Source organism: Scomber japonicus, chromosome 18 (genome assembly GCF_027409825.1).
Source record: "Scomber japonicus isolate fScoJap1 chromosome 18, fScoJap1.pri, whole genome shotgun sequence".
Taxonomy (NCBI): Eukaryota; Metazoa; Chordata; class Actinopteri; order Scombriformes; family Scombridae; genus Scomber; species Scomber japonicus.
The window spans coordinates 6,933,830-7,005,918 of NC_070595.1; the positions used below are offsets into that span (position 1 = coordinate 6,933,830).

Consider the following 72,089-nt stretch of genomic DNA (forward strand, 5'->3'; position numbering starts at 1 on the left):
ACAAAGTGAGGACCGTAGATTTCCACTCTCTCTTATATTGTCGTGGCGCTAAGAGGACATCTCTTTACAGTCAGCATGAAGAGGAGGAACGGTTACAGTGTCCAGTAAATCAGTCTGTAATCCAAAAGAGTATCTCAAAAACACAAAACACAAGACTGAACCCTTCACTAAGTTGACTGACGGGCCTTTGCATACAGGGTCTGCATACAAGTGGAGAGCGGCCAAGATTGTATTTTATTACATTAAACTCTATTAAGAAAATAAATATTGTTCTATCAACACAAATAGATACTGTTGATCATGAGTGCATTTGAATGTGAAGTAAAATGTGAAGTAAAATAGTGCTCATATTGTTAATTAAAACAAATAATTAGAGATCTGCGGATTATCTTGATCAGGGTCATGATACTTGAAATACTAGAAATGTGAAGCGGATGTGGCAGAAAGTTTTTGTAGCCACTGCATACACACACACAGACACACACACGGAAACAGTGTGGGATTGGGAGGAAAATTGATAATTTTGTATATTATCAATGGGTGTGACAATCAACCATGTTTATCGCAGCTGTTACTGGCACTTATAGCGTAATCAGGCCAACGGAAACAATCTCAAATTAGCTTTATGCACACCAGATTCACTGTGGTTACCTTGATTCTGTCTCGCGCAATCAGTGCCAGGCTCCTGCAAAATAACATGAGTTATCTCGGCCAACAGCTGCTCCATCATCTCCTTTTTTCTAAATTGTGTGGCCTTCTTATTAACTGGTCTACCTGGTAGACCTCTGGCTACCTAACCAATTGACAAAATCATGAGACAATGGCACATTTACCTTGTTATCTAAAGAACTGTTCACGTTCTTGATGTTCATACATATTGTTTGTTATAAGCAGCAGTGTATCTTGTGAGATCTGGTGAGAGAAGACATCAGAAATACAATGTTTCACTGTAGACTGCTGATAATATTACTGTTTTTGTCAAAAAATCAACACTAAGCAAGTGGAAGACACATAAGAAACTAAATTCCGGAGCTTGCGTGAGGACAAAAATGTAAAAACTATAAAACTGAAGACTTCACAACTTGCTACTGGGCAGATGACAGCATGTAACCCCCCCAGAGAGTAGAAAGCAGCCGGAGAGGGAGATTCGTAGAATGAGACATATTCTGAAAGAAGACAGAGACACGGGGAAAAAAACACATTAATTAAAACAAGTCTTAAACAGCAGGGGTCACTTTATATTTGCTTGTTAAACTTGACCCATGTGGTGCAGAAAGACATACACTCTTGGTTTTAAGTGCAACTGACATACTGCAGACGTTGGCCTGTGTGTGTGTGTGTGTGTGTGTGTGTGTGTGTGTATGTGTGTGTGTGGTGGGGGGGGGGGCATTTGTATGTGTGCATGCACATGTGGGGGTTTGCGTAATGCACTATGCATCAGTTCGACCGATATATTCGGCTGATATCAGTCATGTTGTTAATATTTGTATGCATGAAAAGTGAACCTGTGAGAATGGCTCGGTTGCTGATTTATATGCTGAAAATTCATTCAATATTTGAAATAATAATTAATAAAACAAAGAAAGTTTTGAGTCTGGATCAAAGGACCTGACAGTTGTGTGGCATTGGGTACTACTCCAGTCCAGAAGGTGGTGGTAATGCACCTGAAGTTGTTTGGTAACTGCCAGAAACACAAGAAGAAGAGGAACTTATGCACTATAACTAGATGGCCAACAACCATTCATAAACTAAGCTGCTAAATTGTTATAACTAATACAAACACATTGTCAGATAAACAGGAAAGACACTGGACAACAGAACAGGCCATGGCATTCAGATAAAGTGGCCTATCCAGCCAAGTGGTCCAGCCACTGTATATCTGCTCTGTTCTTGGGTATGGGTAGAATTCAAGGTTGCAGTGGGTCAGAGAATGCTGTGGAAACATATCTGATACAACTCATTGCAACTGGTAAGACTAGTGGAGCTAGATAAGCAGGGCCCATGAGCAGATCATGACATTCAGATTAAGCATGCTATCGAGGCAGTGGGGCCCACCAATAAATACAGATACAATGTTGATTTAAGGCTCGGTCAAGGCTATCTCTGTTTGCCTAGGTGAGACAAGGATTCAGGCGGTTTTATGTTATGTTAGGTCAATGCTAGATAATGGTATTATATGGTATGATACCCACTGTTGGACCTAATGATGATAACATAATTTCTTTGTATTTGTTCCTTCATCGTTGCTGTTCCCTTTCTTTATGCTGTTCTTGGTCTACACTGGTTCTGTCTTATTATCAACTTATCAATCAAGTGTAAAGCATATTGAACTACATTTACCTGTATGGAAGGTTTTATTGAGTTTTGATTGATACTATTATACTGGGCTTCCATAGGCATGTTTCACATGTTTTCAACTTGTGTATTGATAATTATGAATGAAATAAAATATTTATTGTTTACACAGGCTCTCATTGATTTCATCCACTCAGATAAACTCTACTAAGGCTTGGTGTGTCCTCTGTATGGTTTTATGTGTTTTATCTCTGGATCTGCTTCATTGACATTGATAGATTCACTTATTTCAGTGTGTAAATGGAATAGTTACACTTGGGAGGGGTAAACATTACATATGCATATATACCCTTTCCACATCTGGCTAGAATGCATCTCAAATCAATTCCAGAGGTAAATTTACACCATGGAAATCATGCAGTATTAGCTACCAGAAATTCCAGTTTGCAATTTAACAATGAATGTATATTTTTTTATACTGAAAATACAAAAGGTTTTAGCTAATTGTAAAGATAAATCTAAACACAAAGCTTATTGTAAAGATAAATCTAAACAAGTATCAGTTTTAGTATCGGCTTCCAAGAACACGTATCAGTCCAACACTGGTGTTCAGATCATAGCTCGAGGCAGGGAAAGGAAAGTCACGTCAGCTCCATATCTTTCAGGACACTGTTATAAACTTTCCTTCCGCTGCTGAGTTTTCCTCTCCACTCAAGCTCGGCAGCAGCTGATGTCATCACCTCGTCTCACCCTCTCCAACCTTTTCCCGCCCATGAATACCAAACAACAGAGCTATAAGAGTGTCACCGCAGCTCACCTTTCAAACGTTTCATCCAGCTTTTCGTTGTGATGTAAATAATCTGTTTATTTACTCCACATGCATGAGTAGGAAGAGAGGAAATACTTTGGATAGTCCACCAGTCTACTGCAGACCCAACAAAGATTCACTGAATTTGTAACCATGAAAAATGTAGAAGCACAAATCTAAACCTGGCATGTCACGTAGCTGTAATTCTCAGAAATATAAGATAGTGGTTGTTGGTTCAAACCATAATCTGGTAGCCAGAACCCTCAGTGGCTGAGGGTTGGTGAAAACCGTTTTTCTGTGGTGCACCAGTCACAGGTCGCTACAAGCCCCTGTTGGCCCTCTCTGTCTGTCTCCTTGTAGTGTTCAGACACACATTCTTCTCTGACACCTGGAAGCTGAGGGCTCAGCACAGGAAGGTAAGAGCCTAAACAAACACGGAAGCTGTCCTGCAAGATCTGTGGTTCGTGTCCACACCCTGTACGTTTGTGGGTTCAATTAAACATGATATGATAATGTGGATGTCTGTTTTCCCTTTCCTCACTAGACTAGTATGGTGGTCGTAAACTGTCAATGCACTGTAACTTAAGAAAACACATGCAACATATTTTTCTAAACTGAGAAAACAAAAAATGAATATAGAAACACTTGATATCATAATGTGCTTCAGCTTTTATTTAATATGGTTAATACAAGATTATATTGTATTATGCATTGCTTAAAGGTGGGGCCCCAGACAAACCTATATTTCGTAACACAGTTCTATTGTTTTGTGCAATGTCTGTATTTTTTAAAATGTTTTCTCACTATGATTTTTTCCCCTTAAGATTTTGTTTATTCAGATGTTTTCTGTGTTTTTGGATGTGTATACTCAAATAGCTTTGGGAATCCCCTCCCCAAACACCTTTTTGACGATGGATCAGGGGAGCTTTGCACAACCATCTCTGTCATTTTCAGAACCCAACAATACGACATTCACACCTACTTAACACAGTGATTGGCCAGCTGTGTGTAGGTGATAAAGTTATCAGGGTTTTAACCTCTTTCTGAACGGCACCATGAATGCCTATCAGACCAGAGTGTCTAAAAATATACATATTCAAACTGGCTTCCAACATGGTGGACAACACATTGTTTAAACCAGTTCTGTTAAGTTGCAGTATGTTGAGCTTTCAAGGCCACCGTAGGAAAGGGAAACGTGTGCGTTTGTATAAACAAATACAGTATATGTCAAAAACAAAACATAAAAACATAAAGGTTTTACAGGAGTTATGTGCCAGACTATTTCTTGGTTGGGCCCAGTAACTTCCTGGAGTGTGCTGGTTTCCTGGCAACCTCTCTGGAACTGCAAGACTCCAGGAAGTTGCTGAACCAGACCAAAAAACAGTCTGGCACATACTGTAACCACAGCCATTTACTCTTTGGTTTTTGTACAGATTAAAGGGTAACTACCATATATCATACACACCCGGGGCTTTATTCCGTGTATTAGCTGTTGCTTAGCTAAAGTATAAAGACCTGAACACTGGCTAACTGTAGCCTCAGCTTGTGCTATAGCAGAATTTCAGTGTGCAGTTACCCTTTAAACAAACAAGATAAAACATGTTAGTTAGCGATGATTGCTACATTTGGACAGAGTCAGGCTAGCTTTTTCTGAGATGGATGTATGAAGAAGGAAGCAGGGCCCTGTTTATTCCTATAAAAGTTGCTCAGTGGCCCATGAAGCCAACAAAGCCACTTCCTGCTGTAAGGAAATAACCAGAATGAAAACTAGCTGTGACGATGTAGCCCTCCAGCTAACCTGAATGGGGATAAATCCAATTAAATCGTCCAACTTTTTTAGACTTTCAAAATGTGATATGACCAGATGACCAGAGTGCGGAGGTTGTGAGCCAAAACAAAGTGTATTTACAGATGTCTTTTTCTCAAGTCCATGGGAAAAATTGTTTTAGGTCAGTGTGCATGAATTGACATTGTAATTACACGGTTTGGCCACTATGTCAAATTTGCCTCAAAGCCCCAACGCTGTTCCTGTACCCAGCTCTCCTTCCATGGTGTCCCCCCTCTTTCCAGTCTTTGTGCCAAGCTAAGCTAAGCTAACTGGCGTCTGTCTCTAGCTTTATAATTACTGTACAAACATGACGGCGGTATCAATCCTCTCATCTAGCTCATGACAAGACAGCGAATAAGCATATTTCCCGAAATGTCAAAATATTCCTTTGACGTATAGACATGAGATTGATATCAATCTTCTCTCGGAAAGAAAGCAACAGAGGGTATTTCCCAAACTGCTGAACAATTTCATTTTAATGACCAAACATCTGACATGAGATTGCAAAGAAAACATTCTAAGTATATTCATATTTTATAGTCCTAGTTTGGCTCTGGAACATTGTTTGAAAGTTTTCTCTGTGTCTTCTTCCTCGTCACGCCCTCTTTTTGTTGGCTAACCTGTGGGTTTGGTTAGTTGAGAGCCTGGAGAGCAGCTTGTTTGTCATACACATGCACATGCACACACACACACACACACACACACACACACATACATGCACACAACACACACTCCTCCCCTCTGACTGTGTGCCACATGAAAGCAGCGTACAACCGTCTCTCTCTGTGTCAGTGGTGTGTTATTAGTATCCAGAGACTCCAGAGTGTCTGCTGCACTGTCACCTCCCACAACCTCCTTTACACGCACTCTGTCTGTCTGTGTGTGTGTATCTATAATATATAGATGGGTGCAACCTGTATCTGTTCTCTGACTCACTCTCACAGGCGCACCAGGAAAGCACAGTCAGCACTTCCAACACCTTTGTGTGTGTGTGTGTGTGTGTGTGTCTGTTTACTATACTGCATTCACACGTAAATACATAAAATAATACACTCGTAGATGATTAAAATATAGAAACTTTATTTAAAATGCTCCTAATGCACAGATTGATGTGCCTCTTTTGCTCTACAGTTGACACTATAAATAAAAGACCTGAGTGCGGCACGTGTTCATAAAATATATACAAACTTCTTTTTCAAATGTTTCAGCACCAACTTTTTTCACTTTTGCACTTGATCGTTATTTTTTGCATACTGGAACTTTGTAGTGTTTATGTGCAGCATTTAAAGGGCCACGATTTTACAGGGTAAGCTTCGTAAAGTTTGAGAAAATAACCCCTGAAGATGTCATAGTACAGACCCCAAATTCATAAAAGAAAGAAAGATGTAGGCATTAACCAGGCAAGGAGGATCTAATGAAAAACAAGGCTGAGCTGCATTATGGGAATTGTAGGATCCTAAACTTTTGGAGCCCGACTTATTCTGTGGAGACTAAAAGTCAGGATATCTTAGCCTCTGCTGATAAGATTTTGGTCATTCCTTTTTTGTGCGTCTCTCGCATGTCCCTCAATTTTTTGGAAGTGAGACACTAATATCTGGAATAGCCCCAAGCAAAAAAAATCCATTACTATGACTTGAGTTTTTACCAAAATTATCTTCCAAAAATCAGTTGGCTCTTTTGTTTTCTTTCCACTGTGTTGTTGTTCTCCGTGCCAAAACTGGCTTAACCAAACTGCTGCTGATGCCGACGTTATGATGATATTTTGACATGCAGCCATGGCAACACTGACAAATTATGCAGTCTTCAAATACACATCAGCAACACATCGCTTATGTGGCATGTAATGCTCCCTGTGGTCTAGAAAAATTTGGCTTCATGAGTCTCTAGTGACTGGAGAAGATCAGCTCAGGGTCAGGTGGGAGGGGCATTTTTTGCAGGTCAACCAAAAAAGCTGCTCTAACAATTGAAATTGAGTTTGATTCCATTTCACATCTCTAATAATGCCCTTGATTAGCATGTAACAGGAACTGCTGTCATTTTTTAAATAAAAAATGCCAAACATTCTTCTCAAAAGCGAAGATTGGCTGGTATTCTGTCTTTTATCTAGCTAAAAATAGAATATTTTCAGGTTTTAGACTGTTAAACAAGATCTAACATTGTGTGTACTAAGCAGTCAAGAAAATAATTGCTAGTTTAATTAATAATATTAAAAAATCACAAGTCTTAACCATATCTCAACAACGTGAAATTAAAGCCTGACTCAAAATCTGCAGTTAGACTTCAGTGACGTTCTTGTCCACTGTTGTGTGTAAACCTTTAATCCCAGCCTCACCTCCACACCACGAGCACCAGCACCAGCCTGAGCTCCTTACCGGCAGCCCCAGTTAAATAAAAGCCTCTAGACAAAACATAATATATGGATGCAAGCATGCTTTGGACAGCACTTTATGAACGGCAGGTGAGATGCAGTACAGCCACGGAAACAAAGAGTGAATGTCCATGATGTTCTCACAACATATTCCAAGTGAAACATGTTTAAATTCAGTGATTAGAGGGTTGCATTTTTTCATTAGTGCTATTTAAAGAAATAGATGCACCCTCTAATGGTTGATTTCAGTGTCTCTCCAGGGTTAGTCTCCTCTGCTGATATTGATGTATTATAACAGGTCATCAGGCTTTTTGCTGTTGTCCACTTTGAACACGGCGTCTGACCACAGTTATACCAAACCGTCACTTAAAGTTTGCCATGCTGGTGTGGTGGGCTCTGATTTGCCTAAAAGCTAAAGGAGATATTCAGTAGTACTCAGTTTTAGTGTTTTACTGCTGCGTCAGAGACCTTTCCAACCATGACAAGAATCGCGAGGGAAAGATTGAATCCATGGACCTTTTTTTGGCATAAATACGGTCTTGTTTCAAATATTAAATATTACAAAAAAAATATTATCAGTTATCAGTGATTTCAAACAAAAATGTCAGTATTGGCCTTGGCCTTGAAAAACTCACATCAGTGGCTCTATTCTCCGCTACTTCTATGTTAGAAGTTCATAAACTTCATAGTTGTGGAGAACAGGGTAACTGAGGACAGCACTTGTTTTCAATCCACATTTACTGTAGAACAGCCTGCTTTACAGCATGTGTGTCAGGTTTTATAGTCATGACTTGTGTCTGATGATCACCGTCAGGTGTTTCTGGTCACAATAGTGCTCCGAACGATCCCTGCGGTGTTTTTAAGTGCAGGGCTCCAGTCAAACTGTGCTGCAGTGTTTCAGAGTCAGTAAACGGCTCCCATGCTCTGTGTGGCTGGCGGCGCTGCTGATGGTGTGTGGTGCGTCTGGCCCGACTGTGCCAGACCTAAATGCGCACCCTGCTGCTGGTACCAGTTCTGGTGCGTGTACTCCCCCATGTAGACAGGCGAGGAATCAACTGGAGGCGGATATGGACCCTGCCCCCTGTTGGTAGGATCCAGCATTGCATTATTCTTGATGCTGCTGCTGCTGTTTGCATTAGTGCTGTTGCTGCTGTTGTTGGTGGTGGTGGTGTTACTGTTGCTGTTGTTGTTGTTTTCCCACACAGCTGGGGATGAAGGAGAGTTGCAAGCCATAGAGTCGCTGGCATCTGGGCTGTGCTCGAGAGGAATTTCCCCCAGTGGAAACTCTCCGTTTTTGTAGAGCTTCTTAAACTTGGAGCGACGGTTCTGGAACCAAATTTTGACCTGAAAGGAAGGGCATTAAATGTTGAGGCAACTTAAAGAAATAAAATAATCGGAAAATATATAAATTGATCTTTTTTGGTCACTTGGGAGCTGTGTTCAACCTGTAAATACTTAACTGATGTCACACTAAGTTGTTATGATGAACGTGAACATCCAGTAGTTCTCATTTATATGGAATCATGTTTCTGTCTACATAACATATGTTGTACAATACTCGTTTTAGCTCTGGTTTGGTCTTCATCTACTCAGTCAGGGAAATATCTGGCTCTTTAGCAGCTAAACCCTCTACTATGACACTAAAATAGTGATGTTGCAGTCCATGAAACCAAAACAAGGAGCTGAAAGACCATAACAGAGCTAAGGGGAACTGCAGTGTTCTCCTTTTTAGCTTGTATTTAGCCGCTTTTAGATAATTGTTTTAGTTTCTTTTGCATACACTCTACTCGTATCAACCTTGTTTTAGCTAATAAACCCACTTCTCAGCACCAAACAGCAGATACACAAAATTAGCGACTAGCTGGTGAACACAGTGTAGCATTTAGCGGCTACTCTCAGTAGATAATGGAGACCAAAGCAGCGCTAAAAGGGAAGTAAATATTGAACTAACATTAATCATGGCACCAGACACAAGATTCCAAATGTATGGTAACGTTGTTCTGTGTCTGCTTGATATGTAAATAAGCAACTGTTTAATAACACGTCAGCCATATCAGTTTTATGAGGTCTTGTATTTAATGTGTTTTTTATGAGGTGTTGATATTTCGTGTTGTGTTCTGCCAACAAATCTGTTGATGTATTCATAGTCTGTTGGCTTGCTTTGGTGACCTGGTACCTTTGATAACTAGGAGATACAATATTTATCTATTATTCCTCAAATGCAACCACTTGCTACTACTTTATAACATTTGTCACCAAAAAATAATAATTGTGTCAAAATATATATAGTAATAATAAATAAAGCAAGACATTTTACTAATGATATATGAGGCAGCTATATGTAATGTTTAACTACCATGTAGCACAAGACAGACAACTATGTAAGAGCTGTCAGGGGCCAGGTGGAAGTCTTTTACATGTAATATTGTATTATGTGAGCTAACAATACAAAGTTATGTGTAGAAACAACATCTATGAGGGCATCAAACCAAATGACACAACAGTCACCTTTCAAGTGGGGCTGAGCTTGTGCCTTTGTTTTCTTAGAGCTCGTGCGTGAAACACAAGCATAATACTGAACAATGATTTACAGCAGCGCTGACAACACAACCCGCACCACAAGTTTTGCCTTTTATCACTCGAGCGAAGATAATTCATGTGTTAGTAAATCATTAGGGCAGAGAATGACTGCGTAAACCAGACCTGACACCACAGTAACTCTGAGCAACTGCCTCTGATTACTGTCTGAGATTCTGGCAAATGTATTATTATTTAGCACATTTCTATTCTACTGTATGTGTCTACTGTTGTGATCTATTCTTTAGGGGAGCCTAGTATAGTATTGCAATGTACCTTTATCTATGTAAGTATATTCTACTATTCTGTTATCCTCATAGATCTTGGAGATTATATTTTATTGATACTGTATTTCTCATAATGTTCAAACGTTGAACATTTGTAGAACTTTTCAGCTCTTCTTCAACCTCTTCATACGTATTCATATTTTCACCAAGAAACTTCAGTTCTTTGTCAGTGATGCGTGGAATGTTTAAACCTAGAGTGACATTTATTTACGGTCCACTAAGTTTGGCATTACTTTTGGCTTTACGAACTCAAGGGGAATGTCTGCTCTTACCTTCTACACATCAACTGACACATCAACTCATTTCTACTTTTTTAACTGACAGCTCAAAAACTTTAACTGATATTTGAACCACTTTCAATCCCTACGTTTCAAAGTATCAGCTCACATTTCAACTGTTTACGATCCACAAACTTTAACTACTTTTGGCTCTACAAACGCTCCTTATCCTTCTACTTGTTTTTACTTTTTTTAACTGACAGCCAAAATGCTTCTACTGAACCACTTTCAACCCTTAGATATCAGCTCACATTTCCAAAAATTTACACCTAAACTACCTCAGTCGCTTTCAACATTTACGGTTAATCTGCTATCATGCTTTAACTCTTTAAATGACAGTTCAGCTGTTTTCATTCTTCACATTTTAACTACTTTTTATCTACATACAAACTGACATTTCAAGACACTTCAAATCCTTGTAGCGCTTCAACTTTAACTGACACTGCAACTACTTTCAATGTCTACATACAAACTGATATTTCAACCATGTAGGTAACCCCTTTAGTGCTTCAACTTTAACCGACACTTCAACTGCTTTCAGTGTTGGAACTTAAAGTGTAACTCCCATTCAACACCTCATTTACATTTTTTTCAGAAAACTTCTACATTATCTTTCATTTACTGCACTAACTGATGTTTCCTGTAGCCTCACCTGTGTCTGTGTGAGCCCCAGCTGTGCAGCCAGCTCGGCCCGCTCTGGCAGAGCCAGGTACTGGGCCGACTGGAATCTCCTCTGCAGGACTGCCAGCTGGTAGCTGGAGTAAATGGTCCGCGGTTTGCGGATCTTCTTGGGCTTCCCATTGACCATCCGCACCTCCACGTCTGGTTCCTCTTTCACTACAGGAGGAAACAGTACAAATGTAATATTCCTGCAATATCCTATAGAGACTTTTTGTGTGTTTACAGTCAAATCTTGGCATCTGGTCACCTTCTTCTTCTTTGATTTCATAAAATGCAACACACACACACATATATACACACACACGTCTTTTTCACCCTAGCATATCTATTTCCTCCAAACAATGGAACAAACTTGTATTAGGTCTACGCAGGGCAGACTGTGCAGCAGAGGTTGTAGCAAAAATAGCCACGGCCGCTACAACCTCGAAATTTCAAAGAAATTCCGCCAGCACTCCGAGCTTATAATTTTGGTCTGAGTGTCTCCCACAGCCGGGGAGGGAGACAGAGATTTATAGGTGCTTTTCATGTAGCCTGGAGGCCCGCTTGTATACATCGCTCCCTGTTAGTGATGTTATTCTTGTATCCAATTTCTTTTTTTGTCTTTGTTATATATACAACCAACCTCACTAAAATACAGTATACTTGTTTACATTTGATCAACACATACATATATTATTTAGTACCTTAAAGTGGGAAATAACACATTATAAAAAAAACTATTCACCATACTGTTTATGTGTAGTAAATAGAATACAGTGAATTACAATATTAAATATATGTTTACATTTACACATAATTACCAATTGTATGTAATATGTTTTAATTTGAACACGTTTAACTTAAGATATTTTAATGAATCATAATCTATGATAAGGATTTTAAAATGTTTAGATATATTGTCAATAATTACTATAATATCTATTACAGACTAACACGTACTAATTCATATATTGACAGAGACTCAGGTTATGTAATGTTAAGTTATAGTTATTACTTTGTATTACCATTGCGGACACTTAGGATCATATCTTTGCTATTTTTTTCAGAATTTGGGGGTTTTATCAGTGTGGTGGGGGGTTAACATTCTACAATTAAGAACATACACATGGTGAGTATTTTAAAAGACACATTCTACTATTTTTAGACTCAGTATGTTCAAATTGGATGACTTTTTTTACCAAAAGAAAAACAGAAATTAAGGATTTAGTCTCCAGGCTTTTAATGTGGGGGTATGTTTTAAACATAATTTAGTCCTTTAGACATTTAAAAATATATATAGATACATGTTTTCTGTATTTAAAACCATCTACATTTCTACATCTATATACAAATATACAAAAAGTTATTTTAAAAAAAGTATAAATACCTTCTGGTTAGTGTCAGGTTTTATAGAAAGATGAAAGATATTCCTTTATAAGTCCCACAGTGGGGAAATTTACATTAGGGGGGTGGGGATACTTTGGGGGGGCTCAGACTCTCAGTATTTGTACAATCCTGGCTACAGCCCTGTTTCTGTACCACAATATTTATGATTTAATTTGTTTATTCATATTAAATGTCTTCCTCGGCACAAACATTGGTGTTCATGTTTATCACCAATTATTCATCTATATGTATTCATGAAAGAAATGGTTTACGTATTGACACATTTGTTTATTTGTTTATTTGTCGGGGCGTGGCCGCACGGTGCCTTGCGTGATAAGGACGATTCAAAGGCCAAGGTTGACTGACATGTCGTGACACCTGATTGTGCGTGGCTGTGGGCCAAAGTCCCCCGGGGCCATTTCCAAGAGTCAACTCCCAACTGGAATGTCAAAAACAGTACACCAGTCTGTCAGGTTTGTTTTCCCTCTGTAGTTCGCACCTTCCAAGCTCAGAAGACAGAAGCAGGGAGAAAAAAGCTGTGGAACGCAGTGACATTCAAAAGCCTGAAAATGGACACGAAGAGCTATAATTATGTTTATGTTGTTGAAGTTGTTGTGATATTACTGTGAGGTCTGTGTATTGAGTTTATGACCTCATGGCATCAAGTTTCCTATGACAGTCCTGAGGGAAGTCTTTATCCATTATCTATATCATGTATACAAATAAATGATTGTACAACTAGTTTATCTAGATCATCTGAACACAGACTGGTTAGGTTACCCATTCAGTGCACTGAAACGTATTGTGTGTTAATGAAACTGTTCTTTATTCCTGATAGCGGTGAAGTTGTGAAGTTGAAATGTCAATGACTGGAACGGGGCCATGGCTACCCTCCATTTTCCTATCAAAATAGATTCTCAAAGAAGTTCAAAGACACAACGATGACCAGGCGAGCCCACAGGTCACCCCCACCCACCACCCCCCACTGGTGCTCTGCTCTAAAACTGAAGGTCACTAGATTATTATTTCTTCTGGAGACTGTTAACACAGCACTGATGAACAAATTGATGAACATGCAACAGAAGATCCCATTTGAATTTATAGAAATGTAACTGCAGTGCAGAGATGCCAATCTATGATATCCTTCTGATGCTCCACTTACAATAAATGACATACTGCTTTTATTTAAGTTTTCTTCCTTCAAATTCAAATAACTGATATCCTTTATTTCTGACTTGGTAAGGAGGAGAGTGCAAACCTAACCTGGCTGTAAGAGCGTCATCAGCCTAGAATTCCAAATGTCTTTAAGGCTTTACAGTTGGAAAATTAACATGTTATTAACCCTGAATGCTGCTATTCCTGAATAAATATAGTATTTCAACGTAAATATTGAAAATATAGATGTCAGCACTCGAACATGACTAAATTATTATTTGATCATAACTGATGGAGATTTAGAATAAAGGAGCATCAGTTAAATGTTTCAAACATATGTGGCTATAAGATGTAGTTTTTAAAAGTTTACGTGGTAGTTTAGTGGAGTTTAAGACGCAGTGGAAAACTTTGACCACGTCCAACAAAGAAAAAGAACTCGTGCGTGCATAAAACTGCAATTACTGGCTTTATATGGCTAGACGTGAGCACTTGCCATACATCAGCTTCAGGTGGTTACTGTGGCTTTTCCCATTGTTGAAGAAGATGGTGATGATGTGTTGGGTTGAAGTTGTTTTTGATCTCAAAGATCCACTCTAAATTGATATAAAATTAACGTTGAGTAAATAAGATGTTATGCGCAAAGTGTTGGAACTTTTTTGGGTACTTACCACTGTCTTGCAGCGTTGCCTGCATCTCCCTGCTGAATGCACCGTGCTCTCTGTATGTTGCATGTGGGTACGGGTATTCTGCTTTGCCGACCGGGTAGGCACCGCCGGGACCCATCCCGTTCAAGTTGTAGTGGTGGTACGCGTACGGGTTCATGTGCTGAGCTGAGTACTGCTGCTGCGCCGCGTAGAAATCCTGCGAGCCGTGGAGCGCGCTCTGGCCGCTGTAGAAACCCATGTCTGTGGATGAGGACTCGGGAAGGGTCGGGGAATCCTTGGTGGCCGAGATGGAGCTCCCAACCACGGGAAGGGAGGGTTTCTTCTCCTCGAAGACAGGTGATGGTTGCCCGTTCATGTTGAGGCGTCTTTGATGTTTGCTCTGAAGTCTAAACCGGGAGTGTTCAGAGACACTCACAGTCTGGAGCTGGCGTTCCCAAACTCCCTTGACGCAGCAGCCAGGCTGTCCACCGTGGCGGCGCCCAACCCAACTAGAGCTCCTAATTACAGGGCGCGCCGAGCTGAGCCGAGCCGGGCAGGACAGAGGGAGTGGATGTCTCCTTCTCATTGGCTCGCATGCTCGCTCCCTGCCTCTGCCCCGAGGCCAAGAAAGCACTGACTGTCGCCTGTCTGGCTCCCTTCTTCTCCCCACAGAAACCTCCAGTAAGCCTCTCCTCACAGGCTTGCACCAGAACGCATAAACAGTTGGCAAAGCCTGTAAAGTCCTCTGACTTTTAACTCACATTCACCTCGATGTGTGTCGAAAACTAAATGACAAACACGATTGATTGTCAGCAGAGAAGATAAAGATTTACCCATCCAATTGCGCGTAATGGTGTTGTGATAAGGAGTGTTTACATTAGCTTTACGGATCTGCTTTTATTCATATGCAGATCCAGAGCCAAGCACACATGCTGGGAGCTATCTACAGTTAATCAAGGTTTATTTTAGAAAAGGCTTTAACCTCTTCACATGTGTTAACATGGGCCCCGGGCTTCTCCCATGCCTCAGGGGAGAGAAACAACCTGCAATAAACATTTAAGCACATGCGTACCACTAAAACATCACTGTGAAAAGAAAAAGAAAAAAATGAGAGCATACTTGTCACAAACTGAACTACTAATATAAACTGACATTTAATAAACAATTTGGTGCTTGAAAAACTTCCCTGATATGCTGGAGTTGAATTCAGGTCAGTACCACACTCTCGCCACCGGATGTCACTGTTGACCCGCTCGAAGGCCTTAAATGAATATGATGAGCTATTAAGGAAATAGTAGCATCAGGAGCTTTTGACTCATTTATATCAAACCAACAGGTGCATTAAAAACACTCATTTAAACCTAATTGTAAAAACACATCTGAATCAAATAAGAAAGGTTTGTTTTGATCAGGGCAGCCACAAACTAAACTTGAGTAAAAAAAAGTTTATGGGTAAATTACATTTTAAATAAAACGCAGCTGTTTCCCCTACTTCTCCAATTTTAAGTGGACATGGTCAACATTTCAGCCATAGGTGTTCTTAGTTAGCTACAGTGAAGGTTAAGAGGTGAACACACCTGTATTCAATTTGGAATTAAATGTCTCTTGATTAGAACATTTGAATCTCGAGTGTGATCACATTTCAATGTGAGTATTACACCAAATTGCATGCTAAAAGTGTGTCAAATATACTTGAATATAAAAGTAGTGACTTGTTACAGTGTCCCAATATTGCCTTTCCCATTAAACCGCTTGCATGCATTTTCTTGCTTTGGGTGCAAAAAGGATCAATTGCAGGTATCATTTGATGGGAGATGTTTCGATGCTACTTGGTATTCATTGATAGGTATAGAGTACTGATTCCCAGTCCTAGTTAAAACTAATTAAACAAGTAGAATTTACTCCTTAGTAGCTGTAACATAGTAACTATAACTGGTTACTGCTCTCCTCAGGTGTCACTGCTACTAGATTCACTTAAGTAATGAAAACTTAAACGGGGCACACATAAAAGCAGAATGGAAAAATCATCTGAACACATTTTCCATTTCAGGGATCCTAAAATCACACAAACTTGCAGGTTTCATTTTTTTTTATTAGCATTTGTCTTTCTATATGTCACATATGGTAAACCCTCAAAGTCCTTGCAAAATTAAGTTCCCAGAAATATACAGCTTGATTTTCTCCATCGAACCCACCCCCCTCCCAACCCCCACTTTTTTCCCGCACAACCGCCAATCACATCTCAGAATGCAGAGTTCTCTCTCTTCTCTCTCTCTCCGGTCGTGTTCAGACAAGAGCATCAAAAGCACTTTGTGTGTGACTGACCAAGCTCTCTGTTCTTATGTATTATAAAAAAAAGGAGGGATGGGGGGAGGTGGAGGTGGGACAGTGTAATTACATCAGGCCTTGGAATGAACAGAGGGCGCTTGGCAAATGTTATATACAAACAGGAAGTGGGAGTGCGAGTTGGGAGGGGGAGGGTGGGAAGGTGTAGGAGACGTCGGACACGATGTCGTCTCCTCCATCTTTCTTCTTCTTCTTGTGGCGTGGTCCCGCGTGGACAGAAGAGCAAAATTCCCTGTAATGGTCCACAAATCCCAGAATGCCTTGAGTGAATGAATGAATGTGAAAGAGAAGGGAAAAAAAAGACAGGGGGCTTTTTTCCCCTCCTAAACCATTCTTCCGGCGAGCTAACCGAGCCTCCGTTCTTTCTTCACAACCGCAGAAAAACGAGAGAAATTCAAAACTTTTTTTTTAAGTGTCGGGGCGAGTTGGCAAATTTGAACAGAACAGGTAGAATCCGTCTTTCACCCCTTGGTTACCCTCTTTTTCTTTCTTCTTTTTTTATAATACATGTATGTATAAGTACTGTATATGTATTCTTTATTGTTATTTTACAAGATTCCCTGATGGCCAGCGCAGAGAGAAACAGAGGAAGGGGAAGAGAAGAAAAAGAAAAAAAAGAGAGGAAGAGAAGGAAAAGGGAAGGCTTGTCCCAATTTTACATACAGTAGAAACCAGTGGTGGGTAGAAGAGAAGAGAGGAAGAAGGGGGAGGGGGGGCGCAGTGCCTGGATTTGTCCATAGGGAGGAGCACTTTGTGTCAGATCCACCCCAAGTCAGATTGGAAGGAGGAGACAGTGACAGGAGGGGAGGGAGAGCAGAAGGATGGAGGGAGAGGACTGAGGAGGAGGAGAGCGGTGGTTTTGTTGGTTCGTCCCCGTCAGTCGTAGTTGTTCCGTGTTGTTGGGTCGTCTTCTGTAGGTTGGTCGGCTGGTTTATTTCGCTGGGTTGTTAAGGTGTTGTTTTTTTTTGTATGTGTGTGATCTCCTCGTCCTCTCCTCCCCCCTCTTCCCTCCCGAGGTTGAAAGTGAGCGATCGTTGGAGGTCTGACTGGCCCTCCGTCGCTCCAGAACAGGAGGACCGACGCTCTCTCGCTCTTTCTGGAGACGAAAAGCAGAGTGAAGAGAATTAACCCTCGGACCGGGCAACTTTTGTCCTCCTGGGTCAAAACTGACCCGGTTGGGTTATAGAGTTGTAAAAACTCCACATACACATTTCTTTTAACTGGACTTTTCCTAATGTGACCCACAGTATATAAAACCTATAAAATGCTCAAAGAAACAGTGAAGCTTTTATTTTATTTGGGTATTCTGAATTGTTTTTTTTTTTACTATGTAAAGTATTATGCATAAAAAGTGCTATACAAAAAAAGTGACTGATTGATTGAAATACATTAAATCAATAGCACGGATTATCCTAATTGTTACCTATCAATTTCTTTACAATTGACTGATAATCTGTAAATGGTTTCAGCTCTGAGATGAACATCAGTGGTGGTGTTGATGTAAAGGAACACAATAACAGACTAATTGATGTAGCTGTAAACAGAAACAAAGGTCACTGTGTGTAATAATCCTGTCATAAACTCCACCCTGTTATTTATTGATTTACCACACACACACACACACACACACACACACACACACACACACACACACACCTTATGTGAGCTTCTTGGCTTTGTTGTAGAGTGAGTCCACCACTTTACTCATGTTCTGAATGGTCTCCAGGGCCGCCTCGTACGTCTTGTCCACCACCGGCTCTTCAAAGACGATCAGCACGCCTTCACCTTGGTCCAAAATACCTGTCGGGTGAGGGGAGTGGGGGAGGGAGGGAAGGAGGGATGATAAGAGGAGAGGAAGCAGAGAGAGAGAGAAACAATTAATGTAATCTGTTGTCTTCCGAGCGAATTAGAAAACTCTAAACAGTGTTTGATTCGAGTGTAAATCTGATTTTAACTGCAGGAAACAACAAAACACAGTGTGGTTATGAGCTGACACTCATTTTTATATCTTATCTGGTGTGTGCAGACAAACAGCAGATACATACCATGAAACTTCTCGTCCAGAATCATCTGTGATAATTTCCTCTCTACGTCTCCCTGCAAGACAAACCAAGCACATTATGAGGACTTCAGTCTAAACAGCTGAGGACACGTTGTTCTTTTTTTAATTGGCATCTTCTGTGTAATGAAAACAACCCAAATGTACAAAGTCTTACCTTAGAGAGTTTGATGAGGGAGGAAATGTGTGCTATCTGTTAGACAAAAGAGACAAGCATGACGATTAGACACATTCTTTCTATCATATTTATAAGTATATTGTAGAATTTATGTGTAATACAATGCCAGATGATTGATTTTGAGCAGGTACTATCCTAAATGAAATACAGGCTAAATGAACATCACAATATTTTAAAGCAGGGATTCCCAAAATGTAGTGTGCACACCCTTTCTTCAATTTAAAACTTAATATAAAATTTAAAAATGTACATTTTAATAAATAAACAAATAAATGAATAAATGACTGATGCGATCTATTTGCACAAAGGCACAGAGTTATATTTATTTAGCTTAATTAGATTCTAATTAGTCTATTTTAATTTGTATATGTTGTGTGCATCTCTTCCTGTGTTTGTTGAGTGTATGTGTTATTGTTGTGTGTAAGGGAGAGCAGCAAAGTAAAAGGTTCATTCCATTGTCTGAACCTTTTACTCTGCATGTGAAAACTCTTCAGCTCCTGTCTTTATGTAACTAGCTGGTCTAATCTGCATGGTGAGGACTTTCTGCAGCAGCTCGTCTTTTCTGTTGTGAATGAAGTGAGCTGACGTCTGCAGGGAGTCAGAGCCGCTTTGTTCAACACACAAGACAAGATAGAAGCTGTGGCTCTAGACCAGCTGTGTGAGTGAGAACATACTCCTGTGTTTCCCTACGCTTCACATGTTCTTAGAGGCAAACAGTGTGGTTTGGATAACGTGAAGAATCTACGTCCCACCTGTCTTCACATCATGGATTCTCTTCCCTCCCCATCCTACAGCTGAACTGAAGCCACATGTGGATTTTTAGACGGAGGCACTGACAGCATACACAGTTCTGGAGGATTTTGATGCATTTTGCAACAACTTATCAGCGTGAGGCAGGTTTCTCTGCGGTGGCACCAGTGAAGAATAAATATCAACAAAGACTGAATGCTGAATGCTGCTGACAGAGAATTGAGACGTTACCTGTTTTCACCTGCACCAAACATCAGTGCTTTGTGCAAAGATGCACATCTACCTGTTGCATTAAGATATGTGTATGTATATGGTCATTAGCATATCAACTATTGCTACTAGAGTGTAAAGTCTCAATTAGCCACCACACACTGAACTGACTTAATTGTGGCTTTATTAGGAGCAAACGATAAGTTGCTGTTTTTGTTGTTTCCTTTGTAAAACGCTCACTTTAATTGTGACGGTTGGTCATGTGACCTGTGTGTACTGATCACAACTGTTGGACGCTCGTGCAGTTTTCATTTGGACTTTTCACTTAAAATAAATACTGGCTGTGCATGTGGAGTTCTCTTTCCTGACATAAATAGACTGTGTTGAACTTTTAATGAAGGTGGATTGGTCAGGAGTAGTTCTAGTAGTAGTAGTAGTAGTAGTGGAGGGTGCGTCACCTAAAAGGTTTGGGAATCGCTGCCTTAAAGCCAAAGTAAACTAGACTTTGGTTGCTTTCATGCATGAGTTCGATGTATTTGATTTAACACCACACTTCGTCTGAATCCAATCAAGCCAGTTAAGTGTGAACGCCTCCAAAGAGTCTGAATTGTATCGATTTTGATAGAATTTGGTCAGTGTTCAAAGCTTACTGTTCATTATTAACACTGAGGATGAGGATCTATCTGTGATTGACACTGACGGGATTACCTGGACCCTGGAGAAAGGCTCGATGACTCTGATGAGGTTCTGCTCCAGCAGGTTGTCGTACAGCTTGGTCAGATGGGTGCTGATGATGGGGTCATCCCTCAGCTCTGCTTTGTACTCTGTTAGTGCCTTAGGAGGAAGGGGCGGAGAAGACCATATTTTTAATCTCCGATCACGGCAGTTTCATTCAGAATGTTGCAACATGATCAAGTTTGTCTGCAGCGCCAAACTGTACACACACAAACCTTTTCAAAGTCTGCAAGCGACCGGTTCTTGCTGGCCAGTGCCACACACTTCAGAGAGTCTGTCTGTAAAGAAAGGAAGAAGAAAAAGATGATGAGTAAAAGGTTAGAATTGATACAGAGGATGAAAATCTTCTACTGAGAGACTAATGAATGCTGTATAGAAAAACAAGCAAATGGTCACTCAAGTTGAAATCAGACAAATTAAGATTTGTAGGCATAAAGAGTGGTACCTGTCTGCCTGCGTACCGCAGAGCCAGCTTTCCACTGATGAGGGCTTGAACATCCTCTGGCCTGAAACACAAACAATAGAAAACCATCATCAGACACAGCAGCAACATTCAGAGTCCTCCCCAACAGAAAAACAAGAAAAACTCCTAATAATCCTATACATTACTAGTAATCTATATTAGCAGTGAAGATCAAACTCAAGCACATGTAGGATAATTCAGCTTTTACACTGTTTACATTAAACTTCAACAACTGGCAAAACCCATCATTCATAAAATAATTCATTACAATAATAGGTTGTTAAAGAAGTGTGCAGGGGTCTGTGTGTGCAGTGGTTGGGTGCTGAGCGGGCGTTCTTTTGCTGACGTTGGCGTTTCTGAGTAGAATGGCACTCACGCGTTGAGCATGATTTTGCAGAGCAGCATGTATTTGAGTGCCGTGATGGCTCGGGGGCTGTCGATGGAGTCGTAGCCCTCGAAGGCCTCGTAGAAGTAGGAGTACGCCGTCTTCCAGTCTTTCTCCTCTGCTGCGTGAATGATCCCTGGAAACGCACACACATACGTTACGCGCTACGGTTTTCGTCTATGTGACTCATGTATAGTTCGGGATAAAATATTGACGTCTGCCTCTGCAAGAGCTCGTTCTGTCTGCTTTGTGCGTGCATGTTGGTCTTCTGGTTGCTTTGTACCTGACTGCATGTCTAAAGCTGCTTGTAGTTTGGGCGGGCAGTAGATGGCGTTGGCGGTCGTCCTGGCGGAGGTGAGGGCGGCGCGGGCCTTGGGCAGGTTGCTGAGCGCGTGGTAGGTCTTACTCTCCAGCAGCTGAACCTCCACCAGCAGAGCCTTGTCGTCCATCTTCTTCAGCTCCTGCAGCAACTGGGAGCCTGGAGGAAGGAATTTAGTGAACTCGTATCTTAATAATAATAATAATAATAACTTTATTTATATAAAATGCAGCTCCACTTGTTTTACATTTGAAGCGATAAAATAAGAGCAAACATGTAGAGCAAGTTAAATTCAGTATAGGTTCAAACAAAACATTAAATCAAATAAGAGATAAAAGCTGAAAAAAAATTAAAAAATTAAAAAATGAAACTAAATAAAAAGTCTAAAATGGAAAAAAACACAGATCAACTAAAAGCTTTGCGGTAAAAGGATGTTTTCTTTTTTTTATGTAGTGTGAAAATTTTTTTTAAATGTATTGTAAACATTCAATGTAAATAATTTTGCATTAAAAAGTTAGCATGGCAAATTTGGTGTTAAAACTTAAGCGTTACGAAAATTAGCATTAAAACTTTAGCATAAAAAATATAGTTTACAAAAAATACAAAAGCTATTCTATCAAATCTGACCCTTCAGTCAGGTGTAGAACTAAATTTGGACACAACATACATTCCTTCATTGACTGTTGGCTAAACCCGGCCCCTGAACAGAAATGGTCCAATCACAGCTGAGCTACAGTACCCAGTCATAGCAGCCCTGTCAAGCTTTGGATTGAGAAATACTCCATACTACAAACTCCATAGTACAAACATTAGCATGTCCAGCTACATTACTATGTGGTTACATTAGATAAATACCTGTTGAAGTCTTGTACATCCACTGTGTGGGAGCAAAGATGCTACATCACAGTTTAGAGTTACATTAGCGTTACATCTGTCCAAGTATATTTTTCTACACTTAATATCCAAACCATCCAAATAGAAAATCATTTTTATTTATAATCTACAACTAACTTGCTCTAAAAAGCAATACACAAACAATGCTGTCTCTTAACTTCCATACTCTCTACATAGATCATCAGCTGATTAAGATGCTGCATTTTTGCCTGTGACTGTAATCAGCTGGTAACGCACTTTTCAACCAGTTCAAAGAGTTTTACTTATTCTATTCTATTCTAAAATCTTCCAGCAGCTGTCAGTGTCTCAGCTAACAAAATCAATGGCCATCGGCTGGGAATGAAGTGCAACTGCATCTCTGCTGCGGGAGAATGCAAAGCTTGATGGGTGTAGCAAAACTGCTTTGCAAATGTTTAACTGTTAAGTGGCTGAAAAAGAGCGACTGAACACTCACCAAGTTGTAGTGCCTCCTGGTAGCACTTTGTGTCGAAATACAGTGAGATGAGCCGAGCCTGAGGACGGAGGACAAAAACAAGCAGGTCAGGGTCAAAAAGTCTACTAGGTTTTTTTTTTTTAGCAATCTGCCCATAAAGAACAAATGTATGACACAGAAAATATACATCAATTAATTGCCTGGTAACGTCACACTGATCTGCTTATTTAACAACAGCACATTCTGCAGGTTAGATGACATTTTGAAGCAGCAGCAGCAGCAGCATGATATCCATACACAAACTAATGGTGCAGAGTTTGTCATGCATTTAGTTAGAATCAGAAGATTTTGATGCTCACAAGTTGACATATATTTTCTCACCTCTAGTGCCTGTCTGAGGAAGGTCCTCTTCTCCGCCTTGGCCCACTCTATGCACTCCAGGCAGAGCTCCACCTCCTGACCCGTGGCGGCCTCCATGTCCAGGAACAGGTCCAGCAGGGAGCGGACCAGCCGGGCTGCTTTCGCCTTGGAGATGGAGTTGAGGAAGGGCCGCACATATTTCAGCAGACCCCCAAGCTCTGAGAGGAGAGTGGGAGGAAGAGAACAAAGCGTATAAATGGAAAGTGGATGGGAGTTTTTGGTAGAGGCTTAGAAAAATCTGCCAGAGTGGTCGATGGATGCAAAAATGTTCTCTTTTTATTAAACAGAGACTGAAACACACTGACATTGCTACACTTTTTCACTAAATAAAACATCTTTAAATCAATACATCACTTTCATATTTGAGTGTGGAACAGGTGGATATCTGGTGATTCAGTGGCAGGTAGGAAGGTCTGCAGCTCAGCAGGCAGCTTTCATTTATTCACTGACAGAAACTCAACAGTTTACTCTACAGGGAGCTTTAAACTGAGAATTTGAATACTTCTGAATCATCATCATTTAGCCTCATTCATCACTGACAGCTGCACTGCTGTAATATTTACATATATAAAATGCTTGTTAAGCATTTTCATTATACAGAGCATATATTTCACATTCAGAGTTTGGACAATAGTGTACTATAAAGCAAATAGTGATTGATTTTCACACACAGCTCAGGCCTGTATCACACCATTTAATTATACACAAGTCATTCTTACTTCTTTTCTACTGTTTTAAATAACTACAGCATGTTTGATATAATGACGTCAGTGCACCAAAACAGTAAAACTTCACTGTTTTAATTTCAAAAGTTATATTGGCTGCATTTTATGTATATTTTAACCCTTTTCTTAATTCAAGTTTAATATATGTATGTTTTTGTTATCTGTGTTTTTTTAATTCATAGTTAATTATAATTATTAAATTCCCAGCTGTGTTTTTACTGTTTCAGTGGACTGATGTCATTTTATACTGTAAAATACCATTCAAGTGTTTGATAACCACATTTGAGGGAACATGTATATATCTATAATGTAGAATATAAATGTATATAATCTATATATATCAGCTAATATCTCAATTTGGGATTTTTTTCCTACCTAATATCAGTATCAACATTGGCCCCTAAAATCCAGTATCAGTCATGGGCCAACATATATTAAACTTAAACTTGAATGTGGCCTAAATAACTTCTTTTTCAGCACATATTCATGTATCCCAGGAAGAGTAGCTGTTGCCTTGGTAACAGCTAATGGGGATCCAAATAAACTAAACTAAACGTATTGGGTAACATATACACCGATACTGATATATCTGTGATACGTCAATATCAGCTGACCAATATATCGGTCGAGTTCTAGTCTGATGCCTGCAACTCACAAATGTGACTGTTTGCAGAAAAATGGCTTTTAAATACAAAAAGAAACATTCCAGTTTTAACTTGCTGGTTTCAGTAACATTGCTACAAGGTATTTTTATTAATCATTGATTTTAGAGCATTTTGCGCAAATACAGCATGCTTCACTATTTCTACTCTCATGTGCATGTGACAAGATGTTAAAGCCATCACGTAATCAAGTCAAGCAGAACTCCCTCTTAATGAGGCTCAGCAGGGAAAACGAGAGGATTCCTTTATCCACTTGTTTGACTGACACATTGAGCTTAAGTGAAATGTGTTGCGTGCAAACAGCGGCAGTCTGAGCCATCTGAGCAGGGAGGGAGGCTGAGTTTAACAGTAAACATTTAGATGTGTCAAACACTGAGAGATGCTTAAAGTTGCCGAGTATGCACAGCTAAAACAGCCTGACTGGATCAAGCGACCTTAAAAATGAAAGAGATGCTTCGTTGAACTTCAGTTTCATAAATAAAGTGTTACCAGAGAAACCCAACTCCATTCTTAGGTGTGAGTAAGTGGATGATGATTCCCAAAAAAATGGACCCTGAGTCAGAAGGTTCACCCACATGACTTGACTGAAACTTGTGCTCCCTGTTGAATCATTCAATCTTTTTTATGTGAATGCAAACTCAAAAAAAAAAAGTAGTGTTAAGAGAGATCATTGCTCAGTTACCTGCAGCTTGTCCCGTCTTGGCCAGCAGCCCACCCAGCTCCAGGATGCTCTGCTCTTTAACACGCACCGCCTCCTCATCACTCTCCTGGATGTCCCGCTTCACTACGACACACACACACACACACACATATATATATATTTATATATATACAGACACATAACGATGATGTAATCTGACCCGTATTGACATGAATCACAGCGATACACAAAAAAAGTGAAAACGCTGATGTTCCACTCTCTGTTTGTCTCATGAGGTCAAGGTGTATCACGGACAAGCTGATATGATGGCGAGTGACCAAGCGGCTAGCCAAGCTGTGACATGTTGGAGCTGTCAAATTAAACATTAAAAGATGATGACAGCTAGAGAGCTAATGTTTAATAGTCTGCATGCAGCTTCACACGGTGCATAAGCATTAGCAAGGCGCTGTGACAAAGTATGTGGTGTTAAGTGAGTTTCACGTTAATGTCACTGCCGGCCTGTCATTATCTGACAAGGCGAGAAATAGCTGCTAACAACGCTCGCTGTCTTTGCTAACGTTAACCGGCCGCCTGTCACACAAGTTGCTGTCAAAATGAATGAGCCGGGGTAGCCTACTGTTAGCTTCTCTGATAAGCGAGCCGGTATGCTCTGCTAGCCAGGCTAGCCAAGTGCTGCTGACTCACTGTGCAAGCACGGAGAAAAAAGACACGGCCACTGCTGGGTTAGCTAACTTAGCTTAGCTGCTAACTTAGCTTAGCAGCTAACGGGCTAACTCAACCGCTGCACGTTTGACTGGGGTGCTGCAGCGTCTGAGCGCAACGTTAGTGTCTTTCTAGTGTTCGCGCAGTGTCCAGTCTACTTACCTATTGAATGTAAAATATCGATAGAGGCATTCCGGTCTGTCCCAAGAAGAGACTGTGCTCTCTGAAACTCAGCCACTGCCGCGGCTGCCATCATTCCTCTGCCTGCCTCGCTCCACTCCGTTCCGCCGGCTCCGCCTGCTTGTTTTCCGGTCAGGTCGTTGACAGCGTCGGGACTCTGCTGCCCCCAACAGGCGGTGCTGAGTACTGCAAGAGGCTCTGAAACGGAAACATTTTTATAACTTAAAGGGACGTTACTAATCACAACGACTAAATCTTCACTGCCTGGTTCAATAACAATGTTACATGGTATGTTTGTTTATTCTATTAGAAACCAGAAGCAATGTTTCATTGATATAATTAGTGTAAACCTTGCGAGGCAGTATTTTTACAGATGAGCTTTCCTTATCAATATGTTCTTCAGCATTGTGTTTATCCTATTATGCTATACTTTATAATTAAGTTTGTGTATGGTGACATATGAATGCCACAAGTATCAAATGAAGCAAAAGTACCTCTAAATATGTACTGGTGACACAATTTGATCCCACAGACAAACTTGTTGTGTCTTAAGTTGAGGTGCATCCCTTATTTCACCCAAGGTGCATGACACATGTATGGCATTCATTCATATCAAGCAAAATTGATTGAATAATATTGATTTACATATTCATTGAATATGTACATCAAGGCGGTAACTATGATTAGGATATACTTTGGAAAAGGTGGACAGAGGTGAAACTCCAATCTGCAGCTTCAGATCCTCACACATTAGTCCTAAAGCACAGTCACAAGTGGCAAATAATATTTTCAGCCGTTTCTGTTATGGAAGCAAGGCCTGTTCAGAGGGAAGGAGCAACGAAATACACACATTTAATATGTGCAATGAATGGCATTTAGCACCTGTATTTGTGCTTTTATTGTGCATGTTTAACTCTTATTTTCTTGCAGTTCAAAGCTCCTTTACTTATTTCTGACCCCCAATGACCCATTTGGGAAGACTTCACTGTTTTTTGTGGACTCCCAAAAAAAAAAACAACCTATCAAGTTTCATTTAAGTAATTTGATCTTTGATGTGTGTGTCTATATGATGGAATTTAGGGAGCAGGCAACAAACTGTATAAGAAAAACACAAGATTTACACATTAAATATATAAAAATATCTTTATTGATAGATCATATGAACAACACATAAAATTTAAAAAAAATCCAAGCTCGAGTCAGGTCTGTCACAGCAGCCGTGTCACAGGATGACGGACAGGTAGTCACAAGCCTGAAAGCAGAGTAAACAACAACAAACTTGTGATGGCAAACAAGGAGAGATGCGTCAAGACTAATAACACATATTAAACAACAGCTGAACTTTGCAGATGTCACAACTGATGCTATTATTACTGTGAAGCATACAGATTCATTTTACTCTGAAAATAAATCCTCTGTGACAAGAACTTCTGTTTTTCAGGTTTCCAACACCTGCAACACATTTTTTTCTTTAAAATACTTTACAGTGACCGGTCTGTACCTGGCAGCTTATCATCAGGTTGGGAGAGCTATCTGTGCTGGCAGCTACAGAGAAAACGGGGTTGTGGAGACAGTCCTCCATGTGCTCCGACACCCTGGACTCTAGAAGATGCCGCAGGACGTCGGGGGTGATGTTCTGATTCTAAACACAAGTCATATATAACATTACACCATTTCTGCCAAAGCCCTTGTTTTGAAAAGTTGACCTACCTCCTCAGGATGACCTACCAGTAGGTCAGGCTGTCAGACAAGTCTGATAAACTGACCTACCCTAAAGAAATCATGGTAGCTCATCCCGTCAAGTAGGGTAGTGCATCCGGTCATGCTGGAAATATCTATCAGAATGATCTACTACCCATTATATTGCGCTAAAACCATAGGTAGATTGTGCTTAAACCATGGGTAGCACATACTGTCAGGCAGGAAAAATCTATCAGAATGACCTACTACCCATTACATTACGCAGTAGGTCATTCTGATAGATATTTCCTGCCTGATAGTATGTACTACCCATGGTTTTAGCACAATATGATCCACTTCGGCAAAATAGACTCTCCAGGGGAGGTTACAATTATGAGCGGGTCCTCTGTGAACTCTGTCAACACATTGCACATGCGCACATTGTGTACGTAGGTCATTCTATTAAAGTTAAATTTTCAGAACACCCTCACTTAGTTAAACCCTTGACTTTCACGCTTGGTCTTCTCTTCCTTTACGTAAAGGCTTTTGATAGAATAATGACATGTCTTTTTTAGAACATCCATCAATTTTCATATTAGTTGACCAAAACATGTTCCAGACTGTCAGTGTTTCAGATAGATAAGAATATAAAAAGCATGTTTGTCTTACTCCTGTTTGGGTGATAATCATGCTCCAAGTTTTTGAACATTATAACACCAAGTCGAATAAGCTATTCTGGACTCATATTATGCTCAGACAACTATCACTAGATCACTTTGATAATGAAGAAACTGAAGAAGAAAACACAACCTTCTCATAACTTTGGCTGAGGTAATATGATGCCTATGATTTTTAAATGAAAGCTCTCATTTTAACTAACAAACCTTAGTGTTAATGTACAGTCCACAGGGGCAGGAGATGAAATAGCTGTTGATATTCAAATTGTTCCTGCAAGAGACACAAGAAGAATTTCATATATTGCCCTCTACAACTTGAGGAACATAAGAAAATGACTGAATCTGGTTTTAAAAACATGTTACCAGTAAGTAGATATCAATGTTACATGTTCTAACAGTCATTTGTTGACTCACATGTGACATATGGGGCAAATAATATGCATCTCTTCCATCCCTTCCACAACAGACGATATGTACTGCTGCTCAAACAGCAGGTTTTTCTCATACTCTTCAATTATAGACATTTCTGAAGGAAAAATAGGAAAAAATACATACACGTCACATATGAGCAGGTATGTCTTTCCGAAACTACCACTCTATATCATATGCAGATGTGAGGTATAATAGCCATTTGTTTTAAATATGCACTCTGAGATGTGTTACCTTGAGACATTAGCTCCTGTTGGATTTCCTCGAGCACTGCCAGCTCATCATACTCCTTCATGACACTGAACATCTGTTTAAAAGAAAAAAGCAAACCTCCACTTTATCATTCAACACACTCAAATGCTCATTGTGGGTCTTTAAAATAAACAGTCAATTAAGTTCTATAAAGGCAGCTCTATATTACAGTGTAGATCTTTTTGCTGTTTTCATATATGCAAAGAGATTTACTTTGAGTATTTATAAGTGTAATACAATTTGAAGGTAAAGGTAGCTCTCTCAGGGGCCAGACAACTGATTTCCTGGGTGACAGTAAGTAACACGTGAAGAGAGGCAGAGAAAGACAGACAGAGACTGAGAGGAGGAAGTAAGGAGAGCAAGAAAGAGAAGAAACAGATATGGAGAGTTTGGGAGCGAGAGACATGGACAGACGGGAAGAGAGGCCGACCTCTGCCATGCCGTCTGGCCCCCACAGTGAGGGCAGTGACCGGTCCTCTGACTGCAGCGCGGTCCATTCCTCCTCCATCACCTCCTGGACTATAATGGAGGCCCCGGAGCCGCAGCGCTGCGTGCTCTCTCCCATCTGTCGGTACCTCTCCAGCAGCCTGGACCGGCTGTTTTTCAGCCTGTTGACGCATCGCTGTGGAAGACAGGAGAGAAACAAGAACAGTGTCATTAAAAACATAATAAAAACCAAACAGCGGCGTCCTGACATGCTAGGTAGCTAACTGACGAGTTGACGTTTCATTTGTCACCTTTCGGTATGTTTCTTTCCATGGTGGAGTCGTTCCTTTATAAAGTGAACGGTGTCTGTGCAGAGCGTCCATTAGTAGTGCTAATGCTACTAGCAAGTATAAAGCTACATAATATATATACACTCAGAGAGACTTGTTGGAGAAGACCGCAAAAACATAACAATTCAGCTTGCTTTTAACCCTGTTCCCCGGAAGTTCATGTGCACTGGCGCGTATTGCATGATGGGTATTGTAGTTAAACGCTGCGAAAAACTGATAAGGTAGCAGTCCTAAAAGTAAGAGGAATTGAGAAAATGAGTCTAAGTCCCACCAATATCTAAATTCTCTAAAAACGTATTGATTTTTCAACATTTTATTTCATTAGATGAAAATCTGAAAGCAGTTTCAAAGCCAGAAAAAATGCTCTCGATATTCTGAACATTTTATTATTTTGGGGGGTTTTGCATAAAGATAGGCTAATCTAATTTGGAATACTCTTTCAAGTTCATTTTAAAAAGTGTTCATTTTTGTTCTTTTTGGTTTGTCACTGTTTCTAATGGAAAGGGGGAAAACAAGGACATTGATTATTTACTTTATTTATAGGCTACATTTAATGATTAGAAATTTTAGTGAGTCCTGTCCTGTAGGGTCCTTCTACAAGACAGAGCGTCAAGGTTAGTTAAATTACACTTGCTACATCAAGGCTTTTACTGTTTCACTTTACATTTTTCTTAGATGGTGCATCTTCCCAGATAACTGCAATCTATCTATAAAGCAAGAAATCTCTTTTTGTCTGTCTGTATGTTTGTTCGTCACATGGGGACGATTTAGGCGACAGGCACTGTTCTCTCTAGGAATTGATAAATTAGCTCATTCTGACGAGGCAAGTTTTGAGGAAAATACCAGAACCTGCAGGTTGAGATAGTGGTTACAGGTTACTTTCAGAGGCTTTAACATATTACCGTCACAGGTAGTGAGAGAGTTTCAGTCTGCCACTGTCTCTTTACTGGTGAGGTGGCTGCATGATGCTGGCAGAAGGCTGTAGGTGGAGGTAGAGGTTTGGATCACTTCAACCCGCCATAACAGGCATTTTTAGGTGGCAGCTACAAGTTGCTGGCAGAGGCTGTAGCTGGAGGCAGAGGTTCGAGTCAGAGAAGTCTGCCAGAACCTTCAGGTTGAGCTACAGAGGCTGTAGGTAGAGGTTTGGGTTACAACTGTCTACTAGAACATGCAGGTTGCTGACAGAGGCTGATGTGGAGGTGGAGCAGGTGTCAGCCAGAAAATGCAGTTGGAGGTAGCTTGAAGTTGCTGGCTGGAAGTGGCTGGATGTGGAGACCAGAACCTGCAGGTGGGGGCAGCAGCTAAAGGTTATTTTCAGAGGCTTCAGATGAAGGCAGGGTTTGATGCTGCAGCTGTCTGCCATAAACTTCAGGTTTGGAAGCAACCACTGCAGGTTACTGTCAGAGGCTGTAGGTGGAGGCAGAGGTTCGGGTCCCAGCTGCCAGAACCTGCAGTTTTCTGGCAGAAGCTGTAGATGGAGGCAGAGGTTTGGCTCTATAATTAGTGAGTAGCTATGAACAATTATGTCAACACTTTTTTTTTGGTGGTTTCCAGAACCAATGATTTCTTTGTAGCTTCTGTGTAACTGCTCCGAAGTCTTCTGTAATCTGGTAGTAAAGGAGACATGTACTCATTGTAGAATCAATGTCAAATATGGTGCTTTTGGACATGTGGCAGGTTTCATATGAATAAACAAGTGAGTAGTGTTGCTCAGCTCTGTGTCCCAGTGTAGTGGTTGATGTTTGATATAAACACAGTCACAGCGCAGCAGGGCGGGTATTCTGGGTTCTAACTTGCTGAGTAAAACTAAGGCACGCTCCCCACTCAGTTAAGCTACCCACGAAAGAAGCAAAAGCGCACACAGGAGAAAAGAGCAGAGGCGGAGGCAGTAAAAATATCCAATAGTAGCGCAGATACATTTGATTGGCAGCAGAATCAAAAAGCCGTAAACTGCTTCTACATACAACACAGGTTAAGTTTTCTGTCTGGTACAAAACTATTTAATTTATTGATACAGTATCTTAATGTTTGACTTGATGTGTGTGTCAACTGATACATAGGCTTATATATGTGGCTCTTGAGAGATTCTAAGAAGTCAGCCCATTCTGTTTTGAACACGTACTGCACAAGGTAATCAAATGACTACAAACTACTGTAATTCCCATGCATTAAGCCTAGGGCAGTCACTCAGTTGTCCGCTTTGCCAATCCAGTCTGTGTCACGCAACATGGAAGTATATTCCAATAATATAGTGATCAGCCCATAAACAATCTCTGTTCAGTCTCAAACAGACATGATGTCAAACATGATGTTCAACCTCTTACAATTAAGTGTGAAAATGCTGCAGTACAAATGCACCCATGTCTTGGTTCTCTTTGTTAAGGAACAGTTTGAAACAGAGATCAAAAATAAAATGGGTCAAACTTCACATCCTGCAGCTATTGTATAGCTCCTGTATCGCGTTCATGTGACATGTAACCTCAGAACATGTATTGTGTTTTTTTCATCTTTGTTTCTATATATGTTTATGGGTGGATGTCAGAGATGGGAGGTTTTATATGCCTTTTCTGTGCTGTGCAGTTTCATTTTGCTCTTTGTTTTGTTGGATGCATCACTGGAAAAAATTGAAAATCAATAAACATGCAGCATACAGCCAACAAGCAGGTGACTGACTGTGATAAATCATGCAGAGCTCAGAGCTATTATTCCTCTTTTCCACATTTAGATGCGGCATCCTCTTTAAGAGGCTTTACAAATCCCTGCAGTCCTCCAACTCAGTGCCCTCCTTTTACTGTGGGTAGAGCTCTATTTGGGATGAAAATCATTCAGATAAATTCACCTCCTGGCTCTAGCAACATAGTGATTTTATGGAGTCTTGGTTATGGGGTTAGTGCCATTAGATAGAAGGTGGTCCTCTGGAGGCTGAATACACTGGGTAGTACAATGAATTTCATCTGGAGAGACAATGTAGAGAGAATCACAGAGTTTTATGTCTCATTCGTCCAGGTCATAGTTATCACTGGGAAAATGAATCAAGAGCAACTGGACTAGTAGTATAACTACTTGCCTTCCAACGACTCCAACCACTGTCGTTCACAAGTGGCCTCACATGACTCCAACGACTGTTGTAGGTAGCATCACCTAAGCCACACCTTGGAGCACTAACGACCACTCAAGTGGCTTTTGTCAGACTAGCCCAGACTAGTCTAGACTTGCATGAACTGATGAAGCCTCTTGGATAAAAGGCGAAATGTCTTCAAGTTATACTACTAGTCCAGTTGTTCACAATTCAATTTCCCAGAGACACAGTTTTATGTGTCTGTGGTTAATTATAAGGAAGATTGAGATACCTGCTGTTCACTGATATGACCGTTCAAGCACCATTTGAATGTATGAGTTGCATGTCTACCAAATGAACACTGTCTCCACTTGGATGGTATTTTTATCGTAGCAACATGCCTCAGAACTGTCCACATCCCCACCAGGGGAAGTAGTACTTATATGAACATTCCTGGCAGCTACAAAGCCGTTCCTTACACCCATATTGATCTATCAGACCATATTTCCCTGGTTCTCCTCCCTACTTAGTTTCAGCTGATAAAAAAGGGTCAAACTATCAGTGAAAACGTGTGGACAGATGAAGCTACAGCAGCTCTACAGGAGTGTGCACAGACTGGCACATGTTCAGAGATGTTGCCACCTAGGAGAAGCACATCTATCTAGAGGAATATACACGAACATTGACATCATACATGCAAATATGCCGATGATGTGATGTGATTATCCCCCAGTTAGGTGATCAGAAGAACAGGACTGACAGCTGGCATCAAGGAGACAAAGCAACAGAGACTGGAGAGAGTCATCAACACCAACAACACTAAAGATATGTGGCAGGTGATCCATCACTGGCTACAAAAGGAGGAGTACTCCCATAATGTGTGAGGCCACGTTGCCAGATGTGTTGCCAGATGAGCTTAACTCAATCTGTGCTTGCTTTGAAATCCATAACAAAGAATCAGCTGTAAAGTCTACTCAGCTCAGCCTCCAGAGGACCTGTATCTACAGCGGATGTGAGAAGAATCCTGCAGAGAGTGAATATGAGTAAAGCTGCTGGGCCTGACAATACCCCTGTTTGTGTACTAAAATCATGTGCTAACATATTACTGTCACAGAAGAGCATTCCCCTCCGCTTCAAGACAGCTACCATCATTCCTGTACCTAAAAAGTCTGCAAAGTCTAAATTATTACCGCACTGTGGCATTCACCCTACTCTGATGAAGTGCTTTGAAAAACTGGTTCTTTCTCACATCAAAGACATCATTCCAGTCAGTGTGGATAGATCCACAGAGGATGCCATCTCCACTGTCCTCCACTCAGTCTTCACACATTTTGAATATCTGCCAGATTACAGAGCAGCTGTGAGACTCCTCAATTCATCATCCACACTCCAACATAACAATAGTTTTATTTTTATGACTTATTAGTTATGAATCATTCATATCATTTCTGTTTTTGTGAGTAGCATAAACAGACTATAAACTGCATTTTGTTATACAGCCTTGTGTTATAAACTGATCTTTTGAATCTTGAGTCTTGAATCTTGAATCTTGACAATCTCAACAGAACCAAATACCCCTTAATTATAGGGGTATCTGTCTTCAGTCTACAGTAAAAAAAAATGTATTCTAACACACTAATCAAGAGGCTATTTAGGGTTTGAATATAGAAATGATATAATATATTGTTCATGAACATTTTACATCAACTGTTCTGTGATGACAAAGGCAAGTCACTATCACATCTTTGGCTGACATTCAAAGAGCTTCTGATTGGATTAGTAGATATGTGATTGCCTTCAAACCCCAAAGCACAGATGGATTGTAAGTTTTCTAAAACAATCCAGACTTTGTATATTTGCCTAGTTAAGATTAACATCTCTAAGTTTATTGACTGGTGAAATTATGTGTCTTTCTGTTCTCTGACTCTTTTTTCCCCCAATATTTATGATTGGTTCATCTCTACACATTTAGAGAGTTATTTAGACAAGACACCAAATTGAGTAGAACGTGTTAAATTTGTTTAGTTTGTGGTGTTAAAAATGAAGCTCAGAAATAAACCAAGCAACAAAATACAAATAATACATTTCAGAAAGAGAGAAATAACTATTTTTTAGTCTGTTGAATAAGTCAATGCATATAAATATTCCTCTTGATGCACTGACGACTTACGAGATTGCAGTTGGGTCCTTCAACTACAAACTGAACATATGCAGTAACCTTAGTTATTCTTCACTTTGTACACAACATAATGGAGCATTACATAATCTTTACAAAATGAAGATGAATATAAAGGGATCTGATAATGCAACAGTAGAATAAATAAGAAGGTGTTTATGTGGAGTCCATCACACCATTCTCCATTCACAAAAGAGCTTTAAATCATCTTTGAGGAGGCTGACATGCTGCATCTCTACAGTAAGCACTCGCTTAAAGATTGAGGAAAAATTGTTCAAAGCCAAAATGAAGGTCATATATCAACATGTTATATCTTCCTTATCTAGAATTTAAAGACCTTTCATAACACAGCTGAGAATCACTTCGCTTCCTTTGACAACTGAAGTCGGCTGAATCAAAAATGAGTCGATAATGATCTGTGTGATCTTTTTTATTCTACATACTGTAATGAAAAGGTTATGTCAAATTGTTTTCCTTCATTCATTTATTTATTTATTTATCACCCTATCTTATATGAATTTGTGGTTTTGTGCAAACCAATGTAAGACACATAAAGGTACAATAAAACCTCGTAGCACTTTAAATCTCTCTATTCAGCATTTGGAAATAGTGTATAAACAGTTAAATGATTTCAAACACGTTATAATGAAATAAGCTGATATGCGTTTATTATAAACAACTACAACCCCTCCTGTGGGGGTCCATGAGTAGTTGCTGGTATATAAACATGAATCATAAACATGATCATGAATGACAATATGGTAAAACACAGCTGTAACAATAGGACAGCGACTCGACACATTCTGTCTGCAGACGGATTTAACACCCACAGGGGCTTGGCCTACTCAGACTGATTCACAAAATCCTCTGTGCTGGTTTTCAGCAGCCAGCCTCCTCCCCCTCCTCCTCCTCCATCTCTTCCTCCTCCTCCTCATCCTCCACAGCAGCAGCAGCAGCAGCTTTGACACATCTGGTCGGCTGGTTCAGCACCTCGGACAGCGAACTCTGTCTCCGATAGGCTGGAGTCTGTCGGCGGCCAATGGCTTCAACTGCGCGGATGCGACAGCGACGACCGGCAGTAGCAGCAGTATCCCGGCAGCAGCCAATCAGAAGGCGTCGTTTCGCTCCCACATCCAACCCGAATAACTGCAGATGCCCGCATCAAAGCAACGGGTCTCCCCCGCTCTCTCTCTCTCTCTCTCTCTCTCTCTCTCACTCTCTCTCTCTCTCTCTCCCTCGCAGGTTTGCATAGGGAATAAGCTGCTTTCTATTTTTGGAACTCATAGTGGCCATTTTTTTCCTCTCTCTATCTCACTCTCTCTCTCTTTTGGAATTTTTCGCCATTGTGTTGATTTAGGTTTCTTTTTCTTTTAACTGATATGCTGTTTCATTTATGTTAGAGGCAGGTTTGTCCAAGCTGTGAGCATCATAGCGGGACATTAATAACCGTGACCGTATAGATTTTCGGTTCTCAATGGGAGACACCTTCCATCTACTCGCAGCGAGCCAAGGAGTGAAACACATCTCGCACCTGCTTTCCCATAGAAGAGCCAGGGACTTTTTATAAATGATTTGAGATTTTTTTTTTTAAAGGCAGAAGTCCACCGGGACGAGTCAAACCTGTCCGCCTGTAACGCTGGGGGTTTACATCGGCAGCCGTCTTTCACGCCCTGGAACTCGGGCAGCTTGCGTTGGCGGTCGCGGTGTGTGGAAACCGACCAAAAAAGGGTGGGAAGCAGTCACATTTTGACCACATTTGCCCAGTAGCAAAGGAGGGTCAAGGTGTGATACATGGATTTCTCAAGAAGAGCCGAGTAATTAAAAAGGTAGGACTTGTTTTTTTGCTTTTATATGTCAACAGCTTTGCAAATGATGAAATGAAAACAGCATAGAGAGCAGGCCCAAATCGCCTAATCCTACTGTACATGATCAACAGTCAACAATAAACACACATCAACAGTTAATGTACAGGTGTGTGTGAGAGAGTCAAGCTCTTGTTTTTCACATTTAGATGATCTATGTTGCGCAAAAAATGGCTCAAACAACCATTAAAGATAGGATCATATTTATTTTTTATGGTTGTGTATATATGAGCGCATCAGTTGTTGTTTCTGGAGATGCCTTGTGTTGGAGGGTGGTGGTGGTGGTGGGGGGCTGTTTTCAAGGCTTCCATTTTGAAGCTAAGATGGATGCTTGCGCACATTTCTTTCTCATGCCTCTGTGGCCTTATCTTGCTCCTTATATAATACTGATGAACGCTGGAACGGCCAGGCCCGCGGTAAAATGAGAGAGGATGCATCATGTATGCTATGCTTTATGTAGAGAGAAGTAGAGACATGATTTAATTACAAAAATTAGGGCTAAAACCGTTGATGGTTGCTGGGGTTCCTTTATATCCAGGGACACTCATTTTCTGTGACAGGAAAATAAACCAGGAGACTCTTTAATGTGACCAATGGACCCACATTACTACACACATTACTAGCCTACTGTGAAGGAATGCCATCAAATTATGTATGTATAGAATTTCTGGTTAAGTTCCCAGCTAGAAAAACGTTCTGTCAATTCATATTTAATCAGAGGTAAATGTAAATGTAAATGATATCAATCAGTTACCTTACATCTTGATAGGTTTCCTGTGTGTTCACTCCTCACAAAAACAATTAAAACCTCAAGTGTAAGAGGTTATTCTTGACCCTGACTTAAAAAAAACACATAAAGAAAATCTTAAATCGAGGTCTACTTTCTAGTTTTTCTGGACCTTTCAGCCACATCATCATGGTATTCATTGAGGAAAGGAGTTTGCTTAGTTGTCAAGGTACCTGGAGGACAGTGACGGTACTGTGGAAGTAGTTATTGTGGCATATATCTCCATGACAACTGAGCAAACTCCATCTGTTCAGGAAGACTATGAGATGAACTTGAAAGCTGAGAAAAAGCTAGGACTTTGAAAAGTTTTCTTCTTGCTCATTATTTACAAAAACAAGGAGTATAACTTGACCTTGACAACTGTAGCTCATCAAAAATTGTTGTTCAAGGTCCGCTTTTCCTAAGGGAATGGAGTTTTTACACAGTTGTCATGGCAACTAGGAGACAGTAAAAACAGTGGATTGGGAGATATAGGCCATTAGATCTACACTGTATTTGAATGTAAATAATGTGTTTGTTATTATTGAGTTCATTCTGCATTGTTTACAACATATAATGGAGAATATTTCTACTCCTTCTTGTTCTTTGCTCACAGGTTCAACATCGTCCAGAAGTGACACACTTTGGTCCTCTCAAAGCTCTTTGTCTTGACCAATCAAAGAGCTTTTCCCACACTGCTCCCCACTCCACCCTTCCTGTGTCCCTCTGCTAACCCTCACCAGGCACCATGGGTACTGTGCTGTCACTGTCCCCTAGTTACCGTAAGGCAGCGCTATTTGAGGATGGCCCAGCCACGGTAGGCCACTACACAGCAGTCCAGAACAGCAAGAACGCCAAGGATGCTTCCGCCGCCACTGCAAAATCCCTCAAACGCCCGTCTATCATCAGTGTGCTGCCATGGAAGCGCATTGTGGCTGCATCGGCGAAGAGGAAGGGCTCCAAGAAGCTGCAGTCAGACAGTGGGGATGGTGGGAAAGGGAGCTCGCCGGATGGCCATGCTGTTGTCACCACCAATTCAGCCTCCAACAGCCTAAAGCTGAAGAAGTCTCAGTCCTGTGCAAACCTTTCATCTTACTCATCCAACCAGGACCCCTCAGCCACCACCACCACTACCTCCTCCCACCTGCCCACCTCCAAGACCCTGGTTAATGTAGCTACTGTCGCTGCCAAAAAGAATTCCCTCACAGGTTCTGGGATCCAGCCATCTACTACAGCTGGCACGCCAAAACGTGTCATTGTCCAGGTAACCCTCACGTTTTCTTATTGGATAGATAGATAAATTGTCATTAAATTCTACATTCTGTCATCTCTAGCTGGTCATGCTCATTGTTTCCTCTCTTCCCTGATCCTCTTTCTTATCTTCCCTTTTATCTCTTTCTTTCTCCCTCTTCTTTGTTGTTCCCTTCATGCCCTTTCCTCAACCCAGGCCTCCACCAGCGAACTGATGCGCAGCCTGGGCGAGTTTCTGTGCCGTCGGTGTTACAGACTGAAGCGTCTATCCCCAACGGATCCAGTGCTGTGGCTCCGCAGCGTAGACCGCTCTCTCCTCCTACAGGGCTGGCAGGATCAGGGCTTCATCACTCCGGCCAACGTGGTCTTCCTCTACATGCTGTGCCGTGACGTGGTCTCCTCTGAGGTGGCCTCCGAGCGTGAGCTGCAGGCCTCGCTGCTCACCTGCCTCTACCTCTCCTACTCCTACATGGGCAATGAGATCTCCTATCCGCTGAAGCCCTTCCTGGTCGAGGCAGAGAAGGAAGCCTTCTGGGACCGCTGCCTGGAGATCATCAACCGCATGAGCGGCAAAATGCTCCAGATCAACACCGACCCGCACTACTTCACCCAGGTGTTTGCTGACCTGAAGAATGAGAGCAAGAAAGAGGAGGAGAAGACCAAACTCCTTATAGGTCTCGATCGATAAGAGGGACCTGGGAGGGGGGAAGGAAGGATAGATGGGTGGGAGGATTGATGGGTTTAATCGGCTGAGGAGGATGGAGGTGGACTAAAGTTGAGAATGGTAGCGCTACCTTGGAGCAGTGCTGTTGTCTGGCGTCTCTACTAGTCTATGGTTAATCAAATTTCCTGTGTTCTGTTAGAACAGAAGTTTCAAAGATGGCATTTATACCATTTGAGTTGGGTAATGAGGCACCTAAATGCTTGCAGGCTTTCAGACAGAGGGATTAATTGGTCTGGAGTGTCTCGCCTGAGCGCAGCAATTGGCCTACAGGGCAGCTTTACCACCACAAAGCAGATAAAATCATGGTTGCCGTGGTGCTGGCTGCACTATCCGATACATTATTTGACACAATTGGGTCTGATTAGATTCTCAGGACTGATAGGCTACTTGTTGGTATCCAACGTCCCGGTCGCTTGGCTCAGAATGTGACAATAACAAGCTTTAAGGCAAAGATATGATCATTCGTTTTTCAAGAACAATGTTACTGACAACAGAGACAAGCTAAGCGGTTTTATCAAATGCCAGCAGGGTTACTGATTTGACATTAACAGGCTGTGAGGAAGACATATGTATCATTTTTATCTTTAGCCTCAGGCTAAGAGACACGCATCAGTCTGACCTCTACCTTGTTTCAGTGAGATAAGAAATTAAATTTGATATTCCCGGTGAAGTAGCAAGTGTTTTTCTGTCTTTTGACAAGATTGATAGAGGTTAGAAACGCCAGACAACACAGAGTAACATAATTAGGGGTGAATATTATAAATATAAAGCTACAGGATATTGATACAAAGGATATTGTGTGATAGTATCTGGGCATTTTCGCTATAGAGAAATGTCAGAGTATTGAAAAACTAGAACCACGTTGCATGAGGTCACTTCATATGTCCTTGCACATGACCACCTGCTTATTGCCAACTCCACTTTACCTTATTCCTATTGTCCTGCCCGAGCTTATTGCACTCTCCAACTCTGGCTGTGAGGCCCACTGTTGAAACTGAATATGATCAAATCACCGTATGGATGAGATGGACTCTACCACAACACAACTAGTCTGACTGACAGATTTACATCCCTATTTGATGTAATTGTGTTGTGGTGGGTTCATTCATCCATCACATAAAGTACTGTATTTTAAAGGGAACATTTGGGTTTATCGAGTCAAATCTGTGATCAATTTTAAGAATATGAAATACTAATCCAGTGGGCGCAGATTAATAATCGTTAAACAAGCCCTACTGTAAGCTGTTTACATTTACAAAACCATGGGAAAATGCAATACTGACCCCTCCAGGGCATATTTTACATGGGAATCATTCCTTCCTGTTCCCTTGCACTTTCTCCTGCAGTCCATATTGGTGCTGTCCTGAATGACCACAGGAAAATGTTTTATTGAAAGAAAGAAAGAAAGAAAGAAAGAAAGACAAAAAAGTACGCAAGAAAGAAAAAGAAGATAGAGAGTTTTCTGTTATCAAATACTGCACTCATGTTGTGTGCATCATACTGTGAGAATGATTGGTGGAGCTGGGTTGTGGTGGACAGATCATGTGATCGTTCCCAACCAATGGTTACACCACATGACAGAATGAAAGAAAATGTGATGATATCCCAGGTGTGCGCGGGCGGGAGCAGGATCAGACGCTACAAGTGTTCAAAAGTTGACGTGACTTTCCTTCCAAAACTGAACGCTTTGATGCCGCCGTCGCCGACAAGGCACGAGGGACCTACACTGTTTGAAGTGTGCGCCCCCGCCCTACCCCCCCCTCCTCCTCTTCCACCCCCCCCCCCCCTTTCAGTCTGTTCATCACTCTCCGCAGCAACCCGAACAAACTAAAACAACAAAGATTTTCTCTCTCTCTCTCTCTCTGTTCGCTCCAGTCTGATTTGAACCGGTCCTGTTCTGTCTGGTGTGGTCAAGTCCAGTCGCCCCCCATATTTAGAGACTATATGGTTGCTAACCTGATGGCTTACTTATTCACTGAGTTGTTTAACATGCATGTGTGCTTCTATAGGTTTCCTAGCATGCTGCTTTGTGTTGGGCACACTGCACCACACGTTACAGAAGAGACTGAGCGGTCGCCATGCCGATCTGCTGAAAGCTACACTTCTTGATGTGACATCATGGCAACTTGGCAAAAGGGTTCTCTAAGGACGGACATGTGTGAAAGGGTAGTTATGTCCCTGCCTATGCTGCATATATATCAATACAGGCATTGCTCCTTCATTTGTTTTAGGGGATTTCCACTGCTTTTGGTTCCATGGTGCTGAGGTGGCCCAAAAGACCCCTTCTAGAATAAACAGTTTCCTATTTAGAAAGTAGTTATATCAGAGATGGGGCTAATAAAGGTCTTTATAAAATGATCATTTTATTAAGACTTCCTTCAAGGCAACATTAGACATTAAACAACTATCCTCACAAGTAGTACTGCTCTTGGCCAGTAAACTAAACTTGATGTGTGGAGTGCCCCTTTAAATACTGTTGTAAGGAGTAACCTGTGCCAGAATGACACTTTTTTTGATGAAAGGAGATACAGATGCTCCCCGTGTTTCCCCTCTGGAGAGATTCCTTGCCTTGATGATGTCACATCACTAAGTCTAACCGTAGCCAATAAACTGTCCTCGACTTTGGAAAAGCTCTGCTCTCTCAAACAGGGCAGATATCTTGTGCCATATCATTCTAAAGACTCATTATTTCATACAGCAAAAACACAGAACATGAGCCAATTGAAAGTCTGGGACTGCTGAACAAGACAGACTATAAAGGAATTTCATGAATATGTTTTTTCACAATGTCGCTGCATCATGTATCAAAGATGTAGAGAAGAAAAGAAGGACTTTGTTGATATATAGCAAGGATGTGGTGTCAAAATGGAAACGCTTGTGATTTTAATACAGTTTTATGTGTCACTTTGCAAGATGTAAGCCAAAATTGGGGTCAACCAAAGCTGGGAGCATTCAGCATTCTGTTAGGGACTTTATCATTTCTGGAAGAAAAAAAAAATGACCTGTTCTCTGATGTGATTAAAAACACAAAAATGATGTTCCCTTTTCACATAAAAAACATTTTAAAACCTTATTAACATAAAAGAATGCTACGTCTGTTTCCAGACCGGGTGTCTCCACGATGCAGGTGATGTTTTAACACTTCATTGTGTTTTGTGTTCAGATGATAACTGACTGGGCTGCAGTAGGTACCATGCTGTATAACAAAATAATGTAGCCTTGATCCAGAGCCAGACCTCATGAGACAAATATGCACATGAAGAATGAATCCATGGAAAACCAGCTTGTTTACATGTCCTTCCTCCTAGCTGTTTCTGATGGGTTGAACGGCTGACAAGTAGCATTTCTCTGAATGGTGATTCCAAGACGACTGTTGATTTTTTTTTTCTCTTAATTTGTTGACCTCGATTATCCAAATTGTAAGGAGTAGGTTTGGTGGACAAGTTCAAAGTGAGAAGATAAGCTAGGTGAGGTGAAAGGTTACAGTCATCTACAACACAGTACACATTTCCTACAAAGCTAAGAATTGAATACGACACAAATTTAGAGGAATAGTAATGATTACGGTTTAATTGACCATTTGATAAAAAGTGGGTCCTTGATCTCTGTCAAAAAAGAGGATGAGGACTAACTATAGTGTTTGGCTAAGTCAATGCTGGTCTTGCTGGAGTGTCAACCTCCCCGAATCCAATTTAGAGTGCTAATGTTAGCTTAAACTCTTTTTTAGGGCTACCTTCCACTGAAGAAATACTTCACAGTGGATATGTGAGTCAGGAATGGTTCTTTTTGTGTTTACGAAACACCACAAACTGATCAATGAGCTCCTTGAGTTATTACTGTTGGTAGTAAACTAGTTAGATGGACATGCTAACATTTGCAGTTTATGCTAGAGCAGGTAAACACACAGGTTAACCCTCCTGTTGTCCTCAGGTCAATTTTGAGCTGGGAGGACAACAGGGGTTAACTAAAAAAAATAGGTATAGTTTCATTTAAATGAGGCCTATTGACCATCATTTCCAAAAAAGTGTAACGTGGTACTAAATTTGAATTAAGTTGGTTAAAAAAGTCTTACCTTACGCTTTATAATCAGTTCAACCAAAACCAGGTCAGTTTTGACCTGGGAGGACAAAAACTAAAATCTAAGTCATTAGACCAGCTGTTCAGAGGAAGGGTTTAGTGAATGGTCAATTCTATCTCTTCTATTGAATTTGTATTTGACACTATCCTGCGTGGAGAACACACACACACACACACCCCTACACACACTCAGTATTGAGTATGACATTTTGATGAGTCAGTACCATGTGGATGTCAGATGACAGATAAGATGGGTGATGATGTATTTATTCACAATTTTTGCTTCCACCTGCTCCGGTCCCACTAAGCTGTTCAGGGACAATAAAATATGTGAAACAAAGAGAAGCGAGAGAAGGAAAGGAAACTTGCTCTGTGAATGAACCTTTTTCTCCAATTAGAGAGAGAAGTATGAGTTGACACCCCTCCCACTTCTCCCATACATGCTCTCATTATTGATCAACTCATAACTATGTGCCATATTTTATCTTGCGACACGTACAAGACAAAAACTATTGTGTAACATATGAAGCTTATGATAATGATGATGACGTTATTACGGTTTTCCTTCCTTTTCATTTGTGAATCATATTGTGTATACAAGAATCTTTGTTGAACAAACGTCAAGGCTACTAGTGTTACTAGAGTACTGATGCTGCAGTCTGTTACTATGTGGATGTATGAATATGTAAGTGAGAAATAAGAATAATTTGATCAACTGTTACAGGTACTTTATATAAAAATCTTTACAAGCATGGGTGTCTGCTTATTTTTGGGTCATGTCAATTTACTGATGGGTGGGTGGGTGGATGGGTGGGTAGTTAGGTAGGTAGGTAAGTAGGTAGGTAAATAGATAGATAGATAGATAGATAGATAGATAGATAGACAGACAGACAGATATATAGTTAGATAAATAGATACTAAAATGTGCTGCCAAAGTAAAAATCTGCAAACTCTGAGCCTTTTATGTATATACTGTCCCAGATTTATCACCTTTCTCAAGTTACGACCCTTTAGAGACAGTTGTGTGCCTGATCACAGCCAGGCAGCAGTGAGTAGTTAAAGTGATCTACAGTTGCTGCAGGTGAGGCTGCTGTAGAGTGGATTTGTTTCAGGGACCAAGTGGTATTTGGGGAATTTTGAGAGCTCCTATCCAGAAGGAAGCACCATAATTGGCCATGCAATTATTGCTTGCGTGACTCTCTATGACCCAAGTAGGTGTAGTGTTGGTACTGTTGTTCTGACGCACAAAGACAGTAGTTGAGGGTGGATATAATGCATGCTGGGGTGGTAAAATTTTAATACCATGTCCAGCAGGGAGATGTTGGCTTACTATTCAGACATGATTGCATGTTGGTTTGTTTTCTCTGTTGCAGTCTCTGTCTGTGGTGTTCTTCATGGTGCTAAAGGTGCAGCTTGTTAATGCCAAGATAGTCCAACTGTGGACCTCAGGTAGAGCAACCCAGGTCTATAAGCCAATGGGAAGAGCAAAGGGTCCCTGGCATGAGGGGTTTCACTTTCATTTAGAAGCCCCTCACTTCCTTTTATCACTAAATTATAAAAACAAACAGGCCTATTATAACAGTGATGTAGTTTCTATTTTGAAAAAATATGTTGAATAAAAAAACAAGAAAGCCACACAGAGTAAAATGTTTAAGTATTACTGTTCAAGTATAACTTTAACCTTTGTCTCTTTTGTCGTTTTTAGCTACTGTTAGCATTTTAACATTAGCAGGGTGTGAAATGAATCCAACTTAATGCTAATGTAAAGCATTAGTCAGCTAATTTGCTGTTAAAGATTAATTATGAATGGACTCTGCTCTGTTCAGCATACTAATGATATGATTTACAAGTAGTTTGCTGTTCTCTGTGATGTTTTACTAGATGATTGTAGTAAAAACTGATTACTGGTTGTAAAAGTATTAAATAAGTCAAATGTTGCTGAATCACAGAGAAGCTAAACTCTCAGTAGTCTGAATAGACTATAATGACCAAATTGAATGGATGTTTTAAGTCATACTAGACAAGCAATGAATGTTTGTTGCTAAAATTATTACAGAGTTTAGTGCACTGGCTTTTTCTCTTGATAGAATGAGGTGTTTCTGGCTAAATTACCTGAAGACAGTGATGCCTATTATCACAGATCACTAACACAACACACTTGTGTACAGATGATCAAGGTTTATGGTTTTATTTTAGTAGTTTTTTGTTGTTTTTTCTTTTTTTCCCCTCTTCTTTTCTTTCAGTTCTTTGGATTCAGACACTCCAGCAGCGCCCGTGAACGCCCCCTACAGAGCAGCTGGTCAGTGACACCCAGCAGCAGGTTGGTGCAACTGCAGCTGCATTTATTGAATAAAACAACTATCAGAACAAAACCAAAATTCATTTTGCTTTTATTTCACACTAGCTTTGGTAATGTAAACATGTGTTTCTGGTGCAAATAAAGCCAATACTTGACATGACAGATGTCTGTTTATTTTAACATAATAGTTGTTTTTGAGTTTGACAATAGATTATGCAATAAAAATGCTAGGGGTCCCTGTCTCTCATCAGTAGCTCACGGGGTCTTCCAGTTAGGCATATTCTATTTACAGTTTTGAAGACTTAAGTCTAAATCCAGTGTGTCCAAACTGTTATGTAAAAGTAGATGTGAAGCTTATATGAGGCTTCAGCAGTCTGAGTTAGTCATATTAAGTGGATATCTGACACATTTACAGTCTTTTTAGCACGAAATTCCCTCTTTGTGTTTCCCTGTTGAGCTGTGGTGGAAGTATAGTAACAAATAGAGGGACTTTTGCACTAAAAACACTGTAACGTTGAAACATAGAAGACTTGATTGGACACAGTTGGATGACTGAAGCTTCATATTAGCTGAAGCTTCTTATTATTCAGATTAATTTCTAAATACATACAGGAGGACTGTGGATTTTATCCTTCATCACTTCCATTATAAGTGCATTATGAAGGGATCTAATGGTCAGTATGAACAGGAGGAATGATTACAGCAAGAAAAACCTATTTCAATGTTCATTTGGGCTCCTGTTGTTTTAAGACAAAAAAAAACCCTAAAAAATTGTAAACCCTTCCTTTAATATACCAATAGCAACAATTTAGGGAGTAAACTGTAATTAAAAATATCAATAGATATTCAGTAAAGGGTTCTTATTATAAACTAAGTCATTTCCAAATATTAATAAGCTGTTAATAAATGTATGTTTATTCATATATCAGAAGGTTATCTAACTGATGAACTAAAGAGCTAATACAATAAAAGAAGTGTCCTGCTGGAGGAGGCTGAACACCTCAAGCTGGAAACACAAAAGTTATTCTTATTAAATGCTCATAACTTATAAGCAAAATGTGATTTATTAACATTAATAGAGCAGTCATATTCTAGCAGCTGGGTCACCAATAAACCACTGCAAAAATAATGGAAAATGTGATTGCTATTTTCTCTCTCTTTGCTCTCTCATATGCAGTTTGTATTGTTAAGCTGCTGACACAGCAACCATTAGGATATGGACTGATCCCAATATCTAATAAGTGTATCCAAAAAATTGGCGTAGTGTCTGCACTGTAGACTGAATGTATAGTGAATATACTGTCATACTGACTCATAAATGGGATGTTCTCCAAGGCTAAATTTGCTTCAAGGTCAGTCTGGGTGGGTGGTGCTGCAAAACTGAATATTATTATGTATTTTTTTTACTTGACATGTTTGCTGTTTTATATTCCATTTGGGTTCTTGTGGCTTGTTGTTCTCCTTGTCTCATCTGGACTGTAATGACTGTAATACTGCGGTGGGATACAGTGTTTGCAACGGGGGCGCTGTCCGTGGTGCTGAAGCAGCGAGCTATACAACGTGGAGGCTGCTTCCACTTTATTTACCAAAATAAAAGATGATGTTTTATTGAGCCATAGGGCGGAAATGACACGGCTGGCAGTCAGTACAGATGAATATGACAAGTGGATCCATCATTTTAATCATTTCAGCCAGCTCTGACGTACCAACATAAACCTGAATCCCTACAGTATCAATGGACTTTACACAAAAATGAATCAATCGATGAAAAACAACAATGCAAAAATGACACATGTCTAATGTACGTTGTCCGTTTTTGTCAAACAGCCACGTGAGTCTCGCAAGACGTAGTGATGACACCCTTTCTCGGCACGCTTCCGCTAAAACCAGCCAATCAGAGAGAGGTGCTCTACGGCTTATAAACCCATCTGCTGCCGAGCCTTTCCGCTTACTGTCCCCGCTGTCCTATGAATCATTGACCCGAGCTTGCATCGCTGATCTACCCGCAACCGTGAAGATGACGACCCGGGTAAGATATCCGTTTATTTATTTATTCTTAAAATAATCAAACATTCCCCTCTGTGGCAAAATAAAAGGGGAATAAATGCTCCAAAAAAATGCGCAAAAATGGTAGGGGACGCACTTCAATTTCTAAGCAGTCTTGACACCTTTATCGTCTGAATGTCACCGCGGCTGCAGCATTTGGTGGTTATTTCACATGATGTGGCTGTGCTGTAACCCTGTTATGTGCCCTGGAGGAAACATTTCCGCCAGCATTGCATAATCTCTCCAGTAGCAGACCCCCCCTACTCAGTTTGACAGTGTCTGTGGTTTAATCCTGGGCGCTGCTGCTTGCCCTTGAGCCGAGCGCCTTTACGTATAATATAAAGCGGCCACTGAAACGCTTCCATGAGCTATTTGCATTATGTTTTGCGTGGAAAGCAGCACAGTGGCGTGCAAGAAGAAGCAGCAGCCCTCGCATCAAGCACATCAGCATGCATTTGGCGATTATTGCTTAAAAAAAACAACCAGTCTTCAATCTGCAGTGTTGCTGTTTGAGGTGTGGAGCGGCAGAGCTGTGGTGGCTGACTGGTGGATTGTGTACATATGCATTTATTTATTTATATATATATATGACTGGTGTGTGCAGAGAGGATGATGTCAGGTAACCAGTTTCAACCTGCCCTGTATGTGGCTACTATTCTCACCACAGGCCCTTTCTACTAGAGGGATTTAGGAGAGGTAACAGGATATAGAGTTAAGGGCCACTGTTGAGTCTCACTGCCTTTAAATTAACGTGCTATACAGCTAGAATGATTTCCCTCAACACTGCATCCTTTATTATGCAGCTTTGCCCTCAATAAAAGCCCCCCCCCCACCCACCACCACCACCACCCCCCGCCTCCCAATCTATAAATGTGGTTATCTTTGCAGCATGTTGAAAGTGTTGAAAGTGCATCCTCTGATTTATAATAGAGCACAAAGAAACTGTCAAGAATCAAGGTAGGGCAGCCCAGCCATTGTCTTTGCCTTTGCTGCAGCATGTGCCTTTATATTATAATGGTGGATGGTGGAGGCAGGTTTGCAGTAAATTTAGCATCTTTTTCACCACCTTCATAGCATCTAAAAAGGATCCTAACTTTATTTTGAAATGCTGCTGATTTGAAATAGGCTGTTTGTTCTTGTGAGACATTATTCTGGACCACCAGTTCAATTATATTACTCTATATTGTCCCCTTGTGTAGTTGTTGCAACCCTTTGTCACACATTACACATTTCAGATTCTTACATTTTGAGGTCTCTCTACATTTGAGGAAAAACAAGCATGTATTTTACAAGAAAATAAAAAAGTAGATCATTCTGTGTAGTGGAACCATTATTTTGTTAATTCCTCACCTTGTAAATCACCTCATATATCTCAAAGGAGCCCAAAAATGTACTAAATGTAGCTTTACACACAGGTCTGGGTATCACTATCACTAACTTCACTAACACTTGCTGTTCCTTTTAAAATCAGCTTACATGTATTGGTAATTGAGGACTTTTTTTTTATTAATAAGAAGGTGACATGAAATGAGCGCAGTCATGGTGCAAGGCGCTAACAGCTGTAGCATGGCACAGCATGTTTGTCTCATTTGAATTGTAAGTAAACATAATAAAATAAATCATTCATAAAGTATTCATTCATGAGAGAGTACCTTATTCATAACCTCAGAGCATGCATGCAAATCTGGTCACATATCAAATCAGCATTGATTCACTATTTTGTGCCTGAGTATGCAGAACAACAGCAGTGAGCCTCTCAGGGGTTAATACACTATTAGTTGGATGCTTTTATCCAAAGAGCCTTGACTACATGTAGAGACATTCTTAGTGGAACTCTTCCCCCACAGCTTTAATTATCATTTCACTGTAACCATGGAGAAAAAAGAAAAAATATATAGAAAGCTTGAAGCATCGACTTTCTTTTCACTGCAGAATCAGGCAGACAAGCACAGTGGAAAAGCTGCCTCGTCTTAACAATCTGACCACTGGCTGATTTGTGGGTGAGGCAGAACCCCCACCACCCCCCCGAGGCAAGGCGAGGGAGCTCAGTCAATGCTGCTTTGAATGACTGTGCATTTTCATTTGTCACCTTTTTCTTAATTGAGGAATTCATGCATTAATTCTCTGGGGAAGAAAAATATCAATGCTGCTGCTCTTATATAAAAGAAAAGTTTCAGGGCTGTGACAAGGTTGTGACAGATCATTTCTATCAGCATCTGTTATATAATGAAGTATATAAGTGGAAGTTACATTGAATGTGACTACAGTATTTAACTTCCGAGTTGGTACAGTACATGTCAATTCCATAAAAACACTATTATAACCATAAAATAATGTTTGATATTTGACACCAGTAGGCCTATTGGACGATATATTGTCTTAGAAATAATCGTGATAAATGATATTATTGTCATTTGAAGGTCATTTCATTATACTGATATAATGCTTTGAGTCAATTTATAGTATTTTTTTATTAATTATAATTTAAAATATATAAATGCACTTCTGTCATTTCATAAAACAAAGCAAGCACGTTTATTACATTTAATAATCCCATTGGAGACATGGTGCAATGATTTTCACATCCTCTGTTTCTGTCATATTGAAAACATGTCAATCCCCAGCCTTAGATACAGCAGCCTGGAAGGAGAAGGTTGCGTGATATCATTACATTTACAATATATCAATCAAGCTTTGTGTTTGTTAGTAAAACAAATGGAAATCCAATGGAAATATCAGCATTATTAATTGGACTAAAACCACCCGCCTCTCTTTGGTTAGTGTCCAATTCAAGCGTCTTTTCTGAGAATATCAATTAAAGCATTTGGTTTATGATATTATGTAATATTGGTAAGTAAGAAAGCTGGCAGAAGTAGTGTCTGTAGGAAAGACAAACATGAGTTATTGCAGGGATACGTTAAACTTTACACATTACTGTTCAGTCTTCTCTCTTTCATTAGGCAGTGAGAGCTATTTGCATGTTCACAGTGGCTTTAAATTTAACTGACAACTGCAGGATTGGTTTCACAGCTTTCTGCAGATAAATACAAAAATGACTGTGTTCCTCTTCGCCATCCTTATTTATTGGTCACGCATGGTAGCAATGGGAGAAATGATTCATCTGTTTTACATGTACTGTTAATATAAAAGACATGAAACTCAACCTGTCTGCCATGGTGGTATAAGCTCTAGCTGGATTCTGCATTATTTTTATCATGTATCCCCAAGTGAGAATACAGCTTAGTGTGTGTGTGTGTGTGTGTGTGTGTGTGTGTGTGTGTGTGTGTGTGTCTGTGGAAAGATGAGATGCGATTGTACATTCCCCTCTTGGTCATCCAGCATGAGTCAAAACTGTCCCCTGGTGTGTTTTTTACCCTCCCCCCGCTGCTGACACTCACACATACACACACACACACACACACACACACACACACACACACACACACACACACAAAGACAGTCATACACCCTCACCCTGTCTTGCCCAGTAGACCATGTACTGTTGCTGGGCACACTGCAGCCTCCATCCTCCTCTCCACTTCCCCCCGATATTAATACTTCATTACTACACACAACAAATAAGTTGAAATACTTATCATGAAAGAACACACACACACACACACACACACTTCCACAAAACATACGCATACCATAATAAGTAAATCTGAGCCAAAATGATGCTTTTTGTTTGTTTGTCTTTGTTGTTATTGCTGCTATTTTGCTTTTTTTATCGTTAGTTTCTATTTGTTTTAGTTTAGTTGTTCCTCTTCTGTTTTGCTGTGTAATTCAGTATAAATAATAAAAGAACAGACAGCACAAACATTCCCACACAATGACACAATGACAGCCTTAACATCACTTTGAAAATAAAGAGTCTTGTCATAAAAGGTCAAATGAGGCAGTTAGGACATAAAAAAAGTGCAGTATGGGGCATGAATGATAGAAATGTTATTATGATGGTGGTAGATGCTTGGTATGGTTGTGTAGGAGGAGTAGACTAGCCTGAAACTCATGTCTGCAAGCAGAGTGGAGTTGGAGATTTTTTTCAGCCACGTGTTGAGTAGACAGTTGGTCTGGAGGCGGTAAGCTAGCGTGTTAACTCTCTACGATTCCTGTCGTTCCTTATGTCAAAGAAAAAGACTGAACATTTGACATTTTATTTATTAACTCCTTTGATGTCTTTAGCAGGTATAATGTTTACCATGCTCACTGTGCTGCATGTTTGTGTGTTGTGCTAATTAGTACTAAGTGCAGCTGCGGGGGATGGGCATGCCATTGGTTTTGGATTTATTTGACCATAAACCAGGAATGTCCAAACTATTCCATAAAGGTTCATGTGGCTGCAGGTTTTCATTCCAACCAAGCAGGATCACACCAGACATGATTCATTTAATCGATTAATCTCAGTCTTCAGATAGTTGATTGATCGAATCGTGCACTGTTGATTAGTTGAAACAAAAACCTCTAGGCACACAGCTCTTTATGGAATAGTTTGGACATGGCTGTCCATAAACCAATGGATGATGGCACTCTTACAATTCATCTTGGGGCCATGAATGTGTGATCTAAATGTCACTGCAATCCATCCAGTAATTGGTGAGATATTTCAATACAGATCAATAAGTGATTGGATCAGCAAAGTCACAGGTTTAGTTGATTTTGGCAACAGTTATTTTCAGAATTGTGTAAATTCTGTTGAGAAACCATAATTTTTTAAATCTTTGAATTAAACAGAATAAACAGCTTGCACACTGGAGGGTTCCAATTTCATTTTATTAATTGCACCAAACCAATGTTTCCAGCACCACTGCACTTCACCAGACTAAGCTTTTACCTAATAACCGGATGATGATGTCATTGTCCATCACAGCCGATGCCTACCTTTTTAGAAGGTAAGCAAATCTTGCTTCCAACGCAGGTGATAGCATTTCAACAGTCTGCTTCTTTGTGGAATGTATTCATGAATCTTTCATGGCCTTTTTAATTATACCATCAGGGAAGCTATCAGTGGGGAAAGTAGATGTATACGCAACTTAGTCTGCATGTTGACAAGCCACTGGTACATACTTCCTGTAACTGATCCTATATGTGCTCATTTGCCTGTAGAGGGGGATGGTAGAACATTATGGCAGAATATTATCACTGATACCAAAATAAGATGCTGTTTCCAGGCTGAGCTGTTTTTTTTGCTTTGTTCTTGTAGCTGTTTATGACGTTCCACCAGAGTGGGAAGATACAGATACAGTGTACACAGCTGCTAGCCTGTCATTGTGCATCTGATCAAACACAGTGTTTATAATTACAGTTTTGGTTTTGATGATGAATTACATCAGTTGCTTATTAGTCATTTCTGATCAAATATTATCTACAGCCTCTGAAATTCTACAATGTTATTCCACTTAATAATAGAGAATACATACTAAACATGTCTTGCTATATATACGCGTGTGAAGTTCCCATGACACAAATTCAGTTTGCAGTTTTAACAGTAGCATATTTATCATTATATTCTTATAATTATAGTTTTTCAATTGATGCTAACAATTGCTAACAAGAGCAGATAAAGACACTGTTTAATCTATTCCATACAAGTTTACTTTGATATTACCACCATACAAACTCTTTTAATGCTGAGTAACTCTTACTACAATCCTGTGTACACTGTTAAAATGTGGAGGAATCCAAAACTTGACAGGCCACTGGCAGTTATGTTCGCTTAGCTAAGCTATGATTGAGTAATTGCTGCTCATGGGAAGGGTTAGCAGAGTGTGTAAGGTTTAATGTCATCTAGTAGTGAAGTTTCATTCCAACCCACCCCCTCCAAGTGTGTAGGAGAACCTACAGTGGCCTGCAAAAAATGCTAAAGGACCTCTCTACAGCCAGTGTTTAGTTTGTCTGTTCTGGGCTACTGTAGGAACATGGGAGTGCAACATGGCGGACTCCATCAAAGAGGACCCGCTACCTATATAGATATAAAGACCTCATTCTAAAGCGACAAACACAAAAGGATTCTTATTTTCAGAAGATTATACAGTAATTAAAACATGGTTATGAATATTATGTTTCATAATGGTCATGTCCATTCTGCTTGATGCCTACACACTGGTCCTTTAAATGAACAATTGGTAATAATTTAAAATGAATTGCTGTCAGTATAGCTTTCAGATATACAGTGATTATGTAGGACAATCTACCACAGTACCAGACTGAGAGACATGTCAGTGATCAGTCCCTCCATCTTAAACAGAGGTGCAGTTTGATGAGACTTTGATGGAATATTGATCAGCTCTCTAAAGTGGTAGATTGATCTCAGGATTCACATAGAGATTTTCTGTCTTTGCCTTGTGCCCTGAAGTAAACACAGTGAGTGTTCCTCCTCTTTGCGAGTCAGTTTAAGGTCAGGGAGAAGCAGGGTCAGTGAGACACTTGGACACCCTTTGGTTGTGGTTGGAGATTGAACTGCTGACCTAAGTCCACTACGCAGTCCAACCAGCCATCTGGCATTCATAAAGCCATAGATTACAGAGCAGCCACTCAAGAGTGAAGCATGTTAACATAACAAATGTTTAAGAATATTGTGGGTACTTCCATAATTACCCAGTACTTACCATACTACCTGATTTATCTCTTTTGTATGAGAAGAATGATCATTTGACCTCAAGTGTAGTGTGGACACCAAGTGGTTCACTGTGTTGAAGGGAAAAACAGTGCTCGATGCTTCATATTGTGAATAAGCCACCAGCATCATCAAACTCAATTTGTGTTAAGATACCACTGATGCAAACCCAACATTTCCTGCTTTACTGCTTCATATTAAAAGCTTTTAAATGACCCAATAACATGAGACAAAGGAAATGAAAAGTGTTTCTCATGGAATTAGCAGAGCTCTGTTAATGGCACTAAAAACCAGTCCACACAACAAAATGTGGAGATATTTAGTGCTCTTTGTTCAGTGGATCAGTCAGAGCTGAAAGTAGACAACAAGGTTGGAAACTGAATGTTCACAGCTGTCTGAAGCCAGTGTTTTTCACACAGAGATACATTTCAACTTACATTTACTTCATTATTTGACATTGGAAAATTATGACTGAATGGAATGGGAAAATGGAAAAGCATAATAGGTCTGATTTAACCTCTGAGGAATTATTTTTGTCACTATCAATGTATGCCAAGTGTTTTTGGTATTTCAAGGACAACAGATTGATTTGATCATGTGAAAAATTAATATACCCAAGGGGCTTTTGATCCTACACAGTAGGGAAAAAACAAACACCTACTTATAAAATGGAACAAGTGAGTGGGCTACAAAAGATGGCAGTTCTCCAGAAGTGTGTTTCTTATTCTCCGTGGTCTCTTTCTCTCTACTGCTTGTAAATGTGAGCAATTTATTTCCCTTGTAATTTCCCTGTAGTTCATCACTCTTTTGCTCAACAGCTATTCCTCAAGAGCTCTCACCTCTACTTTATCACCAACAGCCAATTTCAGGCGCAGCAGACTGCACCATTGAGGTTTGAGGCTGTTAGACTGCCTCTGTCAGGTTGTGCATTTAACCCAAACATCCTTACCTCCAAACAGCAGGCATGCTCACCGTTGTTTTTTGTATCCTTGATCAAACACTTAACATTTACCTGCAACCTATTTTACATCCACTTCTATATACAACACATGTGCTCTGCTTCTCCATCTTTCTGTCATTCCCTCCCTTTTTAGTTTCGTCTATGTTACATGTCTTTTTCCCTGTATGCTTGATTTTTTTTTGGTGTATTTTTCCTTTCACACACATACATAATTATCAACTTATCGTACACTAATGCAATTATTAACATCATCATGTCTATATATGGACTTATCATATGATACATGGACATGACCTTGATCATTTATTTGATGTCGGTATTGTCACACTTCACATTAGCAGCTAAGAGGCTATTCATGTCACATTGGCTCAGCAAGTAGTGTCCTCCATTCCTCACTGTGTATGTCCTGAGTGGAGACTGCAGAAGAACTAAAGGTAAATAACTCTGTCCCCAACCATAATGGCAGTCTGTGTTTTTAAAGAAGCGCCCACTCTCCACCCTCTGCCCCCTTGCATTATTATGATGTTAGATTATCATTATATCAGATCTTCAAATTACAATAATATCATTTATGCCATTATTTCTGAGACAATATATCCAACAAAAATAGTTATCATGACAGGCCTACATACATGTATAGATCATAAACATGCAGCACATCAAATTAACCATGTAGTCTGTTACTGTTTTATACAGCCATGGACAGGACTTTACTAAGAACCTCACTGGAATATTGTAATATCAGTTGCCGTTTTTACAGCAAAATAACAAAAGATTTGCTATAAATTATAACACATTGTGTAGTGGAATTAATTTGCCTCATTTGAGTGACAGGCCACCTACTAAATTAGCTTGAGAAACACAATATACTGACATGTTTTTCTTGATAAGGTCATTACACATTTATACAAGCAAACAGACAGTGTGTAACAGTAGTAGCCTTTTTTCATATATCTTTGAGTGTTATTGGATTTGTACAGACATGTTCCATCTTGAGTACATACAGTACATCTTGAGTGTTTAGCATGCGAGTGGGTGTGTGTCAAGGAATGCGTATGTATATGTGTGTGTGAAAGAGAGAGAGTAAGTGGTTAATCCCTGGTTGTCTCAGTGCAGGGCCTTCCTCTGTGAGCTCTGAGCTGTAGCTATATTTAGAGAGCTACTCTGCTGTGGGGCAGCCAACACAACAACACACGGATAGACACACTTGCACTCACACGCGCACACACACACACACACACACACACACTGAGACACAGTCAATAAACGGACACACAAAGGACAAACAATGAGAAACACATACTGTTTCTGGGAGCTAACCTCAGAGTTTGTTTTTGTCTGCTCTCTCATCCAGGCTAACGGAGTGCAGCATAAAATAATATGGTTTTAATACCAATATATAAAAGGATATGGCACATGTAAAATAATATGAATATTTATGTACGTTTTATGTACAATTTGGTCAGACTCAGTAAACTTTTCAATATGGTTATTCAACATGAGAAGATCGATACCACTTTCGTGTCTATATGTAAATATAAGGCTACCGCTAGCTAACGTAGTTTAGCATACAGACTGGAAACAGCTAGCCTGGCTCTCTCCAATGTTAACAAAATACCAGCCCTTAAAAAATGTGTGGTTTGTTAGTCTCTACATACACATAACACTAAAAACTGCTTGCTTTTATTGGAGACATTTTTATAACTGTAAATAATAACAACACTATCTGCTACATTGCAATTCTAGCTGTTTGAGCTTGCCATACATATCACTGACAATTTTGCAATAGGAACATTTATAACAAATTTCCTTGAGCTCCTTTAAAGTAGCCTTGAGCCCATGTTAACCCCCCTCTGCATCTGTGTTGGAAAATAAAGCATTAGATAAGATTTCTAGGAATGGTGGCAATGGTGGTCTCTATTTGTGTGTGAGTGTGTGAGTGTGTGTACATTCATTGACAGTAGTTGATATATTTATAGAGGCAGCTTTCTGAAATGGATCTAGTTCATACCCAGTGTGATCAGCCCCCCTCCACCCCCCAACCCGCATCCTGCATTTAATGTGTAATCTATCATAGATTATATTTCTGCTTTATAACCTCTGTAATTTTTTTAAACCTGTTTTTTATAATGTTGTAATACAATTTTTGGGGGATCTCTGATAAAGAGCTGCTCGATAACAGACACTCAGTTATAACAAATTTAATCTGATGTGGAAGCAACATCACTGCCTGTGAGAAATGACAGCACTGTGCACCCAGAAACCTTCTTGATTTAATACATTCTTCAACTGAAGACTGTCAGGAAATCACTTACTGTGATTTATCTAAAAGGGAAAGAGAGTTGGCTCTTATAGGCAGCCCATTAATTTAATAATGTGCTATTGAATTTGCGTTCGCTTAAAGTGCCAACACGTCTTCAAAGTTGATTTTAGTTATTTTCTATCATTTATTGTAACTTGGCTTTCATATAAAACATGCACTGGTGAATAATGGTATCAATATTTGTGTTGTCATGTTATACATAAATTCCAAAACATAACTCCAGGCTTGCACATAGTGCTAATACAGTTATCTGCATTGGCTCATATGTCATTCCCTTGAAGGGAGAAGTCAGGCAATGGTTTCAAATTTAATTGCAGTGAAGTAAATGCAACAAATTTGTTTGACATTGATTTTTCTGATATTCTGTGGCAACATCTCGAAGCCAAGCTGAGCACAGAGACTGTGATGCATTCCCTTAAGTAATTAAGGTTGAACAACTGCATAGCATCACTAGTTTTTTTTTTTTTTTTAATGTGTCATAGTTGTTTCCTCATATTGAAAGGTGTGTGCATTATGATGCAATTTTTCCCATTATGGCCCTGGTGATCAAATCCTGCCATTAATTAATCTGGTTAAAGTGCAAAAACACTTAAATCAGATTGTTTAGCAAAGTTCAACTAACACATATTATAACAGCATCAATTTATCCGACCTTATTTTTTTATGAATTTTTTGTGTTTTTCTAAAAAGTTTAATATGAAAATTAAGAAAAAATACTTCTTCTTTGCTGTATTAATATTAAAACTAATAAAGCTGCCTTCATCTCTTGTTCTCTGCCATTTGGGGAAGATACAAATCAGATCTTTCAGTAATGTCTGTTTACACATCCAGCACATACTGAGCACTATAATTGACTTTAAATTGCATTTATGGTGATCTGATGAACTCAAGCCAATATTCACTCTACTTTTATCTCTGGTTAACCCTTAATGAACTCCTGAAGCAAATATCTTGCTCTAAATGCTTCACTATGTCCAGCAGTTATAACTTTATTTGTTTGCCTGCTGTGTCTTGAAGTGGGGTTAACGAACAGTGGAAACCCTAACCCTAACCCTACCAACAAAAACAGCAGAATTGTTAAATAGTTAATGATTATGCAAGAAAAGCACTTTAGCAACATCGGTAATAATGGCTCCTGACAGGTGGAGGTCAGTTTTGATGGATGGGTCAACAGAATGGCTGGTCGCTGTTCATTTCCTGTTTCCTACTGATAGTCAACACTGGTTCCTTTTAACTATGAGCACAAACCTCCCCTAACAGTTACCATATGGTATGGTACTAATTTTACTCAAACCACAAAGTTTCCCCAAAGTTAACCAAGTACTTATTTTAACCCAAATCATGAGTTTTCCTAAAACTAAAACAACCATAATTGTAGCACAATCACATTTTAAAACAGTGATTTATAACAGTTTGGAAACGTCAGATCAGAAAAAAGTTCTATTGCTGTGTCTCAAATCTTGTACTTACACTTAATATTTATGTAGTATGGGAAAATACAGTGCACTATGAGGATGAGGATGATGTACTCAAAACGGTCAAAAGTTGAGTGTGGAACTATGGACACTTCTCATCCTCAACGGTCGCCATCTTGGCTACGTAGCAGAAGGGGAGGGACCACTTTTCTGTGTTTTTAACACTAAGGACCACTATATTGTTGTCACATATAAGTCATCAGTAGGTTTAATGGGTTAATTTAGCATTCTGTAATAATTTGTTACTGCAAATGATTACGTGAATGCTAACGCTAGCTTGCTAACTACCTCCAGTAAGTACGCAACTGCTATGTTTCATTTGAGACGACACTAACCTGTCAAAATTTGCACACTACACAAGCAATTACATAGTGTACACAATGTACTACACAGAAGGGTACTAACAGAGGTATGTGATTTGAGACACGTGTGTCATTCTAAAGGTTACAAACCTTAACCCTAACTTATTTTGTTGCTTATTTCATGCTGTGGAGGACTTGTTGAAACAGTTAAGTTCGAGGCCATAAAACCAAAACAATGAGCTTATGCTACATGCTAAATAGCTTCAATTGTAGAGTTGGTTGGAGATTTCTTTTGGATCATGACAGTGCTCAACCCCTTTTACATTACAATTAGACATGTGACCCATCATTCATATAGCAAACAGCTTTAATCTCAGTGAGAGGTCAGAAATAAGAGTATTAAAGGTTATGTAAGGGTGGAGAAAATTTAAATAATGGATTGTAACAACCAACATTCATTTTATTTGTTTAAAATAAAATGCTCAGAAGGTAAGGTCAGACTTTTCCATAAGAGAATAAACCAGAGGATTCTCTAGGATTTTTTGTCTAGTCAAACTCAACAGGCAACAAGAGATAGCATACTATCCGCTGTGTTGCCATCTTAAACCCTCAACTCTGATGCAGGAGCAGCTTCATTACCCATCGATAGCAGACATGCACCCCCATGAGGCACGGCAGGATGAATAATTTAATGGAATGCTTGAAATAGGGGAATGTTTAGTGTGAAACGCAGGAGACACAGGGAATGACCTCTTCATTATGCGGCCACTCCCTGCAGATCACTGCCAAAAGAAAGGAAATACATCTTAAATAATATATTGAAGAAACAGGGGCTCATACAGCAGAGGGGCTATTTTAGGCTCATGAGAGGAAGACAAAATGATTATTGGATTTGAAAAAAAGTGTTTGAATATTAACATGTCCTTATTAAATCGAGCCACCAGAGATTTCTTTGCTGGAGATAGTGATGTGTGCTGAAATGGTGGCAATGACTGAGTAAATGAGGGTGACACCGTGAACTGAAATCAATTCACAGAAAGGCCTCCGATAGATTTTTTTTTTATAGACAAGGGAACATTGGGTGCTTGAAAAGAACAGATGAAACTGAACAAATAGATGTTGAGAGATGATTTTTTTGAGTGTGGGTAACCGAAAATGTTGAAAAAATATCAAGAGTGCTACACAAGAGCGGCTTTGAAAGCCAATGGTAACTCAAAGGATCTCCTTGGACAACAGATGTTATCAGCAATTCATATAAGACAGAGAGAATGATTGAAGCTGTGTTTTCCGAAATCAAAGACCACTCATTATCTCTAAGGAAGGAAGGAAGGAAGGAAGGAAGGAAAGAAGAAAAACTGTTGGTTTGTTGGATACACAGAAGGAAGGACCACCTTAATGCCACAAGGACATGGTAATGGAAATATAGTATTTATTGCAACTTATATTTGTACATTAAATATCTTTGACTAATAATGTCTTTCCATTAAATATGTTCAAGAAAAGTAGTTCCTAACCTATGGGTTGAAATGCCCCATAGGGTCAATGGATATATTTTCAGGGGTTGTGCAGTGATTTACCATGTAAGTCTAATCTTTGCTTCCTATACTGCGTTACTGGAAACTCCTCTGGTCTGTTAGTGAAGGGAGCATCATCTCAGTTTAAACTGTTCACAACTTCTAGACATAACCTATTAAACCTATCATAACAGGCTGTGAGTAGATAGTGCCACAAGGTTACAAGTTTAAAAGGTTGAGGACCACTGTTCTTGAATGTCAGCAATAGATTTTTTTTACAGCTGACATTTTGACTGGTCAAAGTAGCATTAGTTATGGATCCATTCCATTCATTGTCCTAGTAAGCCATGTCAGTGAGTATTCACAATACCTGAGCCCTGAGACTGGTTCACCTCTTTATGATGCCATAATGTATCCTGTCAAAAAGAACCATTCTCTTGCCACATTTCAAATTATTTTGTGTGGCTTGACACAATAATTGTTCATGATCACCTTGATAATGTTCACCATTTATCAACGAACGATTGCAATTACACTAATAAGCTGTCAGCATGAGACATATTATATTGAAATACATAGATAGGTATTCTTGCACTAACTATTTTGAGCATAGAACATTGATTGTACCCCTTCTGTTATACATCTGTTACATTATCTGTCAGGATGTACCAATATGGAGTGCATAATAATGTTAATATGTTTTGATTTGCATGATTTTATTTATTTCAACATTTAATTTAAGAGAATAAACCCCTTGATTTTCAAGGGGGTCCTTATCATAATCTCATGAACAAATACTTTTTGGGCTAAAAGCTACATCTACATATTATTGTCAAATGCATAGCCTTGACAAGCATAAACCAGCTTTGTTTTCACTGGAATTGAGGAATCACCACATTTTTTATGTTTGCAATAAGTGCACTCGTCTCAACATGCAGTGTTAGCCTTTGACTTATGGTCGCCTGGAAGCCTATTGAAGGTTTAAGGGTTTGAAAATCTAATAAACTAATGGGTTCTGTAGATTTCAGAGTCACTGACAGCTGGGGATTTCACTCTAAAGCTGCATTATTTTATTCTTGACCACTAGAGGGCAAGCGCATTTACTCAAGTACTGTATTTCATTTTAATTATTTGATGTTGCTTTATACATCAACTCCACTACATTTCAAAGGGAAACATTGTACTTTCTACTCCACTATTTCAGATGTTTATGAGTTGTTAACAGCTCCACCAAATAGTGATTTTTCCCTCTAAACTTCTCACTTGGTTTCATTTCTATAAATGTTCAAATGATCCAATATTTCACCAAAATTAGAGTTTAGAGAAGTAAAGGAAAGTAATGGATATGAATACTTCATCCACTATTGCTTGGGGGCACAAATTAAACAACACAGCAACAGAACCATGATATCTATCTATAACTACTATTCTTATGCATAACCTGTGAACACAGCATTGGCTATTGAAATGGAACGAGTCATGCGCCAAGCTGTTATTAGTGAGTGTGTGTGATCTACTGTGGAGCAAATATGACAATCACTCACAATACACAAATGCAAAGAGTAACTACAACATGCAATATTAATGTGGTTTCCATCCTTTTCTGCTACAAGCATACTCTCCTTAATGTTATACTAAATGTAGCTGGTGTAGGAGCAAGTCGTATGCTTTTGCTGTTCCTCATGAGTTTAAAAGGCTGTCAGGGGTGTAGCTTGGAGCTTCTTCCAGGCAAAGATAGATAACACTCTGCCTACAAACTGAACCAGGATGTATGAACTGAGAATCCATGAAAGACAGCTGCTGTTATCTTGACGACTTGTTAAAAACATGTTCATGTATTTTCCTCTGACATTGTCCCGCTATTTATGATGTCTTGTCTGTTTGAGCATGCCGGCTAATGCAAACTGATTCACTCCTAACAGTCATAATAACAAAGCAACAGTAGACACAAGAATAACAGAACTAATACAAGTGTGAGTCACTGCCCTTCTCAAACCAAAAGAGCATTCAATTCAATTTCTCAAATAATTTTTTTTAATTATTTACCCATGATTGACTGATTCAATGAAACATAATTTTAATCACCACAGGGCATCTTACAATTCCCCTCTTGATAACATCTCTCCTTTCATCCATTAACAACTAACATTCACCTACAGGAGAACAAAATCATCCCATGCTTTCCTCTTGCATCCATGTCTCTTACCACAGTGAGAGAGCTGGCACTTTGTCTCTACTTGTGGGGAAGAGAATACAGCCATATATCATAAACATAACACTGTATGTTTGGCATGGCACTCTGCATATGGCTCATGTCATGACACCGCTACCAGATTTGGGGCTATTTGACAAGAAAATCTGTTAATTTGGCAGCTGGAGAGAAAGGACTTGGGTTTGAATCCATGTCCAAGCAGCAAATGCATTAAATATTGCATATAACACCCTGACTCTGGCCTGCAAGCACCTCCCAGGTGTTATCTTTCTATGTGTGTGAGTGTGTGTGTGTGTGTGTGTGTGTGTGTGTGTGTGTGCATGTGTGTGTGGCATGCGTGAGTGACACCATACATGTGAATGCAGCTTGCACCCTGTCCTCAGCATCCACAGCTTCGCACCTCAGCTGCTCTAAGTCCCCATCCGTCTCAATGCTGTCTTCTGTCCTTCCTCTCTGCTTGCCTTCGCTGGCGTCCACAAGGTCGTAATATTTTTCAAGGTATGTATGGATACACACCTGTTAAACTATCAAAACGACCTACCTCGTCTTGTGGAATATATTTGCTATTTCCGCCTGATAGCGTGCTAAATGTCTGTGGCTGGAGACTTGGTTGTATAGAGGAAGTGCGTCACTGCTTTCAGCCCCCTCCTGCACACCGGCTAGCTGGCTAGCACCTGAAGAAACAACGCAACCATAGCGGTATCCCTAGAATGTCTGGTCCCATTGCAACCTAGTGACTGAGCTGCAATGTGAAGCTGACGCCACCTGCTGACTTGCCAATGCTATCTCGATAGCGTCCATTAATCAGCTCCCCTTCTTGTACTGCAACTCACACAGAGAGCTTAGTCTCTGAAGCCCAGAACAAAATGGATTTGTTCCATTTTGATTCAGGTGGTAGGTAGAATGAAGGTAGTAAGATTTAACCCAGTGAGGTAGATTGGTATTATAGCACATTAGCCAGGTTTTGCTAATGTGAAAGATCCTAAAAGTGAAATGAATGGCTGGGTTTTCAAAAGACTGTTAATCATGCTGTTTTTGGATGTTACGGTTTCAAAAGGTGAAAAAAAGTGTCTTGTAGCATAAGCCACCTTTCAGCTGTCCAATACATGTCATTTTTCCATCCACTTAACAATTCTCACTCTTCAATGATTATGACAAACCACATGAGTGGCGATGATAGAGGGTCAGCTATCAGAGTCAATCAATAAACTGTGCTAGGAATTCAGACCAAAGAACAAGGTACAATCGTGTTCGTCAGGCTAGCCAAGAGTGAGATACCATAAAACTAGTTGGGCTATGCGTGCAAAGAACTAGCGCATATCCTGTGTTGTTTGATGATGTTGGAATGCACTCAAAGTGTTGCACTCATATAATGTGCAACCAAAAGACAAAATAGTAATTATGAGTAATTATTGAAAAAAGAAAATTGGAGGTCGACCATGCTTACTTTTTCATCTTCACAAAACTGGGCAATCGATTCCTGAAGTGAGAGTTTCAGAAAGTTTTGGAAAAGATGCAAAGTTTGTATCAACATTTTAATGCTATGAAATCTTCTTATTGGAATTCATTACAATTACATCCATGCTGAGGTTCTGTCATTTTTTTGTAATCATATCTCGTCATATGCATATATGTTATCTCATGGCTTCTAGCATACTTACATGCCAGCAACAGAGTAATTTAAGAGGGATTGTCAAGGACTTGAGCCAATTACATACGGATTTTCTTTCGCTTTCCATTTACTAGCTTTTTGTGGAGCTTTTTTTTTTTTTTGCAGTTAATGGATTTGGCTCAGTTACATGACTTCATGTGGAACTTCAATTGCATAGTAGATGGCCTTGGGTGTCTGATATGAATGGGTCCTATCCGTCCACCGACTCTACAATCAGACCACATGATGACACCCGAGTCTGTTCAGTACACACAGAGTATGATTGCATTGAGATGCAGTAACAAGTCCCATAAAAAATAGTAATTTGACCTTAAAGACAAGATTATTTTGCCAGTTTCTGTACCAGGAAATGTGAGAACATATAACACTTGTAATATCCCACCTGAAAATAAAGCCCAAACATATCCCAGGTCTTCAGCTTGGCATTGTATGTTTAAATATAAATGAGGGTGCTCTGTTGATGCAGACTGGTTGAAAGGGCTGCCATCACCTACAAGAGAAACATTTGAAAGACTTTCAATAACTATATTTCTGGACATTCATAGGTCAGAATTCCTCAAAGAGTTCCATTATGCCTCAAGGCAGATTTAGTTGTTTTCGGGTTTTAAATAAACCAGCTTAATATTCACTTTCTAGGTTTTCTAGGTTACCCAGATGTTTTGTAGGATAGCCTAGATACAAGATAAGACAGAGTGTAGATCACCATGGCAAGCATGTATTTGTATCCCAAGCAGTTCATGATGCTTTTGCTCTATACTGCCCTCTACATCATCCATATTGATTTTTTTGGCCAATTTGCTGTACTTGCTGAAAGCAACATTTCCCATCTCCATTAACACAAAATGTTTTGCATCATGTTGTTTGTACTCTGTACTGTTCAACAAGGGGAATTGCTTTTTTCATTTCCCAGAAAATATTCTGACTTGACTGCTCATGATTGTTTATGAGATAATTGCAAGTAAATGTTACTGAGTCATACTTACACAGAACATTTAGAATACTGAAGTTACAAGATATAGCTTCACTTGAACTAGTCAGGGGAGCTCTTAATTAGACCTTGTATGATTGACACTTGATTATACATACCCATCTTTGATATATACAGTACAACTACAGTTGGATTAGAATGATATCCATATGGTGATTCAGTATCGCCACATTCTGAATTAGCACACAAGTATCTAAATGTGCACTTCCACTCAGCTTTATGGAGCTCTTTTAATTTTTTGTCCGGTCACAGCTGTGTCATCAAGTTGCCAGGAAACACAACTCTAAATGAAAGCTAATGCTGGATGTGTAAATAGGCTGTTTTCTAACATATTTATTACAAAAAACTTTATGAGGTAATAATCTGATTATGTAGCTTGTTCTGAAAATGAAAGTCTAATTTTGATAAGATGTAACTGCTGTTCATGATATATAGCCTATAGTAGAATAGTGTTTTGCTAAATTATAATACACATGTTGTCATTATTATATTATAGAACTAATATGGACAAATGTCATGACAGATCATTTAAGTGGACATGTGTTTGACATTTCAGTAAAAATTAATTGTAGATGTTCAGTTTTTGAGGGTGTAGTTTGCTGTGACGGTGTTATATTTGATCGTAAGGTGTGGTATGGCAGCCTTACTATACAACATCCACTGTTTGATATAAGTACAATGATGGAAAAATTATCACACATCTGTACTTTCACTCATCTTTACAGAGCTTTTTTTTTTAGCAAGCAGAATAGATTTTGAGTGAATAGCCCCTTTAAGACTTTTTTGACACATTGGTCTTGCTCTGTTTCACCTCTGTCTGGCCAGATGACAGGGGAGCAGGTGATGTGGGCAGGATGCCAGCACTGCAGTGCTTTCCACCAGTTTGTTTTTCACCTCTCCCAATTCCTCCCTGTATCTGCTGTATTCTCATTTCATTATATACAGCATTACAGTATTAATACACAGTGAGGGTACAAAATGTTACATAATCCTACTACCTTTATCTGTCATCTTGCTGTCCTTATATCCTCCTGTATCTCTTTCTCTACTTAATACCTCAGGATGCAGTTGGTGTGGCATTTTGCAATATTATGTACAGCACATCATGTACTTTAAAATGCATTCTGGTGGCTTTAAAGACCATAGAAAACAGCATGTGCTCATTTAACAAAATGAACAACTTATTAGCAATATTGTAGTCAACAGTGAGGTCATGATTTGTGTGATTGTTAGTACCTTTGGCAAACAATCTCTAGTGATTACAAATGGATTTTGGTCTACATTTAGAGAGTTTAGACTAGATGTTGTCTGTATAATCTGGATTTGGAATTTCTCCCATGAATTAAACAGCTATTCTTGTAATGGGACATTTAATCATATTAAACAGCACTGCATTTTTGTGCTATTTTGGCATCGGATCATCACACTGATGCTGAAGTTAAATTGCTGCAGCTTTGCTTTGTCAGCAGTGGAACTTTGTCTGAATGCCAGCTGATTATGGATTATACATATTGCACTAAAACCCAGTGATTACTCGGGCAGATGGTACCATTATGCCAAGTTACATGAGTCTTACCTGACTGAGTTTTACACATGCATCTGCTGTTGCAAAATTAAAGGCATAGGTATAAATTACCAGCAACTTTTACACAGTCATCCTCCACCTTCAAAAAACATCCTCTACTCAAATCCTGCATTTTTTAATCTGATGCAAAATTTCTGTAGTTAAGCTGCTTTTCACCCACTGCGTTTAAAATCGGCAAAATTTGTATTTTTATTTATAACCTCATCCAAAGCTTTTAACACAGTGCATAGATACCAAGTCAGCACTAAAGCTCAGGTAGTATATTGTTCAAGGTGACATACAGTAATAGCTCTTCAGGGGAGTAAGTGTCACTTGTGTATATGGACAAACTGCTGTATTGGTTTTATCGCAGCTTTAAATTAAACATCTCAGCTGAAGCAATACACAGATCAAATAGCACACACAGAACCAGAGAGCAGGTAACCCATCAGTGTATTTGCTGTAAGGCCTCACAGGAACTAATGACTTCAAAGAGTTTGTGGCAGAGCAACCTTCACTGCCTCAGAGGGGGAGTGCCATTCAAGCTTGTGACAAATCAGCCAGCAGTAAAAGCCTGATCTATCGTCAAAAGCTGCTGCCAGCTTGCTTAATGCAGTTGCCATGGTTACCACCTCATGTGCTCAGGCTGCAGTGATGTGCATAGGAATTTCTCTATCTGAGGTTGATTTTGTACGTGTTGTATGCTTCTTCTCTGCCGCAGAGATAAAAACGGTTGTTCTTTTCAATTTGTGTTGAGATGAGAACATGTCGGCGTGTCTTTGTGGCTTATACGAGTGTGACAGTGGAGAAGTGGATGAAGTGATATGAATGATTCATACCTCACAGCTGGACTAATTTCCATTTTGATACAAAACGCTGGGCGTTTAACACAACCTGCGGAATGTTAACAACCTGTCTTACCATGACTTTTAAAAGAAAAGGAAACTCTTGAAAGAAAAGGAATTATAGACTCAAATGACATTGTTGAATGTCAATCACAGTGTACAGATTATAGTCTGGTCCTCTCCCCTGCTGTATGTCCTTTATCTCCAGCCTGACACACATAAATCTGACCAGTTTGGCTTCTTTCATGCTTTTTATATAGATTCTTGTTTGGGATCCTCTTCATACTTTGCTGGTTCTATTTCTCCAGAAGCTTCTCAGCTTCTCTTTGACTGATTTCTGTGCCAATGCAAAGACATCATTTGGGATTCATGACAAAGGTGCTAGCTTCTTCCACTCTAGTTGTTAATAAGAAAAATCTACTGTCAATTTGCTTGAACCATTTCCACACGTACAGCAGCACATCATCGTCTAATTATAGAATTAAGAAAAGAAAAAATGAAAACTTCATCACTGTTTCCTGCAGTGTGATTCATCCTTTTGCTAACTAGATCTTATATATTATGCTCCAAAATTCATGTGAAGCTTCTATAAAAGAAACCAATAAGAAACCAGAATATATAATAATAATAATGATCAACTTTATTTATAGAACACTTTTCAAATCCAAGGTACAAAGTGCTTCACAATGCAGCAAAATACACAAATGGTAAAATAATTGCGTTGTAAAAGAGAACATTTGCATCCTCAGTCAGCATTCTTGTGATAAACAAAGTAATATTTATCAGTTCTCAGTAACTCTCAACATCTTTTCTACCCCCTCCTCCTCCTCCTCCTCCTCCTTTTCCTCTTCTGTCTTCCTCTTCACAGACCATGCAAGCGGCGCGATGCCCGACAGATGAGCTATCGCTGACTAATTGTGCCGTGGTGAGCGAGAAGGATCTGCAGTCAGGACAGTGAGTAGTCATTATTGTCCTACTCGTCGGTTGCGTCCTTCAGTATGGGCACAAACTATCCAGTCATTTTCTCATCTATCCAAACACTCATCCATCCACCACCCACCTCTTTCCACCCATCACTCATGCTGAAGGTCAGAATCAATAAACCAATATGAGACAGCGTGATTTGTGGTGATGGATCATCATGATTATGTTGCTAGATTCGTGATGATGATAACGAAAGCAGCAGGATTTTGATATAAACATACAACGTGTTTACAGCTTTAAACAGCAGGTATCATCAGGTTTTAGTCACGTTTTTAGTAGTAGAAAGACACTGTTAGGAAGAATTTAATAAAACTGACATTAAATAGAACAAGTCCTCCAGACTAAACACTAAAATATGTTGTTTGTTTGTGTATTTGGAGTCATCATTGCCTGTGTGTCCCTTGTGTGTTTGTAAGTTATATGAATACTGTCCAGGAAAGGCAGATTCCACCTTTAACCATGAAAGCAAACTACACTAGGAGGCAATTACAGATTGTAAACTCCTTGAATATCTATTGCAGAAAAAAAATGACCATTGAAAGTACCAAACACAGTTTAATATTCTAGACACTTATGTCAGTGTTTTTGATCAAGCTTTTAATGTAAATCAAGTGTCCATGTGGGTCAAACAAAGATTCTGACTTAGCACATTCAGCCATTAAATTACACAGCAAAAGGTTGGTTTATTGATGCCACCTTGGAGAGGTTCCCGGTGCTCTTATTTTTTTAATGCTAGAAAGTTTTGAGACAGTGTGAAACTAAAGCTTCCCCAGCCAGTACACTGCAGCATGATCAGTATTAAACCACGTCAGATAGTATCGAGTCCCTGCTGCATCTATCTCTTTGTGTGCTGAAGCGAGAAAAGTCACTACTGAAAAAAAATAATGGGACTGAGCTGCTGACAAACAACAGGAGGTTTTCAGGAAGAATGACACATCTGAAAAGCAACAGCAAGCTAATTACAACAAACCATTGTAGTAAGTATGAAGCAAAAATAAAAATAACATGCAAAAAATAACATGCAGCATTTGGGTTTAATATACATTTTTATATTCATTCACATTCGTTTCCCACTAAAATTACCTATAAGAATTTGGTAAACTTCAGGTGTTAAGGTATTGAAGATCCTTCCACTGCAGTGATGTAATGTAATGCAGTCCAAAAGAAGAAAAAAGCACACCTTTTTTTAAAGTGGAAGCCACCTGACAGTTTAAACCACATTTTTACTGCCATGGCAACAGCAGGCTCATTATTTGTCAGTGTCATCAAGCAGTACTGCTGCCGCTGATGGCACTGCACTGCTGATGATACTCTGTTGTGCATGCTTTTTTTAGTTTCTGCTAAGTATGTGCAGCAGTTCATAGTCTTCTATTATATTGATCCTACAAGGTAACATGAACTTTTAAATGAATGCATTCAATAGTCTCTTATCTCTACAGACATGTGACTGTGAAGACCACACCCAACCACAAGTTTGCGTTTACAGTCAAGACCCACCACACAGTGGCACCTGGAAGCATTGCCTTCAGCCTGCCGCAGGTACACATTCACAATCACATACATACACACACACACACACACACACACACACACACACACATTGTTAATTACTAGCTATTGACTCAATGCTGAGTGTTCATTATCTCTCTTTCTCCTTTATCTCTCTTGTAGCGAAAATGGGCCGGTCTCTCCATCGGCCAGGAGGTTGAAGGTATAATACCCCCCATTTCACTGCTGCATCTGTACAGTAATTACAATACAGCTGTAATTGAGCGTTCACTAAAGCCTGCCCCTCTTTGTTACTGTTGTAATGCATGTAAAGCCTTCTATTTTTGCCTGGCACATATGCCGTTTATAATGGTGGCTGATTAACTACTCATTATTGGAAATTCGTAGCAATTTTTAAAATGATAGTCCCCTTGATTTCAGACAGAGGTAGACGATATCAGTTAGAAATTAGAAACTATAACTAGCTGAATATGCTAAACGCTCACTCAATCATTCTGTATAGGCTGACTTTTTAAACAAGAACCCTGTAATATTATCTTAAATATGCTCAAATATATTGTGCCATAAGACTGAGGTTAAAAACGCAGGCAAAAAGTCAGCAACCTCACCAGTTGATGATCCATGTAGAAGTCTTAGTTATGAA

At 39.7% G+C, this 72,089-nt stretch overlaps 5 protein-coding genes across 7 annotated transcripts in view; 2 read left to right on the forward strand and 3 right to left on the reverse strand.

Annotated features, from left to right (window-relative positions):
* Positions 1-8,202: 8,202 nt before the first annotated feature.
* On the reverse strand, positions 8,203-14,662 carry LOC128379044 (homeobox protein Dlx3b-like). Its single transcript, XM_053338652.1, has 3 exons — positions 14,311-14,662; positions 11,094-11,278; positions 8,203-8,643 (listed from the first exon to the last, which is right to left on the reverse strand). Exons 1-3 carry the CDS (start codon positions 14,660-14,662, stop codon positions 8,203-8,205), a joined length of 978 nt encoding a protein of 325 aa, XP_053194627.1.
* A 1,701-nt stretch (positions 14,663-16,363) lies between these two features.
* Positions 16,364-26,491, reverse strand: LOC128379055 (26S proteasome non-ATPase regulatory subunit 11A). 2 transcript variants are annotated; one of them, XM_053338666.1, is made up of 13 exons: positions 26,391-26,491; positions 25,548-25,649; positions 23,440-23,636; positions 23,080-23,137; positions 21,696-21,890; positions 21,404-21,548; positions 21,010-21,070; positions 20,780-20,842; positions 20,538-20,663; positions 18,849-18,884; positions 18,678-18,729; positions 18,289-18,432; positions 16,364-17,728 (listed from the first exon to the last, which is right to left on the reverse strand). In XM_053338666.1, the coding sequence occupies exons 1-12, from the start codon at positions 26,482-26,484 to the stop codon at positions 18,290-18,292; spliced, it is 1,272 nt and encodes a 423-aa protein (XP_053194641.1). In that variant the 5' UTR covers positions 26,485-26,491; the 3' UTR covers positions 16,364-17,728; position 18,289. The 2 variants fall into 2 exon arrangements, with proteins under 2 accessions (XP_053194641.1, XP_053194640.1); XM_053338665.1 differs by having other exon boundaries at positions 16,364-17,724; positions 18,287-18,432.
* Positions 26,492-27,537: 1,046 nt separating this feature from the next.
* Positions 27,538-30,318, reverse strand: rpain (RPA interacting protein). The gene is made up of 7 exons (XM_053338438.1): positions 30,184-30,318; positions 29,877-30,068; positions 29,429-29,501; positions 29,180-29,291; positions 28,973-29,036; positions 27,910-28,050; positions 27,538-27,660 (listed from the first exon to the last, which is right to left on the reverse strand). The coding sequence occupies exons 1-7, from the start codon at positions 30,253-30,255 to the stop codon at positions 27,631-27,633; spliced, it is 684 nt and encodes a 227-aa protein (XP_053194413.1). The 5' UTR covers positions 30,256-30,318; the 3' UTR covers positions 27,538-27,630.
* An 8,514-nt stretch (positions 30,319-38,832) lies between these two features.
* On the forward strand, positions 38,833-40,023 carry LOC128379031 (cyclin-dependent kinase 5 activator 1-like). Its single transcript, XM_053338638.1, has 2 exons — positions 38,833-39,348; positions 39,532-40,023. The coding sequence occupies exons 1-2, from the start codon at positions 38,833-38,835 to the stop codon at positions 40,021-40,023; spliced, it is 1,008 nt and encodes a 335-aa protein (XP_053194613.1).
* Positions 40,024-69,818: 29,795 nt separating this feature from the next.
* Positions 69,819-72,089, forward strand: part of nsfa (N-ethylmaleimide-sensitive factor a) — a 16,439-nt gene continuing 14,168 nt past the window's right edge. For both annotated transcript variants that reach the window (XM_053338371.1, XM_053338370.1), the window contains exons 1-3: positions 69,819-69,907; positions 71,377-71,476; positions 71,609-71,648. In XM_053338371.1, coding sequence (XP_053194346.1) covers positions 69,825-69,907; positions 71,377-71,476; positions 71,609-71,648 — 223 coding nt within the window. In that variant the 5' untranslated portion in view covers positions 69,819-69,824. The remainder of the gene's footprint in view (positions 69,908-71,376; positions 71,477-71,608; positions 71,649-72,089) is intronic.

Bases quoted from the DNA above. Each gene is read 5' to 3' on its own strand.
- LOC128379055 (XM_053338666.1), bottom strand. From the start codon at position 26,484: ATGATGGCAGCCGCGGCAGTGGCTGAGTTTCAGAGAGCACAGTCTCTT. The intron at 23,637-25,547 runs GTAACTGAGCAA...CTCTCCTCTCAG, and splicing joins CAAGACGGGACAAGCTGCAG to AGCTTGGGGGTCTGCTGAAA. The intron at 20,843-21,009 runs GTACCACTCTTT...CTTTCTTTACAG, and splicing joins TGCGGTACGCAGGCAGACAG to ACAGACTCTCTGAAGTGTGT.
- LOC128379044 (XM_053338652.1), bottom strand. From the start codon at position 14,662: ATGAACGGGCAACCATCACCTGTCTTCGAGGAGAAGAAACCCTCCCTT. The intron at 11,279-14,310 runs GTAAGTACCCAA...TTCCTCCTGTAG, and splicing joins GGCAACGCTGCAAGACAGTG to TGAAAGAGGAACCAGACGTG. The intron at 8,644-11,093 runs GTGAGGCTACAG...CCTTCCTTTCAG, and splicing joins TGGGGCTCACACAGACACAG to GTCAAAATTTGGTTCCAGAA.
- LOC128379031 (XM_053338638.1), top strand. From the start codon at position 38,833: ATGGGTACTGTGCTGTCACTGTCCCCTAGTTACCGTAAGGCAGCGCTA. The intron at 39,349-39,531 runs GTAACCCTCACG...TCCTCAACCCAG, and splicing joins CAAAACGTGTCATTGTCCAG to GCCTCCACCAGCGAACTGAT.
- rpain (XM_053338438.1), bottom strand. From the start codon at position 30,255: ATGGACGCTCTGCACAGACACCGTTCACTTTATAAAGGAACGACTCCA. The intron at 30,069-30,183 runs GTGACAAATGAA...TGTCTTCCACAG, and splicing joins GGAAAGAAACATACCGAAAG to CGATGCGTCAACAGGCTGAA. The intron at 28,051-28,972 runs GTTTGTTAGTTA...ACTTGTGTTTAG, and splicing joins GACTGTACATTAACACTAAG to AATCAGAACATCACCCCCGA.